At 38.2% G+C, this 72,089-nt stretch overlaps 3 protein-coding genes across 3 annotated transcripts in view; 1 reads left to right on the top strand and 2 right to left on the bottom strand.

The window, feature by feature from the left end:
- LOC142623776 (uncharacterized) overlaps window positions 1-720 on the top strand; it is a 5,961-nt gene extending 5,241 nt beyond the window's left edge. The window contains exon 5 of the mRNA XM_075797232.1: window positions 1-720. This exon is cut by the window's left edge and continues 280 nt beyond it. Coding sequence (XP_075653347.1) covers window positions 1-697 — 697 coding nt within the window. The 3' untranslated portion in view covers window positions 698-720.
- A 1,719-nt stretch (window positions 721-2,439) lies between these two features.
- Window positions 2,440-10,016, bottom strand: LOC142624545 (calcium-transporting ATPase 2, plasma membrane-type-like). Its single transcript, XM_075798145.1, has 7 exons — window positions 9,693-10,016; window positions 6,515-6,569; window positions 4,493-6,441; window positions 4,226-4,384; window positions 3,966-4,137; window positions 3,555-3,853; window positions 2,440-3,035 (listed from the first exon to the last, which is right to left on the bottom strand). Exons 1-7 carry the CDS (start codon window positions 9,864-9,866, stop codon window positions 2,796-2,798), a joined length of 3,048 nt encoding a protein of 1,015 aa, XP_075654260.1. The 5' UTR covers window positions 9,867-10,016; the 3' UTR covers window positions 2,440-2,795.
- Window positions 10,017-56,166: 46,150 nt separating this feature from the next.
- On the bottom strand, window positions 56,167-63,498 carry LOC142625825 (calcium-transporting ATPase 2, plasma membrane-type-like). Its single transcript, XM_075799548.1, has 7 exons — window positions 63,159-63,498; window positions 60,080-60,134; window positions 58,058-60,006; window positions 57,825-57,983; window positions 57,565-57,736; window positions 57,153-57,451; window positions 56,167-56,644 (listed from the first exon to the last, which is right to left on the bottom strand). The coding sequence occupies exons 1-7, from the start codon at window positions 63,333-63,335 to the stop codon at window positions 56,405-56,407; spliced, it is 3,051 nt and encodes a 1,016-aa protein (XP_075655663.1). The 5' UTR covers window positions 63,336-63,498; the 3' UTR covers window positions 56,167-56,404.
- Window positions 63,499-72,089: the final 8,591 nt, after the last annotated feature.

Below are 72,089 nucleotides of genomic sequence, written 5' to 3'. Positions count from 1 at the left end.
TGTCAGTGAAGCTTCACCACTTCCTCCTGAAGCTTTTGATGTTGCCAGCAATTTGCTTGATCTAATCACCTCAATTGAATTGCACTTGGGCTCTGGTAAAGCAGCAAGTCTTGTTGCCGCAGCAAAGCCTTGGTTGCCCGATTTGATTCTGGCATTAGGATCCGGGAACATACTGAAAGAGACTCAAGGAGAAGGGATTCATTTTCATGCATCTGATCACATTAAGGTCCATTTTCCATCATTTCTTTTGAGTTTAGCAAGGACTGAGCTTAGTGAAATGAGTGAAGTTAGCCCAGAAAAGGATGACGATGGCAGAGTTTCTGAATCTGAGGACTTTCCAGTTTTCAAGAAACTTCTTGGAATGATTGTTACATTGCTAAAAGGAAATCCTAACGTACTGGATGCAGTTGGGGTGATTTTCTTAACTGGCTCGGTAGTTGGGCTTGAGAGGAAAGACTTTGGGTTGGTATTGGGACCCGTACACTTTGTTTGTATGAAGTTATTTAGTCGAGATGACAAAGAGTGGGGTGATATGATGTTGGCTTCTCTGCAAGAAATCTATCCTCAAATAGAGAGAGAACTAGAAGAAGAAAATGACGAAGATGGAAGGCAGAAATTACATAGTGCAAAGGAGTTACTTGAACCTGTTTGGATGTATCATATTTATGAAACAGGGAGGGTTGCAATGATGGAATAGTAGACGGACTCCAAATTTTATGAGAGGAATATGTGCTCTGATCTTTTATTTATTTTAATAATTATTTTTATTCAAAGAAAATTAAAATATGATGCATGACTTTTTACCTTACTGGTTGACTCAAGAAAGGACCAAATCTCAAAGAGTTCTGATCAATATCGGTATCAATATATTAAAAAGATAAAAGTCTAACATTTCAAACTATTTTATTCAATTTTAAAAATTTAATTATTAAATTGTATGTTTTTTTTTTATGTTTTTAACATGCATATTAAATTTCGCTTAAATTAAATATATTTACTATTTAATCAATAAACTTCTTTTTAATATAAAATATATAGTGAGAAGTAAAAACATATAATCTAACGGTTAGATTTTCAAATTTTTTCAATAAAAATATATAAGAGTTTAAAGAATCTTTTCCATATTGATATATGAGGATTTGTGCTCCTGAGATTTTCTTATTTAGGTTTCCACTTTGGCATATGTTGTATTTATATTAAAGTATTAATTTATTAAATTAGTCAACAGCGTAGATATATATATATATTAATTATCTATAGTTGTGTGTTAATTATTTATATTAGAGGAATTTATATGATTATATTTGTAAATTTTATATAAGATTTTTTTTGAAATAATAATAATAATAGATTTAGAATATGACATTCTTTCTCATGTTTAGCTATTTTGACAATGATTGACACAAAAATCAAAAAGTTAATATTTGTGAATTCACTAAAATTAGTTTTAACGAGTGGTAAATGAACCAAGTTGTTTATGAATAACTCGAGAAAAAGCTTGTTCATATTTGTTTGTTTAGCAAACAAGCCAAGCTCAAGTTCAAGTTTAGACTTGACTATTAAATAAGTCAAGCTCAAAAATAATAATGCTTATGAAAAAATTCATGAGCATGTAGGCTTGATTCAAATATATTAAAAATATACATGTCCAAAAATATACTTATGTAAACTTGAGAATAGATTGTGTAAGTCGATAACTAGGTTCATATAATATCAAATTTGTGTTTGTAGTTTATTGATAATATAAACAATTCATTTGTTGTAACATTCATAGATTTGTGTAGGAACAAGAAATTTTAGTAATGGTTTTACTATATACAAGACAAGAATAAGTTCGAGCTTAAATGAGCCGGGCCAAGTATTAAAAGTTCAAGCTTGCTGATTTAATTTATTATTATTTTTTTTGAACATGACCAAAACTTGAGATCATCACCAAACAATATTACATGTTTCTTGGTTCATTTTCTTGTTGAGCAAGTTTGAGGTTTTCAAGAGTTACTTGATATAGTAAATCCATGACTAAAAAAATTTTCCCTTGCAGAAGGCTATGAATTTTTTATTACGAATGGGTTGTTTATATAATCAATAAAATACAAATAATAAATTAATACTAAATGAACCTATTTACAAGCTTATACATTTCAATTTCAAGTCTATATAAATATATATTTTCAGACCAATTTACATATAAAAATATAATATTATATATAGTTAAATCGAGTTCAAATGTTCACAAGCTTGTTTATAAACACATTATTATGTTTAAGCTTGAACTAGACTTGTTTACTTGTTGAGGCTAAAGTTGGGCTTGAGCTTGTCACCTTGACTTGTTTACTAAACAAATGAACATAAACAAGCTTTTTTCTGAGTTAAGTTTGAGTTGTTTATAAGCAACTTGGTTTATTTAAATAATTTGCTCGATACAAAAATACAAAAGCATTATAACATCATCCATTCTAAAATCTTCATGTAGCCAATGCAAAGTCTTTTTGTTTATTTTCTCTTACAGAACGGTTGTACACACTTCTATGTCAAGAAGGATTACTTGAAAAAAAATAACAATAAAGCAATTCCATCTATGTAGAATGAAAGTAAATACATGATAATCTAATTACATAACAGCATAAAAACGTAAATCTAGAAGACGGCTTTGTTTGATGTCAGCTTCAGCTTGTAATAGACCTTTGCTTACATATCTACAAGAGAAGAAAATATTGGAAACAAAAGTTGTATAGTAAAATCTCGAGTTGGAAGAAAATGTTGGAAACAAAACGCCTATCTCTGACCCATGTTGCTCATACAGGGATCATCTTTAAGCCAGCAGCAATTGGCATGCCCAAAAATCCAATGAAGACACTAAGGAACCACTGTGCAAAAGTGAGAGGCGTTGTGTTTGCAAACGTTCCCAGGAACTCAATTATTATGATTTGGAAGATTACAGTGCAACTGAGGACGGCCACGAAAACATAGTTATTCAGTATGCCTTTGAAAACATCTATTTCCTCCATCTCACGTGAGCTTACTTCATTAAAAATCTGTAAGAATCAAATCAAATCAAATCACTTTGTTGTAAGCTAATTAATATATCTTATAACTAAGAAATAGAAAATACTTCAATATTCACTAATCTTTGTGACTCGGTGAATTACTAGAGCAAATTTAGAGAAATGCACGTGTTTAAGCAAAAAGCTGCAACAATAAATTTAAATCCTCTGCAAAGTACACAAACTAAGGAACTCTATGCAAAAAGAGGAGTACCAGTGATTAGTGTCTTGAACTAAATTGCACAGGACGTGTGGAAAACTTGTCTAGTCCATTTGATAAAGTGGAAAAGAGAATTGTGGTGATCAGTTTTTCAGAACCTGAATCTAATTAGCAATCTATATGACACCCTATTTAGGTCACTTTGCTATCATAGGAAATGAAGTAAAACTCTTGGTTTTAGGCTTCAAAAGATAACATCATTTCCCATTAACAGAGATCAATTATAAACCCTGTTTAATTAAACAGGGTTTATGACAAATTATTGTTGCAGATCTTTCAGAAAAAGTTACCTGGCAAAAGACAAATGAGTTGAAAATAAGTGTGTTCAGGATCAAATCAGAATCTGAGCCTTCAAGACCGAATATCCCTTTTCCTTTTGACTGAAGCAACCAAATTACCACAAACTGATATAAAGATTGCCCTAAGATATTCCTCCACATGACATTACTGATAAAGTTCCCTTTCCTTCCAACTGGTGAACGCTTCATCAGGTCATCATTGGGAGGCTCAGTTGCAAGTGCAAGTGCTCCCAATGTATCCATGATCATGTTGACCCATAATAGCTGAACAGCTGTGAGGGGTGCAGTTCCTGAATGCACAATTTTATGCAAAGGTATTAGCAGATTTGAGGAAATGGTTCTTTTGACATAAAATTAAGGCAAGTTCCAAATGAAAACAAATAGCACGTGGGCTTCTCTAACCTGTCAGACAAGCTGAAGAGAAGTTAACAACCAATGCAACCACATTAACAGTCAGCTGGAACTGTACAAATTTTTGAATATTTATGTAAACTGAACGTCCCCATTTGGCCACTGTCACAATCGTGGAGAAATTATCATCCAGAATTATCACATCAGCACTTTCTTTAGCCACCTGAATTTAGAAAAGATTAGTTGAATTGTTCACAATGTGTGCCCATGTTTTCATATGGGAATATTAGACAACATTGTTATATACTCACCTCAGTTCCAGCAATGCCCATTGCTAGTCCAATATCGGCTTCATGAAGTGCAGGGGCATCATTTGTTCCATCACCAGTTACAGCAACAACCTCACCTAATGAGGTACGCAAGTGCTTCACTAGAGTATGCTTGTCTAAAGGTGAAGATCGAGCCATCACCTATAGATAAAGTCAAACCTTATTGTTACTAATTAGAAAAAACCATACTTATTACCAAGTGATTCAATCAATTTGCAGATGTTCCGTAAAAACAAATGAAGAAATCACCTGAAGTTTAGGAATTATTTTGAGCATTTCCTCCTCACTTTTCTCCCGGAATTCTGGACCTTCAATGGCTATACCATCATCTGTGAGAATCCCGCACTCCCTAGCTATAGCCTTTGCAGTATTAATATTGTCTCCTGTGACCATTCGTACAGTAATTCCAGCCGAACGGCAAACTGCAACAGACTCCTTAACACCAGGACGTACAGGATCTTTAATACCTACTATTCCTATACAAGTATACCCCGAAACTGGGATGGGATTCTCAACAGAGAACCCATTTTCTAGTTCCATATAAGCAAGGCAGAGAGTTCGTAGTGCCTCATTAGCAAATTGATTAATTGTATCGTTGAGATAATTAATGGTTGCTTCATCAAGGGGAACAATCTCACCATTTGCATTGATCACCTTATCACAGGCAGCCAATATTATCTCTGAAGCACCTTTACTGTGGGCTCGTAAACTACCTTCAGGAAGCTCCAGTACTACCCCCATCCGTTTCTTCACAGAATTGAACGGCTCAACTTTAAGAAGTTTAGATGTTTGTCTCTCAGCATGAAAATTCCCACCAAGTGACAAGCCAAACTCCAACAAAGCAGTATCAGTGGGTGTTCCCAGTATCTCAGATTTGCCATTTTTGTTTACAACAACTTCTCCTCCAGTATTATTAAATATTGATTGTAGCAGAATTTTCACAGCAGAATCTGGGAGTTCAGAGCACAAGCTGGAAGCATCAAGAGGTTTGCTCACTTCCCTGACATTCATGCAAATGCAAGATTTTACAACTGCCATATGGTTGGTAGTTAGTGTCCCAGTTTTGTCGCTACAAATACATGTGGATGATCCCATGGTCTCACATGCTGCCAAATGGCGCACGAGTGCTTTATCATTCATCATCTTTTTCATGGCAAAGGCAAGGCTCAATGTTACAGCCAATGGAAGCCCTTCTGGAACAGCAACAACAACAATTGTAACAGCAACAGCGAAAAATTCCAACATTTCCAAAGCTTCATCTCCAGACCACCTCAAGTAAGTTCCATCTTGCCATTTACGGCTCATCAATCCTTGCACCAACACTGCAAAAGTCACAATGGCAAAGAAAAGTCCAACCTTACCGATGATTGTTGCCACTCCATTCAATTTTACCTGCAATGGGGTTTCATCATCTCCACCTTCACTAAGAGTTGCCATCAATTTTCCCCATTGGGTCCTCATCCCAACACTAGTAACCATCATCTTGCACGATCCATCCTGAACCTTAGTTCCAGATAGAAGAAAAGGATTATCCGCAGTCACCATTACTGGCTCGCTCTCCCCAGTTAAACTTGATTCATCAATTAACACAGAAAAACCTGAAACAAAAACTCCATCTGCAGGGACTTGGTCACCGATAGCAAGATGTACAACATCACCAGGAAGTAAGTCATATATTGACATCTTCTGCCTATATCCATTTCTCGTAACCTGAATAGCAATCTTCTTTTTTTCCTTGTCCAAATCCTTGAATTGTAAAGATTGACGATAATCACTTGTTGCGGTGACAAAAACAACCAACAAGATGCTTGCAACTATTCCTAGGCCATCATGAGCCCCATTTGGCCATCCTTCCATAACTATGCCAACGAGCAAAGACACAAAAGCACATACTCCAAGGATCATAAGAGTCATGTCTTGAAGGGCTTCCCAAACAAATACCAAGAAACTCCGCCCTTCACTCTCAGTAAATTTATTAATTCCAAAAATCTCCTGTCTGCGATTCAGCAAATCACTATCAGTAGTAAGCCCATTGAGGGTTGAAGTGCAGAGCTTTTCTGCAATACCAGCTACTCCACCATGAACATTCAGCTTCTTCAAATCATGACCTTCAACAATAGATCCCAATTCTTCACCACAAATTCCAAAACCTGCAGCTTTAACTTCCTCAGGTACAGTGTAGTCACTTGGTTGCACGCCTGCAGACATCATAGTCAGAATGGAGAACCTTTTAATATAATCTAAATTTACATTAACCTTGAAGAAACTTGCCTTGGATAAATTGATATGCAGCTTTGGAAACTAAAACAGCAACCCTGAACTTCTCCTACAATACTCAAATAGAAAAGTAGTTAGTCTCCCAAGTTTTAACCGAGTTACGATCATAACCTCTGTACAATTTGGTTTTGGTAATCCATCTGCGCAAAAGGAATTCAGGTATCTGGATTTCCATTTTGTATCCAAAGTCTTAAAAAAAAAGAGCAAGTCAAGGAGTGCAATTATTAACAAGAAGATATAAGAACTACAAGAGTAACTAGACTAAGAAACGTAAAATACAACCCAAGGGGGAGGCACAAAGAATGTGGATTTAAAAATGAAACACAATTATCTTTTGAAAATATTCAAAATTCTTCAGGGATTTTTAGATTAACAAGTAACCAACTCCTACCTGTTGCGTTCATGATTAGTAATGAGGTCTAAAACACTAATAACTTCATGACACAATTCATGTTCTTTTTTTTTTTAAATCCAATTCATGTTCTATTCTAATACCAAAGTGCCCATTCTGCTTTGAGAAATTTAAATTCACTAAGATTCTCTTTCTAAGATCAAGCTCATGGTTGCACTTCCACCAATTACTTTTTCATGGAAGACCTGAGTCAAGATACCAGTCAGCTACTTTAGTTTCCAAAGCTGGATTACTGGCTAATGTGATTATTTAACGTGGTCTTTTCCCACTCAACTACGACATAATATTTGTGAATCGTGATACTAGGCCAATCAAAAACAAGGAGGTTTCGATTGATTAACCCGTGACTGAAAATTCCATCTCAATATATATTTGATCGGATCAGATATGGAATATCGGTAGTCTTGATGTGTCAATCTTGGATGATGGAATTATTAAGCACCACACATAATTAAAAATGGTTCAAAACTATGAGATTAAGCATGAAATGATAAACAAGCCAATGGCAAGAGCCAAAGAATGGGAGCAAATCATATAAAATTACTTCAAGTATTATTTATTTATTTTAAAAGATTTTACAAGTATTCCTTATCTTTTTGTCACTACAAGTACCAATATATCATACCATTATATTTTGTATGTTTGATTAATATTTTTCTAAGGTGAATTTTATTTTTCTAACTTCTGTGGTAGTGTGTTATATTTTATATAAAGCTAAACTTTACAAGTTTCAAATTTATTATTCAAATTTCTCATCTCTTAACAAATAATTAGATTATCGTAATAATAAAAATTCATTACAAAATTACAATGTTATCTCAACCAAAATTAAAATGAATAAAAGATAGACTTTATATTAATTTATTACTCAAAAAATTAGTAGGCATATTCAAATTCATAGTCATGTAGATTGTGTTTTGACATAAGCTCAAATTCCTAATTTCAAAAAAACTAAATATTAGCTTAAATCAAAATTCAACCAAAGTTATAAAAGAGAGAGAAGGCTTTGTAACCGGAAATTTTAAAAAAAAAAATCAAAACACATATTTAAATAAAAAATCATTAGAGAGTGAGTACTCATAGTTTTTTTGTGGGAAAGATATGGATTGAATAGAAGAAATGATATTGAATTTTATACAAAATCAAAGAGGGAGAAAAAGAGTCAAAATATAAGAAAGAAAAAATGATAAAGTGTAAAAATAAAGTAAAGAGTAGTGGAGAGATAAAGAGGTAAAGAGGGAGGGGAAGGATTGAAGAAAGTGAAATAATAAATGTGAACTAATAGGGAGAAGAAGAGTTTTTTTTTTTTTTTTTTGAATAGGGAGAATAAGAGTTTAGAAAGATAAAACAAGAGGTAGAAAATAAGTGGATGATGTAGGCGTTAATGTGACTCAATAGAAGCGTAGCAATAAATAATAATAATAATAATAATAATATATAGTTTTGGCCTAATTGCTCCCAAGGTTACTAAATAGAAACAAAATTTCTTTAAAAAAAAAAATCAAAGCCAAACTTGCATGTCGGTGCAAACAAACAACACTTATTGTCCAAAAGGTAGCATGTTTTCTCATCACAAATTAAAAAGTGACTTGCTGCCTTTTTTTTTTTACTTTTTAGATAGTCATGTTCGCTTGTTCTTTACTAGTCAGGGTGCATGCGAAGATGATCATGTTTTAAGTTAGCGTGTTCAATATTTTTCTTTAGAATAGACCAAATAAGTTAGTTTAAAAATAATTATGCATATCCAATACTTGGGCCTGCAAATACAGCTAAGAAACACGCAATCTTATTTATGGACGGCATTTGGAAAAAAATTAATTGGTAATTTATAAGCGCAACGCATCTGGAGAGTCTTGAATTTACACACGCAACTAGTGAGTCTTGAACTCATAATCTCGCCATCTACCTTGCTTTTACGAAAGAAAGAGGAAGGAGAGGTCATTTTAGCTAGAAAAGAAGATTGGGATAATTCAGTTTTGATGGTCTAGAAATGAAGATTGGCAACCTTGGACGTAGACTAGTTAAGCCAGAATGAGGGTCAAACTATTGTGACAAAGCAAATGTTGCATAATGAATTTTCTATTGCCGCTCTTGGAAGGAGAAAAAAAAAATATAAAAAATTGGTTCAATTCAAGGTGTTTGGTTTGTAAACGCGGAAGAAAAAGAAATTATAAAATTGAAAAGAACAAGTTGACTTTCAAAAACGAGAGCAGTAACGTGGGGACTCAATCAGAGCAATTTTGAGATTTAAATTTCAACTTCAAAAAATTCATTTAATTAATTGGATACCATAGGTGCTACGACAACATTTTCACAATAAATTATAAGTGATAAGTTATTATTAGTTCTAATTCGAAAAATTACTTTTTTACCCTATCAATAACAACATGTAACAATTTGCAACATAAAATTTGTTGTAAAAATGTTATAAGCGTATCATTTTTTTTAATAATAATTACAGTTTAGTTTTATGATGTTGCCGTGTCGAACACGAGATAAGAGGAATCGAAGATCCCAATTTCAAATTTCAGCTTTATTCATTGTATGAATGAAGAGATTTAGGTAGAAACTATAGAGGTTTTATTTCAAGAAGAAGAATGCATTTTTCTTTCGTTTTCAACACGAAATTGAATTTCTTTGGTAGCATGTGACGTATATCTATTTCTGTAAGCTTTTAATTTGATATTGTGGAAACTGTTTTATTTTTTTGGTTGAATGAAATAAATGAATCATAAATAAAATGAGAGAGAGGGGTGAGACCTGGTTGGTGCGGCGCATAGCCTGAGCTTCGTAACGCTTCGAGAGATTGGCTGTGAAACGAAACCTTCGCTTCGGGTTCTTCACAAATCCACACAGCTTCCTCCATTTCTGAAGGGCCTCTTCAGACGAGTGCTTCGGCTTCACTTCAAAATTATTCAAATAATAGCTCTCCATTTTCACCTTCTAATTTCAATATGGTAACTAATCTCTCTCAAAAACAAATATGCCTCGCCTCATATGGTAGCTGTGTCTGCTACTTCCCTGGTCTCTTGGAGTCGAGTGAAAGACGGAATCAAAACAAAAATAACTACCATTAAAGACTAACTCTGGAGACGTTGGAAGTCTTTCACTTTGTTTAGGTGTTCGTTACCAGCACAGCAATTGGATTAAATTAATGTCATGATTTAAAAATAAAAAATTGTAGGAAAAATTATTGTGTAAGAGCCATCACCCTCTTATAGTGGAACCATTCATGTGGAATAGTTTTTCAAATTATAGTTAGAACAGTTACGCGTTTTTTTTTGGGTTGGTTATTTGGGTTACGCGTTTTTTGGGGGAACGCGTACAATGAATGAGGCGCGACTGTTGCTATGTTCTGAAAAGGACCAAAGAAACAATTATATAGAAAGTTGAAAACTTAAAAGAGAAGAGAAAGTACTCAATGAATTTAACAACAAATTTCAAATACGTGTGGCGCGGTTTGTAATTGCTTAGTCCCAGATTCAGATCCGGTGTGAAAAGAAACAATTATATAGAAAGTTGAAACAATCCTTTTCAAATGTGTTCTGAAAAGGACAGAAGAAACAATTATATAGAAAGTTCAAAACTTAAAAGAGAAGAGAAAGTACTCAATGAATTTGACAACAAATTTCAAATACGTGTGGCGCGGTTTGTAATTGCTTAGTCCCAGTGTGTCAGGAAATCATTTTCACTTACTTTCCGGTTTGTTTCTTTAAAAGGGCAATGGGGCTGCTTTTTTTTTTTTTATTTATTTTAAATTTCATATCAGAGGGGTCAAAGTGTCAAACAACTTAGGAATATACCACCAAGACTAGTGACTCTGGGGGCATTTTTTACAAAGTCAGGGGGGAAATTGCCTCCCTCCCCCCTACAAGCTTCGCCCTTAGATGCTATGACAAACATACATAGAGTAGGAAAAAGTTTCTCTGCAATCTGAATTGGAGGAAAGTTTCTCCAAACTGTGACGTATCCATGTCAAAGAGTGACACCTGTCCAACCCACTAAAACACAAACTCAAGAGATAACTTCCGTTAACTCCACTTTTCCATATTTTTTTTATTAAAAAAATTATTTCTCTCTTTCTCCTTCAACGCTCAGTCCTTTCTCTCTCTCCTTCAATGCTTCCCCATCCCTTTCTTTTGTTCCAGAGACGAAAAGGAAACCGAGAGTGAAAGAGAGAGCGATAGAGAGATCTATTCTCTAAAACCCAAAAACAAATCTACTTCAGCAGCTCCAGGGAGATAGTTTCGACGTCTCTGGCCCCCATTTGGTTTCTCCGGCCACCCTCAGATTACAGAGAAACTTTTTCCCTTATTGTAAGCAGTCCTACTACTACCATGGTATGCCGGAATCTGAGTCTGGTCCATGTGTTTGGGTTTTTTGCGTTCTTCTTGGGCAGCAGAACTGGGTTGATGTTAGGAAGAACTCCACTGCTAGTAATGGTCACGCCCTGGAGAAGCTTTCCGAGCTCCTCGTCATTCCTCACGGCGAGTAGCACGTGTTGCGGGTTGATCCTGGTCTTCTTGTTGTCACGTGCCGCGTTTCCTGCCAACTCCAGCACCTGCATTCCAATCCAAAAATCAAAATCATTAGAGAGAGAGAGAGAGAGAGAGAGAGAGAGAGAGAGAGAGAGAGAGAGAGAGAGAGAGAGGGAGAGCTGTTTGGATGCCGAGAAAATGTAGTACAAGAAAGGAATTTGAATTTTGAATCTAAGAATTTTGTATTTGTTTATGAAACAGAGAAAGCTTGTAACCTAAAAAATTTACTTTCCACACGTTTTCCTCAATTTTCTCGGTGTCCAAACAAATTTTAACAAGAGAAATCAAACCCTATTGTGTAGAGAAAACATGAAAAATAGCAAAAACTATCACTTCCGCTTCCATTTTAATTTTTCAGTTACTCACAAAATAAATTTTACATTTCGTTTTCCCTAACTTTCTCACCAACCAAACACCAAAATGCCAACCAAAATGTGTTTGCCAGAGAGTGAGAAACAATCCCAACAAACAGAAATATCCATTCCTCTTCAATTTTTCCATCAGTTTCTCTCTCCTTCTCAATCTCCTTCTCTCTTTCGCTCTCGGTTTCTTCTTCGTCTTTGGAACAGAGGGATGGGGAAGCGTTGAAGGAGAGAGAGAGAGAAAGGACTGAGTGTTGAAGGAGAAAGAGAGAAATAATTTTTTTAATAAAAAAATATGGAAAAGTGGAGTTAACGGAAGTTATCTCTTGAGTTTGTATTTTAGTGGGGTTGGACAGGTGTCACTCTCTGATATGGACACGTCACAATTTGGAGAGACTTTCCTCCAATTCAGATTGCAGAGAAACTTTTTCCCATAGAGTATTGTAAAGAGTAATAATATGTTCATAATATTTTAATGAAAAGAGTTAATAGATATTCTAAGAGCATTACTTAATGAAATATTTTTAGAAATGTTTTATGCTAAAAGAAAAAAGCAATTAATTGTGTTAGCAATTTTTTCCCCATGAAAATAGTGTTAAAACTTTCTTAAAATGACTTATTAACAATTCCTAAAGACACATGTTAACATGATTCTACTTTAATTTAGACCCACAAGTATTATTTTCCATTAACAATTTATTGTGAAATTATTGCCAAAATATTATGGTCATAATATTTTTATGGGTTTTACTAACGTATATGTTAGTAAATCATTTTTTTTAAAAAAAATTATGTTAGTGAAAAAGTGACTAATTTTTTTTTTTTGACAACTTTTTCAATTTCTCGTAAAAAATTTCTTAAAAATGCAATTTATTTTTTTGCATGGCGGACTGGTCCAATGGCACTCGCATTCAACCCAAAACAAAATGGAGTATTATAGTCTATGATACTGGATAAAGTTTCTATATAAACTCGCTTGGAGGAAGTTCCCCCATGACCAAGACACTTGTTATTGTTTAAGATTGCCACCTAGTTGTTTAGAGGAACTTCTCCAAACCAATTTGTATAGAAACTTTACCCTATGATACTTGTTTCTAAAAAAAAAAAAAAAAGTCTATGATACTTCTTTCAAGAAAATTAATTATACTAATTAATAACTTCAAATTTTTTTTTTTGTTGAGAAATTCAATTCATGTTCTATTCTAATACCAAAGTGCTCATTCTGCTTTGAGAAATTTAAATTCACATAAGATTCTCTTTCTAAGATCAAGTTCATGTTACCACTTCCACCAATTACTCTTTCATGGAAAAGCTGAGTCAAGATACCAGTTAGCTTCTTCAATTTCCAAAGCTGGATTGTTGGCTAATGTGCTTATTTAACATGGTCTTTTCCCACTCGATTTCAACATAATATTTGTGAACTGTGATACTAGGCCAACCATAAAAAAAAGAAAAAAAAAAGAGGTTTTGATTGATTAAGCCGTGAATGAAAATTCCATCTCAATATATAATTGATTGGATTAGTTTTGGAATATCAATAGTGTTGATATTTATGTCAATCTTGGACGATGGAATTATTAAGCATTAGAGATAATTAAAAATGGTTCAAAACTTTGAGATTAAGCATATTTATCAACCACAAAAAAAAAACGTTGAGAATAAGCATGAAATGATTGTGGTGGGCCTTTTTGCAAATGTTGGGCTGGGCTGCCTCCTGCTGTATTAGGCCCAAAGTTTTCTGGATCAGGGAGTTGGGACCGGTCCAATAGCAACGCTCTTTGGTCCGGCTTGAGTGCAAATTATGCCCCCGTTTACTGAGATTTTTATCACATGCCCATGGCAGGCAGAGTTGTTATAATAACCACGGCAGGCGAATACAATAAAGACAATAATAGAGATTCTTTTACTATTTAGACAAAAGTAAATAATGGGTTTTGATAATGAATACTCGTTTTATGAAACAGCAACAAAGGATAAGTACAGAACAAGTAGCAATAAGTTTATTAAAAGAAAATGTTAGTCTACCGTGTCAAGTTATGTTGCTAGGTCCAAGTCAAGAAGAGAGCCACCTCCTCAATGCGAATAATCTCTCTAGGAAAGAAATTAACTGTTTTGAAGGAGCGGGCCTAAATGACTTGTACTCAGAGAGGTCTTTTGCCGTTAATAGAAAACATGGGTCGGAGAGGGAGAGGGGAATCAACCTATTTGGTGCATGCTTGCCGCTTTGTTCTCTCCGTTTTTTACTTTTCTTTCTATTCTCTCTAATTCTTTCTTTCCTTTCTCTTCGTTTTATCTTTCAGTATCTTTTTTAGTTATGGCGATCGTCTTCCTAGGGATTGCTATCGCTGTCCCTTTTTCTGTGCACAGTAAGGGCTCCTTATATAATGTCTGCCGCGGCTGGCATTTACCATTTTAGCCCTTAACCATCTTTGTATGGTGTGGGTGTCCTTGCCGACCATAATTGATTGGTCAGTTGCCCAGCCAGCCACCTCACCAGACAAAGAAGACTATTTTGTTTGTTTGCTTACCGGGGCATTCTTACCTGCCACGGCGTAAGTACTCTCTTCCTCTCCGTCCCTCATGGCATGCACCTAGTGGTTTCAACTCAGCTTTACTTCTTTTGGGCGGTATGTCATCCCAGCAGGACACTGCCTCCAAAAGAGCCTGAGTAGGAAACACAAAAATAGGTTTTCCTCCTCCCCACCACCAGACCATGCCCTCTTACCTCTGACCCATGACCCACCACTTGCTGTATTGGCTGGGTACAGGCTGGTGGTGTCTGGGCCTTGCATGTGCCTTACTTCCATGCTCGTCCAAAATCTGCTTGCTGCTCACGTGCTTGCTGCGGTCTGAAGGTTCGTCTGCCTGTCCTGCCGTTTGTTCTTGACTTCTTACGGTGTGGGCTGCTTTATTGATTTCTCATCCTTTATGACTTGCTGGGCTTTGCCCGATTGTGGGCTTCTCCTCCTTGATGCCATTCTCCATGTTCTATTCTTAGCCTTACTATTATTTCCTGCCACATCATTCTGTCATGCCTACCGTGATGTTTACCTGACCCAAGACTGTTGGGCTTCTTTGGGCTTGTTGTTCATCCATTTTCTGATGGCTCAATAAACTCATTGGGTTTTTTACTACATTACTTGCGGGCTCTAGCGTCCCGCTTACTTCCTTTTGGGCATCCTTGGCCCTTTCTAATTCTGTACTTCCCATGAGTTTTTTACTAACTCCTTGGGCTTCCTCGGCCCAAGTATTTTATACTTCATCCTTGGGGCTTATGGGTTCTCCATTGCCCCTTACTTTCTTTACTTACATTACTTTGGGCCTACTGTGGCAGCTGTGACCCATTCTCACTTTTTTACATCCATACAGCCCATGGGTTTGCTACTTCTCTCTTTCCGGGCCTTTTTAGGCCCATTTGCTTCTTCGGGGTCCCTTTGTTTGCTTTGTGGACCCATGATCCATTATTCTTTCCACTTGGGCTTAATGGCTTTTCTATCCAACTTTCTTTTGCCCACGTTGTTGGGCTTCTTCCTTCTGCTGGGCTTCCAAAAATGAGCATCTTCAATGATAAACAAGCCAATGACAAGAGCCAAAGAATGGGAGCAAATCATATAGTTATCTTGATTCATGATTTAAACCCACAACATCTACTTTATGATAGTTGTATATATCACATGTAGGCTAGAACAAAAATGTTGACTATTGGATAGTAGTACTCTAGAAATTTTTTCTAAAGTAGCTATTAGGAAACTTAAAAATTTTTTTTTCCCAAGGATGACTTGCTAAGACCGTGAGCTGAGTCACTGAGGAAAGCAAAGCTGCTATGACCATGATTATTAAAATCAGGATCTTAAGTAGAACCGATAAGGAGGTTTTGAGGATTGTAAGATTCTATTTGTTTTTTGATAGTTCGATCATTAGGAGTAGTGGATTTAAACTCAAGATTTTTTTTTTATTTTTTTTTTATAAGAAAGACTTCTTCATTGGAAACATTAAAAGATGTCTGTTGAGCTATATGGCTATTCGTAAATCGTAATGTTCTACTTTTTATATTAAATAAAAGTCAAAATCATATTTAATGATGATGTATGTCAAATAGTCATTGTAAATAATTAAAAATTTGATGTAATACAATATTATGTAAAAATCTATTATATATTGTTCACCACAAATTAATCAAAATTCAATGAAATAATGCAATATTATGGAACTGTTTGGATACCGCTTATTGCTGAAAACTGAAAACACTATAACAAAATAATTTTTAAATATGTGAATAGTGTCGTAGGACCTGGTTTTAAAGTTGTTTTTCCTGAAAAAAAATACTTGACACGGGTAAAACGCACTTCCCAAACGTACACGATGTGAAACTCTTTAAAAATATATGTATACTTTAAGTGTCACATCAGATTTTATCAACTAATAGATTAATAAAATAATTAAATAGCCATCATGACATAAAATAATCATTTTTTTTTTTGTGTAAAAAAGAAATTGCATTAACGGAGAGAAACTAAGGGGGAAGGGGAGAATTAGTGATGGTTCTGTTATAATACAGACTAGCTTTGTCTGAGCCTAAAAGCTCCCAAAGATCCACAGGCGGATCATTATACAATACAAAAGTCCTATCTTGCTTAATTCCTATTCGAGCCAAGAGGTTAGCACGCGTATTTGCTTCACGAAAGCAATGATCGACCTGGAATTAGGCTATTTGGGAAATCAGCTTCATGCAGTCATCAAGAAGAGACATAGAATAATCATCAACTTTAATTTTTTTTGGTTTATTATTTTGGGTAAATAGAAAAGGTAAAAGTAAAAAAAAGTAACAGATTCTTATATTATAATAATAATAATAGATCTATAGTTTTGGCCTAATCGCTCCTAGGTTACTAAATAGACACAAAATTTCATTTAAAGAAAAAAATTCAAAGCCAAACTTGCATGTCGGTACAATTAAACAACACTTATATGGTCCAAAAGGTGGCATGTTTTCTCACCATAGATTGAAAAGCGGCTTGCCGACTTTTTACTTTGTAAATAGTATTACTTCTTCTTACTATTACTTTTTTTTCTTTTTTCTTTTTTAAGTCACCGGCAACATGTAAAGTTGATCATGTTTTAAAAGCAGGCGATCCTCTTTATTGACGGCATTTGAAAAAAAAATTAATTAATTGGTAATTTATACATGCAATGGAACTAGAAAATTTTGAATATACGTTAGCTTTGAACTCATAACTTCACTATTTACTTTGCTGCTTTTAAGAAAGGAGGTGTCGTTTTAACTAGAAAAGAAGATTGGGATAATTCAATTTTGATAGTCTAGAGATGAAGATTGGCAACCTTGGACGGAGATTAGTCAAACCAGAATGTGGGTCAACTTATTGTGACAAAGCAAAGGTTGTGTAATGAATTTTCTATTGCCGCTCTCTTGGAACAAAAAAAAATAAAATAAAATAAAAAAGCAGTTCAATTCAAGGTGTTTGGTTTGTAAACGTGGAAGAAAAAGCAGATAAAGAAAGTAAAAAATTAAAAAGAACAAGTCGGGGCAGGTACGTGGAGAGTCATATTTTTGTCCTTTGATCATATAATCTTTAACTCTCCAAATAATCAACCAAGGCATAAAAATAATAATACTCCGACTGACTTTCTCTTTGACTGGTGCATCTTTCATTTTCTTCTTTGTGAAAATAAAGCTTGGCAGTCGGCACAGTGCGTGCGTATTGCTGTCAGAGATTTGAATTTCAAACTTTGAAGAATTCATTTAGTTAATTGAAATTTAAATTTCGAACACCATGTCTGAATATATTTCTTATAAATGAAGATTCTAATTAATTCCAATAAGACAGGCTATGAGGAATTCCAAGATTCTAATTTTCAAATTTCAGCTTTATTGATTGTGTAAGTGCACAATTGCACCTGGATCCAAAGACAATTATGGGCCTGAGCCCAATGAGCTTTAAACAATGAAATTTATAGAGTGTGGGCTTGAAATCTAGATTAGAGGTACTGAGAACTTAATAACAGGCTATGATGTGAAAACGCTCGTAAATAATGAACGATAATTGCAGATGGATCTCCTCGGACTAAGCCGAGAACTACTTCTGTATTATTTCTCTTTCTTTCTTAAAGATTACAATTCTTAATTTCTTTCTTGTTTTTCTGACTGATCCCCCCCTTTTCTTTGGCCTTCCCCCCTTAAATACTTCTTCCCCTGATACTTTATCCACGTGTTATTCAAATTCCCTCCCCTCTAGATATTTCTTCTCTTAGTGCCTTTGAATAGTAACCAGAAGTTTCAGTTCTACTGTTCAGGGGTCACTTCCCCATTAATGCGGCCAGGGAGGTAGGTGCAGAGTTTTTAATGTGGAGGTGGCAGCCTTTGCTCATGATATTTTTCTAACACCGGTGTATCTAGAAGGTTCAGGGTTTCCCCCTCTTAACCAACAGTCTTTCTGGAATTCTGCCTTGACCTTCGTAGTGAATCTCCGAGTTCTCTTGGGTCTGTCCGAGGAGAAACTCACTCTCGGATGTGTCCTCGGACCCTCGGCGTATGGGCCGATTCGTAGTACTAGCAAATTCTTAGCTCAAGAACAGATCGGCCCTCCTTGCAAGAGCCCAAAGGCCCAAATGCCCGCTTGGGTCCTTTTACTCCCCACAATAGCCCCTCAAAACTCTATTTTTCAACATCTGAGGAGAAAAATAGGGTTTTGATACAACGAGAACTTACCCCACACGTTTTGTAAATAACTGCGCGTGCGGAGATCGTTTCGTGTTCCAGAGGATGCCACTTGGCGGTTTTAATTTAAAAAACGCGCGCATTTATTATCGTAAGTTACACCCTGTCCCCCACATTCAACGGTGAGATGAGCGTCTAACGGCCCTTGTTACCCCCTGAAAATTTGGGCGGGACGAATGCAATTTTAAGGCCGCTTCCCGCACGTCGTGACGCTTTGGGAACCTGCGCCTTCATTTATTTCTTCAGAGGCTAATCCCATCAAAACATCAGTAATCACCTTTTCTCTGCAGAAATCCGTGGAAACTCGCACAACTTCAAACTTGTAAGTTCCTATTCTTTTTCTTTAACCCATTCTCCTCGGATCCTGTCCTCGGCTCCCATTTTAACCGTTCTCCCTCTTAAAACTTAGCCTTTCGTTCCTTTCTGATGGGTAGATTTAAGTGTTTAGTTGACACCGCCGTTGGGATGGAAGGTTTCAGAGCCAAATATCACATTCCCAGCAACGTAGGTTTAAGATACTGTCCGGCGGGGGCCGTAGCTGGGTCTAGGAAAACGGGAGAGGTTATCATTCCCATGATTGCCTTCATAGAAGGTGGGATGACCCTCCCTATGAGAAGCGTGACCAGGAAATACCTCCGCAGCCACCGGTTATGCCCCGACCAGTGTGCTCCCAACGTCTTTAGAGTCTTAGGAAGCGTTGACGCTCTAAACGAGCAGATGGGTCTGAACCTTACCTAGCATGACGTCGCCTTTATGTACGAATGCCATAAACTTACTGGGGTAGGCTATTACATCAAATCCCGCTCTAGCGTAGTTAGGTTGATTTCTTGTCTGCCTAAGTCCAATAAAGGCATGAAGGACGACTACCTCATCGCCTCGAGCAGGCACGACGGCCCCCACTGCCCAGTCGAGTGGGGAGATCCAGGTGTGACTCCTTAGGATCTAACTTCCCGCCCCATAGCTCCATCTAAACATGTTAAAATGTCCATTTACGTTTACTAAGTATTTTAACTTTAGTTTATTACATTTCCTACAAATCTGACCAGGTTTGTCTGTTCTGGTGTCTTTCTTTGTAGATAAACAATACGTCCGCCCGCGCCTGAGCCATTGCAACGTTGCCGATTTGAACTGAGTGCTACGCTCAGAGGTATTCGTGAGTGAAGATTTGCAACTAAGAGCGGCTCATTTGATATTAGGGTACGAACCTATCTCCTTGGAATTCCAGGAGATTGAGAACGCCATCGTTGCGGGTGACCGGAGGCGAAGAAGGATTCATGTAGCCAGACCGCACTTCTTAGCCGACCACGACATTCCTGACGACCCCCACACTATATTGTACACACAGACCATTGCAGCAATCCCCCTCGCCACGCACTCTCAGGCAACAGTTGTCCCAGAGGAGCAAGTGTCTTCGTCGAACACGTTGGACGAGGAGATAAATAACTTTCAACTTGAGGACGTCTAAAGGCCTCGTGGAAGCCCATTTGTCTTCCTCTCCGACGAGGAAGAGGAAGCCGCCGAGACCTCTGGGATAGCCGGTCTAGTGATAGCACATCCAGACGACAGCTTTATTGAAGAGGACATGGACGTGCTTAAGGACCTCCTGACCGCGAGAAGGGAGAAAGTTGCCAAAAAGGGGACGAGGGGATCCCAAGCTCCCCCTGCCTTGCCACCACCCCCTCCTCCAGCCGACCCCAAGCCTCCTACAGACGATCCGAAGAAGAAAAGGAAGGTGGAGGCCGAGGGGGCTGGTGGCGAGAAGCCAAAGAAGCTGAAACAGCAGCCACTGCCGGCTCAGCAGCAGAAGCTGGACAAGGGCAAAGGGCGCCCGTTCGGTTGAAAGCGAGGAGATTAGAGACATGGCCGAGATGCGCCGAGCACCAGCTATGTGGTCTCCCGAACTGAGACTGGATGGAGCGCCAATTCCCCTCCAGTCCAACATCAGGTTGTTCCAACAAGGCCATGCCCTCCACTTGGCCGAGGCGTTGGAGCGTCCTCTTCTGCTGCCCAAGGACATGGAAGCCTTGGAGGAGATGAGCCAGCCTCAGTTATTCCTTTCATTGAAAAGGGATTTAGCTCTGGTAAGTTCCACCTCACACTTATACTCTAGGTTCATTTGTAAACACTTCACCATATTTAACCCCCTGACATTTTTTTTTTGTAGGCCATCCAAGAAGTTCTTGCGGCCGAGAAGTTCGTGGAGGATTCTCAGAAGTGAGCTGGAATGGAGCAAGAGACAGAAAGGTCCTTACGCCAAGCCCTAGCAGAAAATGGGAAGATCACATCGCAGCTGGCCGATCTAAAAAGAGAGAAAAATGGTGCCGAGGCCAGCTTAAGGACGATGGAGAACCAAGTGGAGGGGCAACGTAAGCTTCTTCGCCAAAAGGACGACGAGCTCTCCCAAGCCCAACGGGCACGCTCTGACTTGGAGAAGGAGCTTACGCGGATAAAGGAGGAGGCTCGCACCCACAAGCGCTCACTGGAGGCCGCTAAGCAGGCCAGCTATCAGGAGGGAGTAACTGCAACGCAGGAACTGTTGACAGAAGCCTTTGCGGCCTTGTGCCGAGAGTACTGTCAACAGGTCTGGGGAGAGGCCTTAAACGCAGCAGGGGTTCCTCAAGCTTCTGAGCTGAGGAAGCCCGAGAACATTTGGCTTCCCCTAGACATACAGGAGATAGAAGACCCTCCTGTTGTTGCCTCTCTTGCCCTTCCTCCTGTGGTTCTAGAACTAGTTCCTGATCCTACAGAACCTGAAGGTTCCCATAAAGAGAAGGACGGGTGTGAAGCTACCGAGCAGGAGCAAAGCCAGAATGTGGAGCCCATCCTTCCTCTAACAGACAAAGGGAAACAAGTCTTGTCTACCTTTGAGTTGGAGCTGAAGAGCACAAAGGCTGGCAGCAGCTCCCTTCAAGACCCCTCTCCCAAAGCTTAGGGCCTAGCATAGGACTTATCCTGTACATGCAGTTTCTTTACATAATGATATATTCTGCTTATAATTAATGAAGAACAATTTTTATTCAACTTTCATTCATGTTGTATTTACTTGACTTTATCCTGTTTATACTTGTCATGAAAGTTCATACTAGCACGTAGCTAAAGAAAGAATGGAATAAATAAGTCTAACTCCACTCAGATAAACAATTATAACTTTTAAACACCCATATGCATACTTGCTTTGCAAAGTATATTATTCAAGAATCTGGCAAAAACTAACTTAGCTTGGATGGTATGCAGTGCTTTAATTAGAAAGCCCACATGATAGTTAAACTTTGTAATCCGAAATATCAATTTTAGTAGAGTGTAAGGTTCGAAGATCATACCTTACAGAATCTTTACAAATGACAAGATATCAATTTTCACAAGGTTTGTGGTCCGAGGACCATACTTAACCAAGTTTCTGTTTGACACTTAAGAATAGTAACTTCAAATGTTAATTTTCCCAAAGTAGGAGGTCCGAGGACCCGGCATAACTAAGGTTCTGTTTAACAAATGACAAGATATTAATTTCCACAAGGTTTGTGGTCCGAGGACTATACTTAACCAAGTTTCTGTTTGACACTTAAGAATAGTAACTTCAAATGTTAATTTTCCCAAAGTAGGGGGTCCGAGGACCCGGCATAACTAAGGTTCTGTTTAACAAATGACAAGATATCAATTTCCACAAAGTTTGTGGTCCGAGGATCATACTTAACCAAGTTTCTGTTTGACACTTAAGAATAGTAACTTCAAATGTTAATTTTCCCAAAGTAGGAGGTCCGAGGACCCGGCATAACTAAGGTTCTGCTTAACAAATGACAAGATATCAATTTCCACAAGGTTTGTGGTCCGAGGACCATACTTAACCAAGTTTCTGTTTGACACTTAAGAATAGCTTAACCGTAAGCCCAGTAGGTATTTATAACTTTGAACTGTTAACTAACAAAAGCACATTTTATTAATAATAATACCTTCGAAGGTTATTTACATTCCATGGGCGTGGTACAATTCTTTCATCTAGGTCAGCTAGCCGATACGACCCTATGCTTGCTACTGAAACAATGTGACAGGGGCCTTCCCAGTTTGGTCCTAGCTTACCCCAAGCTGGGTTCTTAGAAGTGCCCACAACTTTTCTTAGTACAAGATCCCCAGGTGTGAGTGGCCTTAGCTTCACGTGGGCATCATATCCCCGTTTAAGCTTCTGTTGATAATAAGCCATTTGGACCATAGCTGCCTCGCGCCGTTCCTCAACTAAATCCAGGCCTTTCTCCAGAAGGCCATCGTTATTCTCCGGGCTAAAAGAACTCGTCTTTAGAGTGGGAAAACCAGATTCCAAAGGTATCACCGCCTCGGCTCCATAAGTCATAGAGAATGGCGTTTCTCCTGTGGACCTGCGCGGTGTAGTCCGATACGTCCATCAAACATGTGGGAGTTCTTCTACCCATCTGTCTTTCGCATCGTCCAACCTTTTCTTGAGCCCACTAACTATGACCACGGCCTCGGCTTGCCCATTTCCCTGAGGATAAGCTGGGGTGGAGTATCTATTTATGATGCCCATATCACCACAATATTTCCTAAAAGCCTTGCTGTCGAATTGAACGCCATTGTCCGAGATAAGTGTGTGTGGTATACCGAATCTAGTGACGATGTTTTTCCAAACAAACTTCTTGGAATCAACGTCTCTGATATTTGCTAAGGGCTCGGCCTCAACCCATTTAGTGAAGTAGTCTGTCCCCATGAGAAGCCATCTTTTGTTTCTTGCAGCCCTCGGAAATGGCCCCACTATGTCCAATCCACATTGTGCGAAAGGCCAAGGACTGGAGAGAGGGTTGAGAACCCCTCCAAGTTGATGAATATTAGGGGCGAACCTCTGGCATTGATCACATTTTCGGGCATAGTCCTGAGCCTTCCTCTGCATATTGGGTCACCAATAACCCTGAGTCAGAGCTCTGTGGGCTAAGGATCTTCCCCCGGTGTGGCTCCCACAAATCCCTTCATGCAGTTCTTCCAGAAGTGCTTCCGTTGATTCAGGGTGCACACATAACAAGTATGGTCCTAAAAAGGATCGTTTATACAGTTTCTGGTCCTCGGACAACCAGAAACGTGGCGCCTTTCGGCGTATCTTATCTGCTTCAGACTTATCTTTAGGAAGGATGTCGTCCTTAAGAAAAGATATGACCGGGTCAATCCAACTAGGTCCAGGCCTTATTAGATGGATGCGAGCTACGTTGACAGCGGTAAGAGTTGGCTCTATCAAATCCTCTACGAGGATAATCCTGGGCAAACCCTAAGCCGAAGACGTTGCCAGTGTGGCCAAGGAGTCTGCATGGGTGTTTCCACTCCTAGAGATGTGAGACAAGACGAAGGAATCGAATTTAGCTTGCTGACGTTTGACCTGGGCCAAGTATTCTTGCATTCTTGGGTCCCTAGCCTCCATGGTCCCCGTGACCTGGCCGACCACTAATTGAGAATCCGAGAACACATGAACTTCCTTTCCACCCATCCTATATACCATGCTCATGCCCACCAAGACTGCTTCGTACTTGGCCTCATTATTAGTAGCCGAGAACGCCAATCTTAGAGATTTTTCGAAGACAATTCCCTCAGGGGATATCAGGACAAGTCCAACACCAGACCCTCTTTGATTAGCTGCCCCATCCACATACACCTTCCAAGTCAGAGGTACTGCGGCTGTGATCACACCAACTGATTTTTCATCCATGTGTGCTTCTTTCAGAGTTTCTTCTAGCAATGGTTTGGTAAACTCTGCCACCAAGTCAGCAAGGACCTGGCCCTTCACTGAGGTGCGAGGCCTGTATTTAACGTCAAAGGCTCCCAAAATGGTTCCCCACTTTGCCACCCTGCCAGAGTAATCGGCGCTGCGTAACACCGCCTTGAGAGGCAATTGGGTAAGAACCACCACAGTGTGGGACTGGAAATAATGAGGAAGCTTCCGCGTGGCATGAACTATGGCCAGAAGTGCTTTCTCCAAGAGTAGATAGCGCACCTCGGCCTCATTCAAAGACTTACTAACGTAGTAGACCGGTCTTTGCACCCCACTTTCATCCCTTATGAGGACCAGGCTGACCGCGTGGACGGCCACTACCAGATAAGCAAACAAGACCTCATCCGCCTCGGGTCGAGACAAAATGGGTGGCCGAGAAAGATATTGTTTAAGCTGTTGGAAGGCTAACACGCAGTCCTCGGTCCATTGAAACCCTTTCCATTTATTCAACAATTGGAAGAAAGGATGGCACCGGTCAGCTGACCGAGAGATAAATCTGCTTAGTGCGGTAATCATTCCGGTCAATTTCTGGATTTCTTTTGGGTTCCGAGGCAGCTGCAAATCCTGAATAGCCTTGACCTGCGCTGGGTTTACCTCTATGCCTCTATGAGTAATCATATATCCCAAGAACTTTTCAGATCCCACGCCAAAAGAGCACTTTGAGGCGTTAAGGCGCAACCTGTACTTTCTTAGCACTTGGAAGGTGTCGGCCAAATCTTTAACGTGTGAAGGTATTGTTTTACTCTTCACTACCATATCATCCACATATACCTCAATGGTCTTCCCAAGTTGCTGTTCGAACATTCTGGTCATCATTCTTTGATAGGTAGCCCCAGCATTCTTCAATCCAAACGGCATGACCTTATAGTGGTAGTTTCCTATTGGAGTAATGAAAGCAGTCTTCTCTTGATCCTCCAATGCCAATGGGATCTGATGGTAACCCTGGAAGGCGTCCAAAAAACTCATACGAGGATGTCCGACAGTGGCGTCCACAAGCTGATCAATACGCGGCATTGGGAACGAATCCTTGGGGCAGGCCTTGTTCAAATCTGTGAAGTCCACACGTACTCTCCACGTTCCATTCTTCTTTTTGACCACAACTGTATGCGCCAACCATTCGGGGTAGAAAACTTCTTTAATAGCCCCAGCCCTCTTGAGTTTGAGCACCTCCTCTTTGACAGCCTCGGAATGTTCCTTGGAAGAACGCCGAGGTGGTTACCTTCTCGGAAAAATGGCGGGGTTGACATTTAAATGATGACAAATGAAGCTTGGATCTACGCCTGGAGTCGCATAAGGATCCCACGCAAAAACATCAATATTGCCTTTCAGAAATTCCAACAACTCCATCTTCTCCTGGTGTGGAAAACGTATGCCGACTTGGAAGAACCTCTCTGGGTCATCCGCTATCAAAAACTTCTCTAACTCCTCACAAAAAGCCTCCTCACCTGTCACCGCTCCAAGTGCATCCGGAGCTGTTAATTGCTATGAGTCTTTGATGAGCGAAGCCGATGACTCGGCTTCTGTCTGATGAAGCACTGCAGCCGATATGCATTGCCTGGCCACCGATTGGCTGCCGAGGATCTCTTTAACATATTCCCCAGAGGGGAACTTAACCTTAACATGCAAGGTAGAGGAGACGGCTCCCAGAGCGTGCAGCCATGGCCTGGCGAGGATGGTTGTATATGGGGAGTACGCGTCAACCACAATGAAATCCACCTCAACCGTTTCTGAACCAAATTGAACGGGCAAACGAATCTGTCCCTTCGGCACAACGGCCTTTCCTTCAAAGCTTATGAGTGGCGAGTCATAAGGGGTAAGATCTTCCAGCTTCAACCTTAGCCCCTTAAATAAATCAGGGTACATGATATCTGCACCACTGCCTTGATCAATCATCACCCTCTTCACGTCATAATTCCCTATCTTGAGAGTGACCACAAGAGCATCGTCATGGGGTTGAATGGTACCAACCTTATCCTCCTTTGAAAATTCCAAGACGGGTAAATTCACCTTCAACCTCTTCGGCCTGCAGCCTGCCTCTTCGGCCTGAGAATAGGAAACCGCCATCACCCTAGTGGGACCTGAGTCGGTCCTGCCAGGTGCAGCGAAGATAACGTTAATTGTTCCCAATGCCGGCCGAGATGGATTATTCTTCTAATTGTTTGAGCCGGATTGATTGCCCTGCCCATTAGGTTGACACAGGTACTGCTTCAGTTTTCCTTCACTAACAAGCTGCTCCAAGTGGTTCCAAAGGGTCCGAAAATTCTCGGTAGTGTGGCCCACGTCCTGATGGTACTGACAAAAGAGGTTCTGATTCCTCTTTACGGGGTCTCCTGCCATCTTATTAGGCCACCTGAAGGAGGGCTCCTTACGAACTTTCTCCAATAATTGGTGTACTGGTTCTCGGAACACAGTGTTCACGGTCTGAGGTGCTACCGAGCCGGATTGACCTACGTAATCTCTCCTCGGCTTGTTGTTGCGGTATCTGTCCGACCTGAAATCCCTTCTCTCCTGCGGGATAACCTTCTCCTTACGCTTTCCTTGCTGCTGGTCTTCCTCTACCCTTTTGTATTCATCAATACGATCCATGAGGCGGCGTACGCTGCGGACGGGCTTTTTGGTCAAGGACTTCCTCAAGTCGTGATCAGGAGGAAGGCCTACCTTAAAGGTATTGAGCGCCACCTCATCAAAATCACCATCTATCTCGTTAAACATCTCCCAGTACCGGTCGGAGTATGCTTTCAACGTCTCCCCTTCCCTCATGGTCATGGATAACAGCGAGTCCAATGGCCGAGGCACTCTGCTACACATAATAAACCGCGAAGCGAATGCTCTAGTAAGCTCCCCAAACGAACCTACAGACCCCGATTTAAGGCCGTTGAACCACCTCATAGCAACAGGTCCCAAGCTAGAGGGGAAAACTTTACACATCAGGGTCTCGTTGTGAGAGTGCACCGCCATCCTCTGGTTAAAGTGACTCACGTGCTCCACCGGATCAGGTCGTGCCATTGTAGATGGTAAAAGGTGGGGTGTGAACCTCTGAGGGAGCCTCCCCTTCTCAATCCTCCGTGAGAATGGAGATTTGGAGAGTTGGTGCAACGCCCGACTCATAGCATCATTCCCCAAGCCCCTGGAAGGAAGTTTCTTGTGTCTGCGAGCTGGTGGGTCGTCCTCCTCACAAGAGGACATTGCGCTGGGGGGTGGGCATGACCTCGAGCTGTAACTACCTCCCCGGACCTCCACTGAAGAAGGATTAGATAAGGACGGTGAAGGCTTACGTCTGGCGCGGCGCAGTTTTCTTTTCAAATGATTAATCTCCTTCTGCATGGCTTTAGCACCATCCTCGTGAGTGGTGCTGCCCCCGCCATGAGTATGGCAAGCCCTAGGGTATTCTGTATGGACACTTCCCTCTCGATCCATTCGACGCTCAAGACGCTCGAAAAGATCCTCTGGTTGCGATCCCTGTGATTCTACATGGTGAGATCCTAGGCCTGCCATAGTATCCCAGCTCCTCTTTGACTAGATCCCCACAAACGGCGCCAATTGTAAGTGTACAATTGCACCTGGACCCAAAGACAATTATGAGCTCAGGCCCAATGAGCCTTAAACAATGAAATTTATAGAGTGTGGGCTTGAAATCTAGATTAGAGGTACTGAGAACTTAATAACAGGCTATGATGTACAAACGCTCGTAAATAATGAACGATAATTGCAGATGGACCTCCTCGGACGTAAGCCGAGAACTACTTCTATATTATTTCTCTTTCTTTCTTAAAGATTACAATTCTTAATTTCTTTCTTGTTTTTCTGACTGATCCCCCCCTTTTCTTTGGCCTTCCCCCCTTAAATACTTCTTCCCCTTATGCTTTATCCACGTGTTGCTCAAATTCCCTCCCCTCTAGATATTTCTTCTCTTAGTGCCTTCGAATAGTAACCAGAAGTTTCAGTTCTACTGTTCAGGGGTCACTTCCCCATTAATGCAGCCAGGGAGGTAGGTGCAGAGTCTTTAATGTGGAGGTGGTAGCCTTTGCTCATGATATTTTTCTAACACCGGTGTATCTAGAAGGTTCAGGGTTTCCCCCTCTTAACCAACAGTCTTTTCGGAATTCTGCCTTGACCTTCGTAGTGAATCTCCGAGTTCTCTTGGGTCTGTCCGAGGAGAAACTCACCCTCGGATGTGTCCTCGGACCCTCGACGTATGGGCCGATTCGTAGTACTAGCAAATTCTTAGCTCAAGAACAGATCGGCCCTCCTTGCAAGAGCCCAAAGGCCCAAATGCCATCTTGGGTCCTTTTACTCCCCACAGATTGTATGAATGAAGATTTAGGTAGAAGAACTATAGAGGTTTTATTTCAACAAGAAGAATGAATTTTTCCATCGTTTTCTACACAAAATTAAGGGGCCATTTAGCAACATTGTTCTAATAATATTATTTGTATTTTTTGAAAATACGTGTGGGTGAAATATGTGTAGAAATGTGTGTAATGTTGTTTAAAAACTGAAAATATATATTTAAACTCCTATACCAAACAACCCCTGAATTTCTTGGGTAATATGTGACGTATATATATTTCTATAAGCTTTTAATTTGATGTTGTGGACACTATTTCTTGCAATGTTTCCATATTTGGTTGAACGAAATAAACCGAATCAAAAATAAAACAAATAGTTAATGAAAGAGAGAAAAAGAGGTGAGACCTGGTTGGTGAAGTTTAAATCTTTTATCTCACTCTTTCTGCTCCACTATATACTCCATAAATAAAAATATGTCACATGTCCATTTAATTTATTAAATGCTAAATTTATGCCTTCTATTATTTCAATCACCTAAATATGATGGATTATTTATTTATTTATTTTAGGAAATTGAAATAATAGAAGGCGTAAATTTAGCATTTAATAAATTATTTGGATATGTGACATGTTTTTATTTGTGGAGTATATAGTAGAGCAAGAAGAGTGGGACAGAAGATTTGGACTTGTTGGTGTGGCGCCGCATAGCCTGGGTTTCGTAATGCTTAGATGAGTCCAAATCTTCTATCACACTCACCTTGCTCCACTCTATTCTCCACAAATAATAATTTGACACATGTCCACCTATTTAATTAGATGCTAATTTTTTTGCCAATTCTTGTTTTAGCTTCCAAAAATAAATAAATAATTTAAACCTGCCACCTCTGGTCTACCACCAAACAACCACACAAAAAGTATTAGATTGAAAAGCCAATAACTTTAATAGATCTATAAAGTTCCATTGTAAGAGAATCCCAATTGGTATGCCTCAATTCAGGTTCGTTCAGGGGACAATAACAGATTAGAGAAGATGGGAGAGATGTATTGGTAGATAATGGGTTGGCTTCAAATGGTGTGGCCATTGAGACCCCTAAAAGAGTTTTCATTTTGATGAGTGACACTGGTGGCTTATTAGGCTTTGCCTAAGGCTATTAAGGCTACATTTAATGAATATTTTAGGGTTGAGTATCTGGTAAATTTTTTATGGATTGTTTGGTGGTGGTGACAGATGAAGATGTGTTGTTTTTTTTTTTTTGGTAACTAGCTGGCCGGCTGAGATGTGGACCTGGTGGTGGTAGTGGATGGTTGATGATAACATTGGTGATTTCTTTCTAGTGGAATTGGCGAAGTTGGTGATTGGTGAACATGTGTTGGTTTTTTCTTTTAGGAAATTGAATGTTTGGAATATAAAAAGGCAAAAAATTAGCATCTAATTAAATAGGTGAACATGTGTCAATTTTTTATTCAAGGAGTATAGAGTGGAGTAAGGAAAGTGGCACAAAAGATTTAGACTCCGCTTAGATAGATTGGTGCGGCGTTTCAGAAATTATACAACACAACTATAGTACCGTCTCAAATAAGAGATGGTATGGATAGGGATGACAATTTTTGCCCGACCTGCGGATACCTGACCCAATAAAGAATAGGGTCGGGTTTGGGTTTTTAAAAAAAAAATCCAAAGTGGGTCTGGGTTTTGGTAAAAACTTGGCCCGAACCCGACCCGACCCGACCCAGTTATATCCTAATTACTAAAACATCCTCACACACACACACACACAGATAAACTTATCCCTAACCCTATCTCATTCTCCAATTCTCATCACACAGCTGCCACCCTCACTCTCTCAAATCTTCAGCACTCTCATGGCCACAGCCTCACCACAACCGCCCTCAACTCCTCAAGCAGTCACTCTCACCGACCAACACAGCCAGACTCACTGCCTCACCGCCGCCCCCTTAATCGCTCCCATTCTCCCCCTGCGCCTTCAATTTGTTCTTCTCCTTTTTCTTTTTTTTTTTGCCATTCCTGTTTGGGTTCATTAGGATTTGGAACCTTTGGGATCATTAGGGTTTGGGTTCCTTTTTTTTTTTTTTTTTTTGAGAATCTGGTTTGGGTTTGGGTTTGTTGCCATTCCTAGCTCTCAATGATATGTTCTTCACTCTCTTTTTTTGTGATTTCTTTGTTTGTATTTGTGATTTTGAAATGGAAAAGTATAAATCTAATTTTTTTGTGTTTGTGTTTGTGTTAGGAATTGTGTTTGTATTTGTGATTTTGAAAGGGAAAATAAAAAATCTGAAATTTTTGTGTTTGTGTTTGGGGTTTTGGTGGCTACTCTGGTCCGATTGAAGAACATGATCCTGGGGTTTTTGTTTTTGGGTTTCTGATCTAGGTTAATGAACACGATTTTGGGGTTTTTGTTTTTGGGTTTCTGATCTAGATTGATGATCATGATCTTGGCCTCTTGGGGTTTATTTTTTATATTTTTGATCTAGGTTTGTGGAGGGTTAGGGCTTCAGAAATTTTTTTTTTCTTTTTGATTAGGCCACGGATCGGGCCTTGAAGTAGCATGGGCTAGGTGAGGCCTATGGGGCCTAACAGGGCGGGTCTGGGCCTCGCATAAAAAACCCATTTATTAAACGGGCCAAATCCAAGTTTTGGGGCAGACTCATGGATCGGGCTCGGGTATGAAAAAACCCAACCCGAACCCGATCCGTTGCCATTCCTAGGTACGAACATCAATGCCAAAAATATTTTTGCTTATTTTATTGACTTTTCTCTCTCCTCCCATCACATATTTCTCTCTCCATCTATACACATCTCTCTCTTTCTCTGTCTGGTTCTCTCATCGCCATCTCACCACGCCGATCTCACCATGCCACTAACCACAAGCCTCTCTTCCTCTTCACTGATCCTCCCAATCGGACATCTCAGCCTCTCTTCCTCTTCACCAATCTTGCTCATTCACTCTCTCAGCCTCGCGCCACCAGTCTCTCAGCCTCGCGCCGCCACCGACGTCCAATCTCACCGCTGATCTCTCCTTTGAACTCGCCACTGATTCGCCCAACCTCCTCTCCTCAAGATCTTGGTCATGGTGGTTGTGGTGCTGTTCTTTTTTTTTTTTTTTTCTCTCTTGGTGCAGCAGCTGATATTGGTTGTGGTTGTTGTTATTGTGGTTTTTTTTTTTTTTTGGTTGTAGCAGTGGCTAATATTGGTGGTCGGTGGTTGATCTTGTGGGGTGGCTGAGATTGGTTGTGGTGGTTGTTGTTGTGGTGTTTTTTCTTTTCTTTTTTTGGTTGTAGCAGTGGCTGATACTGGTGGTTGTTGGTTGATCTCGTGGGGGTGGTTGTTGGTTGTGGGCTGTGGTGGGGTGATCTGTGGAGGTGGGGTTTTAACGTGTAAGAGTTATTTTAGATTATTTTAATATGTTGTATGTATTATTTTAATGTGTTGTATGTATTATTTTAATGTATTGAAGAGAAGAATAGAGTATCTAATGAATGATGTATTGTAAAATGGTGTCTTAAAATAGAAAAGGTAAGTTTTTATGGGTGAAAATGGCATTTGGTATGCAATACTTGATGAGAATGCTCTTATAACTAGGATATTGCAGGATTGAAAGTTAGAAAAAATAATTTTTAATTTCAACTGTTAAATAAAAATAATAATAATAATAAGTAAAAAGTTAAAGTTAGAAAACTTAGGTACAGTACCTTAAATGTTGTTTCTTAGATTTTCTTCTTAAAATTCAGCAATAAGACTACTTAACTAAAAAATACACTTTCATCCCATGAAGAAAAATCCACAAGGCAGAATCTTAAGAGGGAAACCTAAGAAATAGTATAAAAATACTGTACCTAAACCTTGCCCAAAAGTTAAGAATCTAAAAAAAAATTGTGAAGGAAAAGGGGTAATTGCATGGTACAATTGCACTTGATCTATCCCTATATGACAGATATGGTTAAATGATGGCAAAGTCAGGATTTCAGTCCAAGGGGCAAGATTGAAAGACAGTTTTAAAAGCAAAAAAAATTTAGGCAGAAATTTAGTCTCTAATTTTCTATTTTACCACATTTAGTCCCCAAAATGAAAAAAAGGAGTTCCATTTTAGTCTCTATTGTCATCTCACTAATGGAAATTGACTATGTGGCAGACAGAGTGCATCGTTGGCACACTAAAAGTTGACGTGACCATTAAAAAAAATTATTTGGCATTTTAAAAATGCCACATCAGCATCTAAAATTTAAAAATTAAATTATCAATTTTATTTGGCATTTTAATTTTTTTTATTTAGTTAAAATTGATAATTAATTTTTTAAATGAAGATGCTAATGTGGCATTTTTAAAATACCAAATAATTTTTTTTATTTATTTTAATGGTCACTTCAGCATTTAGTATGCCAGCAATGCACTCCGTCTACCATATAGTCAATTTCTGTTAGTGAGATGACGATAGGGTCTAAAATGGAACTTGTTTCTCATTTTGGGGACTAAAAACGATAAATAGAAAATTAGGGACCAAAATAGAAATGAGTCTAAAATGAAGAGACCAAAAAATATATTTCCACTAATAATTTAAATACATTAATCAATAACATTAACAAAATAAATAAACAGTTCGGACAAGTCATGCTATAATTTCTTAAAAAAAAAAAAAAAAACAACAACAACAACAACACTTCATCCTATTTATATTAAAGATAAAATAATTTAAATGGCATTTCATTATTCATTTATGGGACAAGTCATTTATGAGATATAAACAAGAAAGACAAGGTTTTCAGTTAGCTCAACTGGTAAATTTTGTGATCTTAATTCTTAAATAAGAGATCTGGGGTTTAATCTCCGGCTACACCAAAAACCGATTAATGTCTTAGTTTGATGATAAAGAGTTATCTTCAGAAGCGAGCGTCATAAGTTAACAAATCTTAGGTGGTAGATTATTACAAGTTGTTATTGGTGAGAAAAAAGTAATTTTAGTGATAAATTCAAATTAAATCCAATAACAACCTACTACATATAATTTTTTATAAAAATTTTGTGAATGTAATATTTTTCTATGTGTCAGGAAATCTTTTTCACTTACTTTCTGATTTGTTTCTTTAAAGGGGGAATGGGGCCACTTTTTTTTTTTTTTTTTTTTCTTTTTATATCAGAGGGGTCAAAGTGTCAAACACCTTAGGAATATATCACCAAGACTGGTGACTATGGGGCATTATATAGAGTATTGTAGAGAGTAATGATAGGTTGAAAATATTTTAATGAGAAAAGCTAATGAATACCCTAAGGACATTAGTTAATGACATATTTTTAGAAACGTTTTATGCGAAAAGAAAAAAGTAATTAATTATTTTAACAACTTTTTTACTTTCCATGAAAATTGTTTCAAAATTTTCTAAAATTGCTTATTAACAATTCCCTAAGGACACCCATTAGTATGATTCTACTTTAATTTAGACCCACAAGTATTATTTTCCACTAAAAATTTATTGTGAAATTATTGCCAAAATATTTTGTGTAGAATATGGCTTGAATTAGGAGTTCGACTCCTTGTTGGATTTGGATAAGGAAGGAATTTTATTCCTTTTGGGTTACTATTGTTTGAAGTTATCAAGCTCTATTAGAAGTCTTGTCTACTATTTATTTTGGAATTCTTTTGGTTGTGTGTGTTTATTTATTTTCAGATTTTAGGTTTGCTTCGTTCCTAAGAAAGATGAGAGTGTCTGAGAAAAAGGCTCTCTCTTCGTTTGGTTCTTTGGCATTTGTGGGTTGCAATTTGAAATAGTGAGAGAGGTTTGTTGCCGCTTGGTTTTGGTTCTGTGGTTTGGTGATTTCTCTCTCTTGGTGTGTTGCGACTCTTGGATTTGATTTGTGGCTCTCTCTTTGGTTTGTGTGTAATTCGCATTTGGTATTTGTGAACCTTTGGTTCTTTGGTTTTGTATTTGTAAGAGAGAGCTATTTGGGTGTAATTGAGATTTGGGTTTGTGAGAGTGCCTCTACACCAATTTGTATTATCCCAAATTTGTTATAGTAAAATTTGTTCGTCGTCGCCTGTGGATGTAGGCTATTGCCGAACCATGTAAATCTTGGTGTTTTGTGTCTATTTTCTTTTGGATTAATTTTCTTCGTTCCTATTATTTATTTCTTGGAAATCTGTCTATAGTCATAATATTTTCACAGTCAATATTGAGGTGGGAGTGCTATCTGGAGGCGCTTTCCTGCAACATTGTGGCCATATTATTTCTTTGAGTTTTACTAACATATATGTTAGTGTTGAGGGGAAAATTTTGATATTCCCAAATAGAATATGGGATAGCCAAGCCGAAACTCGACGATGGGCTCTTATAACAAAGCCCAAAGGCTTTCGATGTCATGTAAACCCACCCAAGCAAGATATAGAGGCTGCATCCTGACAAGAAGACAATAATAAAGCCCAATAAACACGTTACTGTTGTTAGTTCGTTATATTATTAGTCCTTTTATAGCGTCATAGTTCAAATCAGTCCTTCAATAGTACTATATTATCTCCAGCAGTAGCGTAGATTATATTCAATTATTAAATAAATTTAATAAAGTATTAACTTCAGGAAATTCTTGTGTATTTTGTTCAATAAAGTCCACAGTACTCTCAGCTATCATTACATTATATGAAGAAAAAATTCCAAAAAGTCTCAAATACATTATAGCCTCCCATAGTAAAACAATAAGTAAATATTAGTGGCTGCATAGTGATGAAAAAGGAGTTATTTGGCATGGTATGAAAGGAGAGAGAGATCTCAGCTCAGTGCAGCAAGTATTAAACTAAGATTTTGGTGAGTATGTGTGCATAAGGCATGAATGAGGTAATGTGGGCTGTTTTGAGTGAGTGAGATGGAATTAATATTAAGGCTTTAGTGAGTAGTGGGCTGTTTGTGACTAATTGGGAGGCATTTGTGGGCTGTAATTATGCAAAAGAGGAAAGGAATGTCTAAGGCTAGGTGAATGTGGGTTAAGGGGAATAAGTTGTGAGCTTGAGGAGAGCTGAATTACAAGCAAAATGGCAAACAAATCAGAAATTTTCTGAAGGAGTGGCTGTCTGTTTGTGGGTTGAGGTGCTTATGCTTTTATAATGGAGTTTAGAGAAGCATTTATTAACAAGAATCCAAAAAAAAACGTAGGCCTGATTCAGGGGAGCTGGATAGCTGAAGTAATAACTTGGATTTGGCTTAAAAATGAGAGATTTGCTTTTGAGACTGTTTTGCTTCTTTGGGCAATGTCACACATGGGTAATATTTGGGGTAATCTTGCATTAAATGCTAAACTTGCTGAGACTGTGTTCAGCCAATGGGATTAAGGCAAGTATTAAGGAAGAATCCTAGTGCTGCAACTAAGATTGGGACCCAAGAAAGTAGGATTCAACACCTCAAGCCAGGCGTCAAAATTTAAGTCCACTTCAGAGGGTTCCACTGGAGATCCCTTTATGCCCTTCAAACCATATGTTCCCAAATTTTCCCCTTTAGGATTCATGGACTTGGTTCATGAACCAATTACATACATTTTAAGTAATAAAATAAACTATTTGGTTGAGGATTTCATGAGCTTGGAGATCTTGGTTATGGTTTCCTTGAATTGTGACCAAAACTTAGGGAAGAAGAGTATTTATTGCCCAATAGCCTTTAGGTGTCAGCCTCTGGTACTGTTCATGTTAAAGTTGGCAATGGGACAGGTGGCCAACTCCTAACTTGGTTCGAGAGCTTGGTTGCTTCTTGAGGTGACCTCCAGAGGAAGGCAGAACTAAATAAGGTTCTCTAGCGGAGTCAGTTTACACACATAGGCTATTGTGGCTAAGATTTCATGTTGGGCTTGGCCACGAGGGCCGAGTATTTTGGCCTACCCTTTTGCTTTCTCATTGTGAGCCCTATAAAATGGACAAAACTACCATATATTGCCATGGATTTTAATTCCACATGGGCTTTAGTTGTTAGTAGAAATAAAATGAATTCATGAGCTTTAATAATTATTTATGATAGGTTTTGGGTATTAATTTTCATGGGCTTTAAATAACAACTTGTATAGTTTCTCATAATTTTTGCTATGGATTACTTTGTAAATGATATTTTCTTTGGGGCTTTTTAAATAATGACCTCCAATATTTTCTTGAGAATAATATTTACCATCGGTTTTAAATAGAGGCAATATCCATGAGTTTTAAATAAATATGGTAACAATCACTATAATGGAATAATGTGATATTCTCATGAGTTTTTCTATAGATAATCATAATAGACATGTAGGATGAATAATTACCATGAGTTTTGGAAATGAATATTATGAATGTTGTGATATAAGATAGATAGTGAACATGAGTTTATAACATGATATGAAATAAATAAATGTCATGGGTCTAATATAAATAAGCGTAACTTTCCATAGGCTTTTATAAGATGGTTGCCATGAGTTTTGAGAATAGATAATTCATACATTCCATGAGCTTGTAATATTTTAAAGAATCTAAAGTATTGTTCATTATTGGACTTTTAAGTGAAATAATTATGATACAGTGTTTTGCCAAGTATTAATAACCTTGGGCTTTTGATTAAATAGTGTCAAGTAGTTAGCTTGGTCTTTTAATAGTATCAACGTGAGTTGGGCTTTTGATATTGCCAATGAGAATTTGGCTTTAAATATTGCTAGCGAGAACTGGGCTTTGATATTGCCATCGAGAACTGGGCTTTGATATTGCCAATGAGAATTGGGCTTTGATGTTGCCAATGAAAATTAGGCTTTAAATATTGCCAATATTAATTGGGCTTTGGATGAATAAATTGCCATGGGTTTGAATTATGGGCTATGATTATGGATTTGAATTTCATTGATAAAATTGTTTTACTATGGACTTGAATTATGGGCTTTTCAAATATTGCCAAACATAAGTATTCTTGGGCTTGAAATAGAATAGGATGTGTGTATTGGGTTCATAGGGTCAGTTCTAAGCTTAGCTAAATAATAATAATAAAATTGGATAAAATATGAGTTTTTGGGCTTTTTGTGATAGTTTATATCATGACCCAATTTAGATAATGAGATATGAAACATTTGTGATTAACATAATAATAGAGCAAAAAATATTTGGGAAAAACCCAATAACGTATTAGTGGTATTTGAAAAATAAATAGGTGGTATTCAAATAAAATTAGGTGTAAAAAAATGTACCCTAACAGTGAGTAAGCCATTTTTTTTTATAATTTAAGTTAGTGATAAAGTGGCTTTTTATTTTTTTCAACTTTTTCAATTACTCATAAAAAATTTCTTAGGGTCTGTTTAGATACCGCTTATTGCTAAAAACTGAAAACTTATTACTAAAAATATTGTAGCAAAATAATTTTTAAATGTGTAAATAGTGCCATGTGACTCAGTTTTAACTTAATATTTGCTGAAATTTGTACTTGCGAGTCTCGTAAACAGTGTACAAGACCCATAAAAAAAGTTAAAAAAAAAAAAACCAAACGTAGAGAGTTTCATTTTTCAGTGCAAATCCAAACTCATTCTCAAAAATGCAATTTGTTTCTTTGCATGGTGGACTGATCCAAGGGCGCTCTCATTCAAAACAAAATAGAGTACTTGTTTCTAAAAAAAAAAAAAATCTATGATACTTCTTTCGAGCAAATAAATTATAGGTTGGTTGTAACAAATGTCACGTGTCGTATCATTGCCAAGAGTTCTTGACAATTCCCACGTTTCCAACGACAATAATTACTATATTCTAACTTGCATTTAATATTTATTAAATAATATTTTAATAAATAGAACTTGTGCATGTACAAATATTAAGAAAATTATATACTTCGTTATAATGAATTTGTGCATCCAAATCATAAATTAATGACATATATATATATATATATATATATATATGTGTGTGTGTGTGTGTGTGTATGAATGTTTCAAAAATAAATTGAATTATTAAAAATTGTTTCAAATTTTAATTTGATTTTATTTAGGTTTTTTAATGTGGAAGAAAATAGAGTTTCCAAAGAAATAGTTTTTCATATTGACGAAATAGCCGACTAATAAGGCATTTCACATTCATCACTAAATAAAATGTAGAACCAAGGGTTCTCTCACATAGGAAGATGAGAAGACTCTTAAAAGACCATGAGTGTGGTTATTCAAAGAGTAATTTAGTGTTAGAGTGAGGGAGTTATTAGATGCATTGGGATTTTGAATTGTATTAGTTTGTGAGTATGTGAGTGTGGGGATAAAATGCCTAAGATGTGTTTTTGGACCCTGGGCTATGTTTGAGGATACTTACTTGTCCGAGGATGGATTGATGGTAATAAGGACATCAAACTTAAAGGCCCACGAGAAAACTGTTGCGAAAGAGGTTAGTGGAAGTAGTCCAAGGAAGGGTATATCCTCTGCTAAGTGAAGTGAATGTCAGATGGTGCATCATGTTGACAAAAATGATATTTTAGAAGGTCTTGTGGATGAAGATATGTTTCACAAGGGCACAGAGAGGAAGAACGGATGAGAAATATCTTATAGAAAGCTGCTACCACCGCATTGAATGTTCTGTACCTAAGTTTCTGGCTGAATTAATGAGGAAATGATATCTGAACATTGATTTTCAGCCTTACAGCTATTACCTAAAGGCTTCAGGAATGTGCTAATGGGACAAGTATCCATGTTAACCGCCTAGATCTACATGTGGATAGCAAGAATGAAGGGGAGGAGGTATAAGAAGGAGGGAGGTCCCAGAGAAAAAGGGATCAGGAGATAGAAAGAGAAAACACTGTAGACTCGATATTTGTAATTAATCTTTAAGAGAGGAGAAAGATAAGCATCTGGTCCTTGGCTTAAGTCTGATGATAAGTTTCATCATATAAACTCATTCATCCTTGTTGTTTTGTAATCTTGGGTCATTGTTATTATCGTTTAAGCTCATTAGAAATAAGATTTCTGACCCACTCTCTATAAATTTATTGTATTGGGCTCTTTAGGCCTATGCCTTTCTTCTTGTTGGGCCTAGGCACGAATTGTGACCTTACAATTGGCCCCGTCTGTGGGAAACTTTGGGTTTTTAGTGAGTCTAAGGTCTGGTTATGGCAAATTCAGGTCCACACCAGGTGGAGTCCAGGGGGTCTCAACGTCAAGATAACTTTCTCAATCTTAAATGAGGTGGAAACCGGGAGGGAAGTGTACATACCACCAATACGAGCAGGAGTCAATCACGAGGTGGAAGTAGAGTCTCCCATGAAGAGAATGTTCAGGCCATGCAGTTCAAAATTGATCGTTTGAGGAGACTATTACGCCACGAACGACGACGACGAGCTCCATCTACTTCAACTCTTCTTACGGTGAGAATGAAGAAGGTAGCTACAGGCCTAGATCAAGAACTCCCCTAGTGATTCTTACTCGCATGAGGAGAGTAAACCCTATAATCGTAGGAATAGGAATTCATCCAGCAGGGGTCTGGGAACTAATGCTATGCGTCGGGCGCTGAATCAAATTTCTAAATCACCCTTTACACGTAAGATTGAAGGGGGAAAGCTTCCTCGGCGTTTCACTCAGCCAACGTTCACCATGTATAATGGTTGAACTGACCCTGTGAAGCACGTAAGCCATTTCAACCAGAGAATGGCTGTGCACTCCAAAAATAAGGCTTTGATGTGCAAGGTTTTCCCATTCAGCTTGAGGCCTATCGCAATGAGGTGGTTTGATGGCCTGGGATCAGGGTCCATTGGCTCCTTTAAAGAACTCACCCGGGCGTTTGGGTCTCGCTTTATTACATGCAGTAGAGTCCCTCGTCCTTTGGATTCTTTGTTGTCTATGACTATGCGAGAGGGTGAAACCTTAAAAACATATACAGACAGGTACTGGGAAATGTTCAATGAGATTGATGGAGACTTTGATGATGTGGCCATCAGAACTTTCAAGGTCGATTTAGGAAGTCGTTAACTGGAAAACCAGTTAGTAGTGTGCGCTAGCTCATGGACCAGATTGATAAATATAAACGAGTTAAGGAAGACAAAAGCGAAGATGGTCTCTTAGGATAGGAGAGACTTCAGGTTGGACAAATATAACGATAATCGTCCTTAGCGAGATTTCACTAGGCAGACTGGGGCTGCTATTATGCTACAAGCCGTCAATACAGTGTTTCGAGAACTAAATCACCAAATTCTAAAGAAGATTAAGAATGATCCATACTTCAAATGGCCTAACAAGATGAGTGGAGACCCCACAAGATGTAACCAGAATCTTCATTGTCAGTATCATTAGAAGCAAGGACATACCACTGAGAATTGCAGAAACTTGTGGTATCATTTGGAGCAATTGGTTAAAGATGGAAGGTTGCAACAGTTCCTATATAGGCCCAATGGGCAAGTCGGTCATACAGGCTCAAGTTCTTAAGGGAACACCTCTTCAAGGCCTTCATTGGGCACCATTAATGTCATTTTTGCGACTCCTAGAAGGATGGATTCGTGTCCCTCCCGGGTAATGACTGTGGCTCGGCCACTATCTGAGAACTCTAATCATGTGCCGAAGAGGGCTAAGGTTGCACTACAACTAGCATTGAGTTTCTCGGAGAATGATAAGTTTGGAACTATACAACCACACGATGATGCTCTGGTGGTCACACTCAGGATAGGGGGTATGACGTGAGGCATGTAATGGTGGATCAGGGTAGTGGGGCGGAAATTATGTATCCCAACTTGTATAGAGGGTTAGGATTAAAACCAGAAGATTGGACTAGTTATGATTCACCTCTAGTAGATTTGGGAAGATGATTATACCAATGGGGCAAGTTAAGTTGCCAGTACAAACGGGGTCAGAAGTTGTAGAGGTCAACTTCATAGTGGTGGATGCATATTCTCCATACACAACCATTGTGGCGAGACCCTAGCTTCATGCCCTGGGGGCTGTCCCTTCCACTTTGCATTTGAAGGTGAAATATCCATCTGGGACCGGGTTGAAGAGTTGATCGAAAGCCAGTCTATCGTAAGGTAGTGTATGGTGGCTGCAATTAGACATCAGTTTGGAGGTGGGTCCTCAGCATCAGATGAGCATGATTTTTAGCAATTAAAGGAGTCGGTGATATCAAGGAGTTTATCGATGGAAGCAGGATGTGAAGCTTTAGAGCGAATTTCTATAGGTGATGATAAAGAGAAGTATTTTCAAGTAGGAGCTTATCTACCTCCCCAAGAGAAGGAGGAATTAATGAAGTTCCTTAAGGGAAACCTTGATGCTTTTGCTTGGAATGCTTATGAGGCCCCTGGGGTTGATTTGAGCTTCATTTGTCATCATTTGAATGTCGATCCCGCTGTGGTACCATGGAAGCAACCACCTCGGCGATTATCTAAGGAATATTCTGAAGCTGTCAAAGAAGAAGTAATTAGGCTCAAGCAAACAGGAGCTATCAAAGAGGTGTTTTATCCTGATTGGTTGGCCAATACAGTGGTGGTTAAGAAGAAGAATGGCAAATGGCGGGTATGCGTAGACTTTACTGATTTGAATAAAACGTGTCCCAAAGATCCTTTGCCCATGCCTCGCATTGATTAGTTGGTGGATGCCACGGCTAGGCATCCTCGGATGAGTTTCCTAGATGCTTTTCAAGGTTATCACCAAATACCTTTGGCTTTGGACGATCAAGAGAAAACAGCCTTCGTCACTCCTATAGGAAACTATCATTATAAGGTAATGCCTTTCAGTTTGAAGAATACAGGGGCTACTTACCAAAGGATGATGACCAGGATGTTCGAATCACAGTTGGGGAAGAGCATTGAGTTTATGTGGACGACATGGTGGTAAAGAGTGTGGTGGTGTCTGAGCATGTTGGGAATCTTGAAAATGTCTTTGAGACACTAAGGAAATATAAGTAGCACCTAAATGCTTCCAAATGCTCTTTTGGCGTGGGATTCGGTAATTTCTGGGCTTCATTGTTACATATCGTGGAATTGAAGTTAATCCTGATCAAGTTAAGGCTATTAACAGCTTGCAGCCACCTCGTAATCCTAAGGAAGTTCAAAGATTGACTGGAATGAGGACTGCTTTAAATCGGTTTATTTCTCGGTCGGCAGACAGATGTAGGCCTTTCTTCCAGTTGCTGAATAAATGGAAGGAATTTGAATGGACTGAGGAGTGTGCTTTGGCTTTTCAACAGCTTAAAGAATATCTTTTTCGATCACCTATTATGTCTAAGCTTGAGGTAGATGAAGCATTGTTTGCTTATATCGCTGTAGTTTCCCATGCTGTCAACTTGGTACTAATAAGGGTTGACAACAGTGTTCAGAGGTTGGTCTATTATGTAAGTAAGTCATTGCACGAAGCTGAGATCCTCTACTTACTGCTAGAAAAAGCCATTCTAGCAGTGGTGCTAACCCAACTCCCATTACTTCACAAAAGCTGAGATCCTCTACCTTGCAAAAGCTTCCCCATTACTTCCAGTCTCACACAATTGTGGTCCTAACCCAACTCCCACTCAGGTCTCTATTTCAGAGCGCTGATTATACGGGAAGGATTGCCAAGTAGGGAACAATTCTAGGGGCTTTTGATATAAAGTACATGCCATGCACCTCTGTGAAAGGCCAAGTCTTTGCTGACTTAGTGGCCGAGTTCACTGAGCACACATTAGAAGAACATATGAAGAGATTAGACATGGATGAAAAATCAGTTGACATGATCTCCTTGAAGGCAAGGTTTTGAAACCCGGACCATTCATTGAACCGTAAAAGGGAGAGGTTCAAGATTTTTGAGGTCGAACCGAGGTTGAATCGGGGTCGAACCGTGATGATGTCATAATTAATTTAATAATTAATTAAAACCTAAATATAGATATTAAATTTATAAAACTAGCAAAATTGACTAATATATCTATATATGTGAGGGAAATTTAATAATTTTCAAGCATATATTGAATAATTAAATAAGAAAGTTAATAAAATAAAATAATAACCATGAAAACATTAAAAATTTTGATAAAATTTTGAAGTAAAGTTGGATATCTTTGAAGGATTTTAATTATAATTTTTTTTATTCCTTGTAAGAGATAGATAATTTAAATAAGTAGAATAAAATTGTGTTAAGTTGTTTTTATAAATAAATAAAAAATTACTAAGGGGTTGGACCGCACGGTTCTTGACACCGATTCGTGCGGTCCAACCCCGGTTTTAGGGGTTCACGGAATTAACTAAAAATACGGTTCTTTATGCTTAAAAAATCGGTTTTCATCTCGGTTCCCGGTTTTCACGGTCCGACCTCCCAGTCTAGTCCGGTTATGAAAACAATGCCTGAAGGAATCTCTATTGTGGAAGGTGTATGTGGATGGTGCAGCAAATCAAAGAGGATCTGGAGTGGGGCTAGTTATAATATCTCCAGATAAAATCTTTATTGAAAAATCCTTGAGAATGGGTTTTTTGGCCACGAATAATGAAGTCGAGTATGAAGCTCTGCTTATAGGGATGACCAAGGTTTAGAAAATGGAAGGGAAGAATGTAGAGATGTTCTCGGACTCAAGGTTGGTTGTAGGCCAGGTAGAAGGGGAGCTAGAAGCCAGAAACCCGAGAATGCAGGAATATTTAAGTCAGGTTAGATGTTTGCAATCAAATTTTGAATCTTTCACTTTAGTGCAAATCTCCAGAAAGAGGAACACTTATGCCGACTCTCTAGCCACCCTGGCAACGTCCTCGGCACAAAGTTTACCTCGGGTTATTTAAGTCAGGTTATTGTAGTCTGTGTTCATCAGATCAAAGTGGGACCTAGCTGGATGGACCCCGTTGTGCTGTATCTTAAAGAGAATATCTTACCTGAGGAAAAATCTGAAGCTGACAAAGTACGTAGGAAGGCTCCTTAGTTTTTGTTGTCCGAGGATCAAAAGTTGTACAAGCGCTCTTTTTCTAAATCATATCTGTTGTGTATGCACCCTGAAGCAACACAGCTGCTTCTAAAAGAATTACATGAGGGGATTTGTGGAAGTCATACAGGGGGAAGATTCTTGTCTCATAGAGCCCTTACTCAAGGATATCGGTGGCCTAATATGCAGAAGGAAGCACTGGAGTATGTAAAAAAGTGTGATCAATGTCAGAGGTTTGCTCCCAACATTCATCAACCAGGGGGAGTCCTCAATCCTCTATTCAGTCCTTGGCCTTTCGCTTAATGGGACTTGGATATTGTAGGACCTTTCCCCAAGGCAGTAAGGAATAAGAGATTTTTGCTGGTTGGCACAGATTACTTCACTAAATGGGTTGAGGCCGAGCCACTATCAAATATTAGGGATCTAGACGCAAGAAGATTTGTTTGGAAAAATATTGTCCCTCGGTTTGGAACTCCTCACACCCTTATTTTAGATAATGGCGTTCAATTTGATAGTAAGGCCTTTAGAAGATACTGTTGCGAGCTAGGTATTACAAACAGATATTCCACTCTGGCTTATCCACAAGGAATGGACATGCTGAAACTGTTAATAAGGTGATAGTTAATGGGCTTAAGAAGAGGTTGGATGATGCTAAGGGGAGATGGGTGGAAGAGCTGCCACATGTCCTTTGGACCTACAGGACTACACACCGTAGGTCCACAAGAAAGACCCCTTTTTCAATGGCTTATGAGGCCGAGGTAGTAATTCCTCTCGAGATAGGTTTCCCAACGCTGAGGACAAGCTCTTTTAGTTTGAGCAACAATGATGGATTGTTAGAGAAAATTTTGGACTTGGTTTAAGAATGAAGGGAAGTTCAGCTAGCATACTATTAGCACAAACTTAAACAAGGTTATGACTCGAACGTGAAGCTAAGACCACTAGTGCTAGGGGATTTGGTGTTAAGGAAAGTTTTAGGTATGACAAAAAATCCAGCTTAGGGAAAACTAGGGCCAAACTGAGAAGGGTCATATCGCATCACCTTAGTAGCTGGAATAGGGGCTTATTATCTTGAAGATTTGGATGAAAAGGTTGTACCACGTCCCTGCAATGTAAATAACCTATGAAGGTATTATTATTAATGAAATATTTTTCAGTTCTATATAGCCTATTACTTTATGCGTTACGTTTATTATTTTTCTAAGAATCAAACAGAACATTGGTTATGCTTGGATCCTCAGACCACATACCTTAAGAGAATTGATATTTTCCATTATTTCTCTAAGAATTAAACAGAACCTTGGCTATGCCTGGATCCTCGGACCACATACCTTGGGAAAATTGATATCTTCCATTATTTCTCTAAGAATCAAACAGCACCTTGGCTATGTCTGGCTCCTCAGACCACGTACCTTAGGAAAATTGATATTTTTTGATATTTTTCTAAGTGATAAACAGAACCTTAGTAACATCTGGTTCCCCGAACCATTTACGTTGGATAAATTAACACTTCGAGCTTATATTCCTAAGCATTACGCATAATCTAGGTCATGTTTTGATCCTTGGATCACATGCCTCAGAGTTTTCCATAACAGGGGCTTAAACAAATAGAAGTTCACAAGCAACATTTAAAGCGTTTGCAAGTATATCAGACATGTCAGCTTATTTCCTTAAGGTTAGTTAGCTTATTAAGAAGAATGTGAATAAATGTCTATTGAGATGTATGGATTTCGAAGTTACAAATGTGATTTACTAATGTTGTTGACTTAGCAATGTTGTGGACTTAATAATTTTTAGTCATGCTGATTGATTAAAAAGGTATTATCATCCATGCAGACAACAAAGCCAGGCATGTCTCATTGTTTTGCTAATCAAGCATTAAGGAAAACAAAAAATATATAAAGAAAAGATATAGACATCATAAATAAGGAAGGAAAAACTTGTTATTCTCATTAATCTGAGCCTCATGAAAAGGCAATTCATTTACAAGAGTATGATTGTACCAAAAAGAAAGGGAAAAGAAATGCTAATGACAATGTAAGACAAACAAAACCCTAGAAGTTAGCCTTTGGCTAGGGGAGGAGGATCTTCTTTTGTAACTGGCTGAGAGATAACAAGATCTTTGCTCTTGGACTCGACCTCCTTGGATTTGGCCTCTACCTCCTTCACCATGACCGTTGCATCCTTGGCCTTGGTAGTTTCCTTGGTCTCTGAGGGAGGCTTGACCTCCTTGCCCTTGCCATTATCCTTCTCCACCCCGTACTTTTGGCTCTGGTCGCCAACTTGGCTAGATCCTTTGGAGGCCTCAGGGGGAGGCTTGTCGGGCAGTTCTCTTGAGGCAAGAAATCCTGCTTTAGAGACGTCTATTCTTTGGCGCCTACGGTCACCCTCTGTGATTGTGTTACCTACATCTTGGAAGACGATCGATATTGGTTCAAAGCCCAAGATGAGATGGACCGCCCTCAACTGTCCGTCTTCACTCACAAACACCTCGGACCTTAAAACTCTGTTAAGGTCTTTGACGTTGGTTAGACTCAAGCGGGGCGCTACATGTTGCCTATCTGTAAAAACATCCGAGAAGCCAATCATGGTCAGACCAATAACATCCGCCACCAAAAGGAAACTAATATACAACAAAAATATGAATGATAAGGTTAGAAAAACTAAACCCCGTGCCAGGGGGCCTAACCATATGGAGTCACACCTGGTGTTCCCTCCTCGACTAGGCAGTGAAGACTGTCGTGCCACTCCCTAGAGGCGATTAGGTAGTCATCCTTCATGCCCTTGTTGGATTTAGGAAGACACGATACAAGCCTAACGACGCTAGACCTAGACTTGAGGTAATACCCTGAGTCAGTAAGTAAGCGACACTCATACATATGGACAACGTCGTGCCATGTAAGTCTCAAGCCCATCTGCTCATGGAGGGCGTCGACACTACCTAAGATTCTAAATACATTAGGCGCACATTGGTGCGGGCACAACCTATGGTTATACAAGTAGTCTCGAGTTACGCCCCTCATGGGAAGTGTCATTCCTCCTTCTATGAATGTGATTATGGGAATGACAACTTCCCCTTCTTTCCTATGGGTAAGTATTTGGTCTGGGGCACAATACCTTAAACCAACTCCTGGGGGGATGTGGTATTTGGCTCAAAAGCCCTCCATACCAGCAGGAGTATCTACTAGGTCTTTGAATCTACCCATTTAAGCAAAATAAAAATGAAGAATTTGAAAAAGGGGAAAAGATTAAGAGGCCAAGGAGAATAACCGAGGAGAAAAAGAACCTAGGAGCGTGAAAACTTACGAGAGAAAGAATAGATGACTCTTCAGGAACTTCTTGAGAATTAGGAAAGTAAAAGATTCTTAAGGGCTAACCAGTTTATGAAGTAATGGGAAAATTGTGATCTCCCAAACGTTTTATACGAGAGGCGGGATTGAGTGGGAATTATCCCGCTCAAAATTCAAGGAGAAATTCTGACTGTGGGATTCACATCGCACCGTTGAATGTGGAAGACAGGATGCTGCCTAGAGCATTTAATGAGGCATCACGGGCTTCGAAGCATCAGAAATAGTTACAAGAGTGGGAAACGACCTTCTCACGTGTAGAGATTGGATAAGCGTGTAGAAGCAGTTATGTTGGATCAAAACCCCAATTTTCTCCTCAGATGGGAGAGAAAAATGGAGTTTTAAGGGGCTATTGTAGGGATAAAAGGCTTAAGATGTGTTTTTGGGCCATGGGCTGTGTTTGAGGATGTTTACCTGTCCGAGGATGGATTGATGGTAATAAGGATGTCAAACTTAAAGGCCCAAGAGCAAACTGTTGCGAAAGAGGCTAGTGGAAGTAGTTCGATGAGGGGTATCTCCTCGACTAAGTGAAGTGACGGTCAGATGGTACGCCATGTTGACTAGAATGATATTTTAGAAGGTCTTATGGATGAAGATATGCTTCACAAGGGCACAAAGAGGAAGAATGGATGGGAAATATCTTATAGAAAGCTGCTACCACCGCATTGAATGCTCTGTACCTAAGTTTCTGGCCGCATTAATGAGGAAGTGATATCTGAATAGTGATTTTCAGACATATAGCTATTACCTAAAGACTTCAGGAATGTGCTAATGGGACAAATATCCATGTTAGCCGCCTAAATCTACACGTGGAGAGCAAGAATGAAGGAGAGGAGGTATAAGAAGGAGGGAGGTCCTAGAGAAAAATGGATCGGGAGATAGAAAGAGAAAACACTGTAGACTGGATATTTGTAATTAATCTTTAAGAGAGGAGAAAGATAAGCATCTGGTCCTCGGCTTGAGTCCAAGGATAAGTTTCATCATATAAACTCATTCATCCTTGTTGTTTTGTAATCTTGGGCCATTGTTATTATCGTTTAACCTCATTAGAAACAAGATTTCTAACCCACTATCTATAAATTTATTGTATTGGGCTCTTTGGGCCTATACCCTTCTTCTTGTTGGGCCTAGACATGAATTGCAACCTTACAGTGAGTTTTTGGGTTTGGTTGAGTGGTTGTAAACTTGTAATTCATAAGATTGATAGCAAATTTTGGTTGGAGTTGCTCGTGGTTGTAGGCTTAGAGTTGGTTAAACCATGTTAAATATTTTTTTGTATGTTTTTTATCATTCACGTGAATCACTTTCACTAGCCCCAAATCAACACGAATATAAACTATTTTTCAATATGTGTCCTTAAACTGCTAGTTAAAGACACACAATGAAATCTAATGAATTTTAAGATAAATTATAACTCTTTCCTTGTGATTTGTCTTATCTTAATTTAATCTATAAGATTTCAATTGCTACGGTTATGCCCTAAATTTTGGATAAAAATTAAATTATTATGGTTCCATCAAGATTTAACTTTTTTTTTTCACACGTTTGGGACATGTGAGCAATTTGATCATTTTTAACTCTACGAAATTATCCCTTTATACAAATATTACATTCAAAGAAAATCAAACTTGACATGTGACAAGCCCATTTGAGGGATCTACTACTTTTTCTTTTTAGCATATCCAAAGTTTTATTAATGTCAATATTTTCCATCCACTAGATGTCTCTCTTTCAAGCAAAGTAGTTTGCGGAGCTCACAAACATGCTATTAAGCTTGTTTTTGTGGATAGTATGGTCAGCAAAGGCTTGATGGTTTTAGGAATTGATGTCCTAAAAATGTGCATTGCAAAAACATGATCTGTGTAAGGTCCCCATTTGCACCTAAGCCCAAAACAAGATGGGTGTAGGCTCAAAGAACCCAATACAATAAATTTGTAGAGAGTGAGCTCTTAATCTAGGTTCTGATGAGTTGAATTAATGATGAAAATGGGCTAAAATTACAGTGGGATGAAGATGAAATAGTTTATGTATTGAGATTTGTCCTCGGACTTAAGCCGTGGAGATTGATTCTGTAGGGAAAAAAAATGTTTTGTATCTCATACAAAAACACATAGCGGAAGCAACAAACAAGGATATATTTCATTCATGATTGATAACGTGCACTATGTAAATTTCAAAATTTAAGAACAAGATAGCGTACCCTGGTATGGAGAAATTCAAAACAAAGATTAGAAGCACTTGGGAACACTTTTAATCTTTACTCCAATTCCACTTTACGCCCAAGATGTGTGGTCTCTTAATCAGTTTTCAAAGGGAGAATGAAAGTGTGTCTCTCTCTCACATACACACCATTTCTTATATCGCTAATAAAAATTCTGTATGTTTATCCCTTTATAACTAACTGATTATCTAATTGGGCTAGTCTATTGGGCCTTTCCAATTGGGCTTTAGTGTGTAGCTTGGAGTGGGACCAAAAGGGACCAATAAAACACTAGCTCCAATGGGCCTTGGGCTTTTCCGGCAACTTTTGACAAGTCCAGAGTTACCATTAATTATATTTCATACCACTATATAAATATAATTTCACTCTAGGCCTTATTAATAAATTATATCCCAAGATTTTATTATACATGCAACCCCTTCATTAAAATATTCGTAGTAATACAAAGTCATGGATATAGACTGCCACTTTGAAGATTACTACATCTTAATCCTTGAGTACCTAGTTTAATCTTTTATGTTATTCATCGTATATTTATGAAATCCAATTTCATAAATATATACTTTAGTAACTCCTTACTGAAGTGGTTGGGCCCAACACTCTAAATAACTAAACCCATTAAACTTATCTCAAGGGAATATTTTATATCTCCATTAAAAGATTATGAATTCCATCTTGAGAATATATGTTCCATCAAGACTAAATGTGGCTGCCCAAAATACTGAGGTTTTGACCGTAACTAATAGATCTCACTCCTGATATATCAAAGTAACCTACATCTCATGATCAGGTCCATTATTCTCTCAGAATTTAGAGTTGATGTTAATAGAAGTCGTGAGATTTATTATTCATTTGACAGTCGTTAGAAGAATAATAAATCTCACAGCGGTCCAATTCAATATGTATTAACTCTTAAAACATATCAACATATCAACTAGAAGTCTCCACTTCCATGATCAAGACAAATCATCTTAGTTGATACGTTATAATCTTTTCAGATGAAATGCTCAATTTTATGACTACGAACTATAAATTCTGACTTTACAAAGAACTTGTGATTTACATCTTTTGTGACTAAATCACATAAATCACACACAATGCATCTCATGGACTATGATAATGTCCCATTAGTTCATTTATAAATAGTCTCATATAATTAAACAATTTAATTATTTATGACATGTCAATAAATTGGATTTTAGGGCACAAACCCTAACAGATTCTTATACTTCTCTCTTCTAAAGGCAAATTACAGATATTTTTCTTGAGTCTACAATATTTTTCTTCTTCCTTCCTCTGGATCCCCCTCTCATGGGGGATCTTTTATCTTATATAGACACTTTTAGATGATCCTGGCTTCCACCTGTTCATTGCGCAGATCATTCTCCCTCTTCCAATCTTATCTAGCATCTTCTTCAAGTTCCTGAGAGATGCGACGCCCAAGGCAACACTGTTCACAAGTCTTCTCCATATAAATGTGGCCAGAAAACACTGTTCAAAAGTCTTCTCCACATAAATGCGGTCAAAAGGTTTGGTGGGATGCATTACTTTTATGTTCGTCCAAAACCTGCATGCCGCTTATGCGTTTGCCACGGTCTGGAAGCCCGTCTACACATTCTACCGTCCATCCTTGACTTCTTATGGCGTGAGATGTTTCCCTATTTTCTCGTTCTTTATTGGCTTGCTTCCTTTAAGGGACTGGGCTTTGCTTGATTGTGGGTTTTCCTTCCCTCAGGCCACTCTTTTGCTTTTTCCTGTGGTGTTGCTATCATTTCCTGTCGCATCACTCTGCTATTCCTGCTGTGATGTTATTTGACCCAAACCTGCTAGGCCTCTTTGGGTCTGCTGCTTATTTCTTTTTTTGATGATCCAGTATGATCATTGGGCTTTTTACTAAATTACTTACAGGCTCCTGTGTCCCATTTATTTCCCTCTGGGCATCCTTGGCCCATTTACTTTCCTTGGGCATCCTTGACCCTTTCTAATTTTGCGTTTCTCATGAGTTTTTACTAACTCCTTGGGCTTCCCTGACCCAATTACTCTATCCTTCATCCTTGAGACTTATGAACTCTCCATTACCCCTTACTTTCATTACTTGCATTACTTCAAGCCCATTGTGGCTGTTGTGGCCTATTCTCACTTTTCTACATCACATACTGCCCATGGGTTTGCTACTTTTCTCTTTCCGAGCATTTTTAGGCCCGTTTGCTTTCTCAAAGTCTATTTGTTTGCTTTATGGACCTATGATTCATTATTCCTACCGCTTGGGCTTAATAGTTTTTTTATCCGATTGCTAACTCTCTTCTACCCACGTTATTGGGCTTCTTCTTCCTACTGGGCTTCCCAAAATGAGCATCAACATATAGCCCCCTAAGCATATGAGATGCTCCTGCGGTTCAAATGCGAACAAAGACTTTCCTATCCCTCTTGTTTTCTTCTTCCTCTTTTCCTTCGCGAGCTTTTTTCGAATAGTGGACCCCAACTCGTATTTACATATATATATATATATATATATATATTTTCTTTTCTTTTCTTTTCTTTTCTTTTCTTTTCCTGCCATGAACAATGTTGTCTCTTTGAATTTTCCAGTTTAGTAGTTATTTTGAAACATAACCTCCGTTTCATTAATTCCTTCCCTTATCTGATGATTGACCCATCGCGTCTCTTCATGCCAATCTTAATGGCGTTGGTACTTAAGAAAGAGCCCTTTCGTGTTTCAAACACAAATATTCTCCCCTTTCCCTTTTCTTCTTCGTGTCTTCCTTTCCAAACACCACCAACCATCTGCTTCGATCAGCCAAAACCGTATGAAAAGTCAAGTTTCTTCTCGCTGTAAGGGAAAAGAGGTTGTCTCTGATGATCCTGCCATGCGTGAGATAAGCAAAGAGGCCGCCTATTCTGAATTGGACCATTCCGATAAGGAAAAGGAACAACGCGATCCCAATAGTGAGTGCGCTTCTCTTATAGATCCCTATTACGATGTCCATGACCATTTCCCCAAAGAACCTAGTGATTACGTGTCGCCGCTGCCGAGCCGTGTGTGGCATGCCCTTAGCCGTCACAATACAGACGTTGCTTGCACTCCATTGGCTTCTTCGATTTCCGACCTTGCCATCCCCCAAGGCATTTCACTCCCCTTGCCCATTCACTTCAAATTTGGGTCAAGCGCCACTTTGGATTGGAAGGAGTGGGTGGATAGGGAGTTGTTCGACACGGGCTTCATGGGGTTGCTACAACAAGCCGGTGTATTGAAGGCTATTGTTTCATCAACATTTGGGTTTGAGTTGTCCGACACGAGCTTCAACGTGAGTCTCTTTTTTTTCAACGTTAGTCATTTTTTTTTTTAGTCTTATCATAATTATTGTTTTTATATAGATTATCAACGTTTAGGTTTGAGTTTAAATTAAACTTGTTAGAGAGATAAAGTTTCACTCCTTGTTAAGTTTTGATTAAACAAAAATAATCTTATTTTTTTAAAAAAAAGTGATAATGATGAGTTTGAGTTTAAGTTGGACTTATTAGAGAGATATAGTTTCACTCCTGGTTAAGTTTGAACTAAAAAAAATAATTTTATTTAAATAACACTTAATTTTATTTAAATATTATGCTAACGTGAAAAATTGTGAGAGTTTCAAAGGTTTGAACATGACCAAAACTTGAGATCATCACCAAACAATATTACATGTTCCTTGGTTCATTTCCTTGCCGAGCAAGTTTGAGGTTTTCAAGAGTTACTTGATATAGTAAAACTATGACTAAAAAGTTTTTCCCTTGCAGAACGCCATGAATTTTTTATTACAAATGGATTGTTCATATAATTAGTAAAATATAAATAATAAATTAATATCTTATAAACCTATTTACAAGTTTATACATTTCAATTTCAAGTCTATATAAATATATTTTTTCAGACCAATATACATATAAAAATATAATATTATATATAATTAAATCAAGCTCAAATGTTTCCAAGCTTATTTATAAACACATTATTATGTTTAAGCTTAAATTAGACTTGTTTACTAGTTGATGCTAAAGTTGGGCTTGAGCTTGGCCTCTTAGCATGTTTGCTAAATAAATGAACATAAATAAATTTTTTTTCGAATTAAGCCTGAATTGTTTATAAAAAACTTGTTCATTTAAATACTTTGCTTGATACAAAAATACAAAAACATTATAACATCATCCATTCTAAAATCTTCATGTAGCCAATGCAAAGTCTTTTTGTTTATTTTCTCTAATAGAAGGGTTGTACATATTTCTATATCAAGAAGGATTACTAGAAAAAATAAATAAATAAAGCAATTCCATCTATGTAGAATGAAAGTAAATACATGATAATCTAATTACACAACAGCATAAAAACCTAAATCTAGAAGACGGCTTTGTATGATGTCAGCTTAAGCTTGTAAGAGAACTTTGCTTACATATCTACAAGAGAAGAAAATATTGGAAGGGCATTCCTACTATTCTATTTTACCGTCTTCAAACCTACTTTATCATTTATCCCATACTATTTTACAACGCCCATTATCCTGACATTTATTTTTTCCTAAAATATATTAAGATAATATAAATTAAATATAAAAATTAAAAAAAAAAAACTTTCTCTTCTCTCTTCTCTCTTCTCTCTTCATCTCTGTTCTCCGTCTCTCTATTTTTCTCTCTTTCTCATCCACCCACCGCCAGCAGGAAAAAACAAAGAAAAAAACAAAGCCACGGCCAGACCCAAATGCATGGCCAAACCCAGAGCCACCACTGATGGACTTACCCAAAAAAAAAAAAAAAAACCCACCGATACAAACTCACCGATAAATGCCTCACTGCAAAACACACAAAAAACCTATCACTGCAAAACATGCCGCCAACATCGCTACAAATCTGAATACACAAATCACAAATTCAAAATTTTACCCATACCGTTTTCACTCGCAGTCTCCCTTTCGCATCTCTCTCTCCGTTTGTGGCTTGGTGCTTCTGCACCTCCCTTCCGATCCGATCTACTATTGATGATCATGGTGGAGCTCCGTTGGAACTCCGTGGATCTCCACAACCCACCACCGAACCTACGCCAGAAAAATCACAGCCCATCATCGGAGGCAAGGTTGAGCGCCATCAGAGGACCACTCCGCCAGACCCACGTCGGACAGTGGTACCCAGTGGAACTGAAGCAGCTTAAACACCGATCAATATAAGCCACCTTGAGAGAGAGAGACCAGGATAGAGATGTTATGAGAGAGGCCAGAACGTTGTGGAGAAAGAGAGAGATGAGAAACTATGGAGTAATTCTTAGGGACTCCTGGAGTACAGAGAATCATGCTCCCTCCTCTCACATTCATGGTGGGGTCCACTCATTAAATTCATGGTAGGGTTCATCATGAATGTGAGAGGAGGGAGCACCATTTTTCCGTGCTCCGAAAATACCTAAGAATTTTCCAAAACAGAGAAAATGAAGAGAGAGAAAGTGACAGATACATTAAATACACGGAATAAAAAAATATTATTTTGTTTTAGAATTCAGGTCAACAAGTTGGAGTTTTTGGCTCAATAGTGTAAAAATCAGAGTTTATTGGATTTATGTATACTATGCAAAGTTTATCAGGAGATGAGGAGAGATGTAAATTTTAGGTGTTACGAAATGTAAGTAAAAGGAGAGAAACTGATAAATTTGACATACTTTTGGTATGAGAAATGATATGTCCACAATATTTTTACAACATTTCTACAACAAATTCTAAATGGCAGATTGTTACTGGTTGTTATTGTTGGGGCAAAAAAATAATTTTTGTGTTAGGTTCAAATTTGAACTAATAACAACTAACCACCTATGATTTGTTGTGAAATTATTGTAAAAATGTTGTGGACGTTCGGTATAGGTGTTGCGGAAATTCAGGAAAAAGGTGGAGAGAGAAGTTTTTGTTAAAAAAATAAAAATTTGCAACATAGGGGGATTGAATCATTGAAGCAAGGATTATTCCAAATAAGAAGCAGCCAGTAGGCTACCGCACAACATGTTTATCTCTTTGGAAACAAAATTAACTTATTCTAAAACTGTTACATATTTCAAGTTTTCAAAAACACAAAAAAAAAAAACACATTTTTTTATATACTTTCCAAAAATTAATAGTTATGAAAACAAGAATGGTAAATTCAAATTATAGTTCATCCACCATGATGTCAAAATTAATTAACATTAACTAAATAAAAAATAACAATTGAAACTGATTTTTTTTTTTTTTTTTTCTGAATGTTAATGATTTACATTCATCATAATTCGGAATTTATACATTTTCCAATTACAAAAATACCCAGGGTGTGATGAGATTTAGGCATACAGGGATCATCTTTAAGCCAGCAGCAATTGGGCCAAAAGACTCCAACAAATTGGGTTGCTCATACAGGGATCATCTTTAAGCCAGCAGCAATTGGCATGCCCAAAAATCCAATGAAGACACTAAGGAACCACTGTGCAAAAGTGAGAGGCGTTGTGTTTGCAAACGTTCCCAGGAACTCAATTATTATAATTTGGAAGATTACAGTGCAACTGAGGACGGCCACAAAAACATAGTTATTCAGTATGCCTTTGAAAACATCTATTTCCTCCATCTCACGTGAGCTTACTTCATTAAAAATCTGTAAGAATCAAATCAAATCAAATCAAATCAAATCAAATCACTTTGCTGTAAGCTAATTAATCTACCTTATAACTAAGAAATAGAAAAATACTTCAATGTTCACTAATCTTTGTGATTCGGTGAATTACTAGTGTAAATTTAGAGAAATGCACGTGTTTAAGCAAAAAGTTGCAACAATAAATTTAAATCCTCTGCAAAGTAGACAAACTAAGGAACTCTATGCAAAAAGAGGAGTACCAGTGATTCGTGTCTTGAACTAAATTGCACAGGTCCATGTGATAAAGTTGAAAAGAGAAGTGTGGTGATCAGTTTTTCAGAACCTGAATCTATTTTAGCAATCTATATGCAACCCTATTCAGGTCACTTTGCTATCATAGGAAATGGAGCAGAACTCTTGGTTTTAGGCTTCAGAAGATAACATCATTTCCCATTAACATAGATCACTCCATACTAATTAAACAGGGTTTATGACAAATCATTGTTGTAGATCTTTCAGAAAAAATTACCTGGCAAAAGACAAATGAATTGAAAATAAGTGTGTTCAGGATCAGATCAGAATCAGGGCCTTCAAGACCGAATATCACTTTTCCTTTTGACTGAAGCAACCAAATTACCACAAACTGATATAAAGACTGCCCTAAGATATTCCTCCACATGACATTACTGATAAAGTTCCCTTTCCTACCAACTGGTGAACGCTTCATCAAGTCATCATTTGGAGGCTCAGTTGCAAGTGCAAGTGCTCCCAATGTATCCATGATCATGTTGACCCATAATAGCTGAACAGCTGTTAGGGGTGCAGTCCCTGAATGCACAATTTTATGCAAAGGTATTAGCATAAATGAGAAAAATGGTTCTTTTGACATAAAATGAAGACAAGTTCAAAATGAAAACAAATAGCATGTGGGCTTCTCTAACCTGTCAGACAAGCTGAAGAGAAGTTAACAATCAATGCAACCACATTAACAGTCAGTTGGAACTGTACAAATTTTTGAATATTTATGTAAACTGAACGTCCCCATTTGGCCACTGTCACAATCGTGGAGAAATTATCATCTAGAATTATCACATCAGCACTTTCTTTAGCCACCTGAATTTAGTAAAGATTAGTTGAATTGTTCACAATGTGTGCCTATGTTTTCTTATGGGAATATTAGACAACATTGTTATATACTCACCTCAGTTCCAGCAATGCCCATTGCTAGTCCAATATCGGCTTCATGAAGTGCAGGGGCATCATTTGTTCCATCACCAGTTACAGCAACTACCTCACCTAATGAGGTTCGCAAGTGCTTCACTAGAGTATGCTTGTCTAGAGGTGAAGATCGAGCCATCACCTATAGATATAAAGTCAAACCTTATCGTTACTTAGAAAAAACCATACTTATTACCGAGTGATCCAATAAATTACCTGAAGTTTAGGAATTATTTTGAGCATTTCCTCCTCACTTTTCTCCCGGAATTCTGGACCTTCAATGGCTATACCATCATCTGTGAGAATCCCGCACTCCCTAGCTATAGCCTTTGCAGTATTAATATTGTCTCCTGTAACCATTCGTACAGTAATTCCAGCCGAACGGCAAACTGCAACAGACTCCTTAACACCAGGACGTACAGGATCTTTAATACCTACTATTCCTATACAAGTATACCCCGAAACTGGGATGGGATTCTCAACAGAGAACCCATTTTCTAGTTCCATATAAGCAAGGCAGAGAGTTCGTAGTGCCTCATTAGCAAATTGATTAATTGTATCGTTAAGATAATTAATGGTTGCTTCATCAAGGGGAACAATCTCACCATTTGCATTGATCACCTTATCACAGGCAGCCAATATTATCTCTGAAGCACCTTTACTGTGGGCTCGTAAACCACCTTCAGGAAGCTCCAGTACTACCCCCATCCGTTTCTTCAAAGAATTGAACGGCTCAACTTTAAGAAGTTTAGATGCTTGTCTCTCAGCATGAAAATTCCCACCAAGTGACAAGCCAAACTCCAACAAAGCAGTATCAGTGGGTGTTCCCAGTATCTCAGATTTGCCATTTTTGTTTACAACAACTTCTCCTCCAGTATTATTAAATATTGATTGTAGCAGAATTTTCACAGCAGAATCTGGGAGTTCAGAGCACAAGCTGGAAGCATCAAGAGGTTTGCTCACTTCCCTGACATTCATGCAAATGCAAGATTTTACAACTGCCATATGGTTGGTAGTTAGTGTCCCAGTTTTGTCGCTACAAATACATGTGGATGATCCCATGGTCTCACATGCTGCCAAATGGCGCACAAGTGCTTTATCATTCATCATCTTTTTCATGGCAAAGGCAAGGCTCAATGTTACAGCCAATGGAAGCCCTTCTGGAACAGCAACAACAACAATTGTAACAGCAACAGCGAAAAATTCCAACATTTCCAAAGCTTCATCTCCAGACCACCTCAAGTAAGTTCCATCTTGCCATTTACGGCTCATCAATCCTTGCACCAATACTGCAAAAGTCACAATGGCAAAGAAAAGTCCAACCTTACCAATGATTGTTGCCACTCCATTCAATTTTACCTGCAATGGGGTTTCATCATCTCCACCTTCACTAAGAGTTGCCATCAATTTTCCCCATTGGGTCCTCATCCCGACAGTAGTAACCATCATCTTGCAAGATCCATCCTGAACCTTAGTTCCAGATAGAAGAAAAGGATTTTCTGCAGTCACCATTACTGGCTCGCTCTCCCCAGTTAAACTTGATTCATCAATTAACACAGAAAAACCTGAAACAAAAACTCCATCTGCAGGGACTTGGTCACCGATAGCAAGATGTACAATATCACCAGGAAGTAAGTCATATATTGACATCTTCTGCCTATCCCCATTTCTCGTAACATGAATAGCAATCTTCTTTTTTTCCTTGTCCAAATCCTTGAATTGTAAAGATTGACGATAATCACTTGTTGCGGTGACAAAAACAACCAACAAGATGCTTGCAACTATTCCTAGGCCATCATGAGCCCCTTTTGGCCATCCTTCCATAACTATGCCAACAAGCAAAGACACAAAAGCACATACTCCAAGGATCATAAGAGTCATGTCTTGAAGGGCTTCCCAAACAAATACCAAGAAACTCCGCCCTTCACTCTCAGTAAATTTATTAATTCCAAAAATCTCCTGTCTGCGATTCAGCAAATCACTATCAGTAGTAAGTCCATTGAGGGTTGAAGTGCAGAGCTTTTCTGCAATACCAGCTATTCCACCATGATCATTGAGCTTCTGCAAATTATGACCTTCAACAATAGATCCCAATTCTTCACCACAAATTCCAAAACCTGCAGCTTTAACTTCCTCAGGTACAGTGTAGTCACTTGGTTGCACGCCTGCAGACATCATAGTCAGAATGGAGAACCTTTTAATATAATCTAAATTTACATTAACCTAGAAGAAACTTGCCTTGGATAAATTGAAATGCAGCTTTGGAAACTAAAACAACAACCCTTAACTTCTCCTACAATACTCAAATAGAAAAGTAGTTAGTCTCCCAAGTTTTAACCGAGTTATGATCATAACCTCTGTACAGTTCGGTTTTGGTAATCCATCTGCACAAAAGGAATTCAGGTATCTGGATTTCCATTTTGTATCCATAGTCTTAAAAAAAAAAAAAAGAGTAAGTCAAGGAGTGCAATTATTAACAAGAAGATATAAGAACTACAAGAGTAACTGGACTAAGAAACGTAAAATACAACCCAAGGGGGAGGCACAAAGAATGTGAATTTAAAAATGAAACACAATTATCTTTTGAAAATATTCAAAAGACTTCAGGGATTTTTAGATTAACAAGTAACCAACTCCTACCTGTTGCGTTCATGAATAGTAATGAGGTCTAAATTACTAATAACTTCATGACACAATTTATGTTCTTTTTTACTTTTCTTTTTTTAAAATCCAATTCATGTTCTATTCTAATACCAAAGTGCCCATTCTGCTTTGAGAAATTTAAATTCACATAAGATTCTCTTTCTAAGATCAAGCTCATGGTTGCACTTCCACCAATTACTTTTTCATGGAAGAGCTGAGTCAAGATACCAGTTAGCTACTTCAGTTTCCAAAGCTGGATTACTGGCTAATGTGATTATTTAACGTGGTCTTTTCCCACTCAACTACGACATAATATTTGTGAACTGTGATACTAGGCCAATCACAAACAAGGAGGTTTTGATTGATTAAGCCGTGACTGAAAATTCATCTCAATATATATTTGACCGGATCAGAAATGGAATATCGGTAGTGTTGATGTGTCAATCTTGGATGATGGAATTACTAAGCACCACACATAATTAAAAATTGTTCAAAACTATGAGATTATGAAATGATAAACACGCCAATGGAAAGAGCCAAAGAATGGGAGCAAATCATATAAAAATTACTTCAAGTATTATTTATTTATTTTAAAATATTTTTACAAGTATTCTTTATCTTTTTGTCTCTACAAAGTACAAATATATCATACCATTATATTTAGTATGTTTGATTAATATTTTTTTAAGGTGAACTTTATTTTTCTAACTTCTGTTGTAGTGTGTTATATTTTACATACAACTAAATTTTACAAATTTCAAATTTATTATTCAAATTTCTCATCTCTTAACGAATAATGAGATTATCGTAATAATAAAAATTCATTACAAAATTATAATATTACAATATTATCTTAACCAAAATTAAAATGAAACAAAAGAAATAAAAGATAGACTTTATAATAATTTATTACTCAAAAAATTGGTAGACATATTCAAATTCATAGTCATATAGATTGTGTTTTGACATAAACTCAAATTCCTATTTACAAAAAAACTGAGTATTAACGCAAATCAAAATTCAACCAAAGTTATAATAGAGAGAGAGAGAAGACTTTTTTTTTTTTTTTGAGAGAAGGGAGAGAGAAGACTTTGTAATGGGAAATTAAAAAAAGAAAAACACAATATCAAAACACATATTTAAATAGAAAACCACCAGAGTGTAAGTACTCAGCTTTTTCGGGGAAAATATGGAATGAATACAAGAAATGATATCGAAGGAGAAGAAGAGTCAAAATATTAAAAAAAAAATGATAAAATGTAACAAAAAAATAGAGAGTAGTATCAAGATAAAGAAGTAAAGTAGAGAGTAGTAAGCGACGAAGAGGCAAAACAAAATCAACTTGAATTCGGGACAACTATTCGAAATCTTAGTGAAAGATCGGATTCGGAGAGATAAAGAGGGAGGGGAAATGTTGAAGAAAGTGAAATAATAAATGTGGACTAGAGAAAATAAGGGTTTTTTTTTTTTTTTGAATAGGGAAAATAAGAGTTTAGAAAGAGAAAATAAAAGGTAAAAAATAAGTGAGTAATGTGGCTGCTGATATGGCTCAACTAAAGCGTAGCAATATGCAGAATAATAATAATAATAATAATAATAATATATCTATTGGGCTAATTGCTCCCAAGATTACTAAATAGATACAAAATTTCTTTAAAAAAAAAAATTGAAAGCCAAACTTGCATGTCAGTACAAACAAATTTTAGGGCCCGTTTGATAACACTGTTCTAATAACGTTATTTGTATTTTTTAAAAATACATATGAATGATAAAATATATAAAAATATGTGTGATTAAAAACTATTATTTAAAATGTCATACCAATCCGTCCTTAAAATGGTCCAAAAGGTAGCGTGTTTTCTCACCGAAATTAAAAATTGACTTGCACTGTTCACAGAAGATTGGGTCAACACTTGCGGCTGGAGGAAAAAAAAAAAAAAAAAAAACTGAAAACGCAGACACAGCTTCAGTGGAATCCAAACGCAGTCACGTTCCCTTCTACTTTACTAGTCAGGGTGCGTGTAAAGATGATCATGTTTTAACTTAGCGTGTTCGATATTTATCTTTAGAATAGACCAAATAAGTTAGTTTAATTATGCATATTAAATTTTTTTGCAACCATAAATTTGTGCAACGGCTTTGAAAACCAGTTTTAGGAAAGAAATGGCCTTGAAACCAACCCCACAGGCGACTTCTGAAGAGTTGTGAGCAGTCAAAGAGCAAAACGGCTTGGCTTGTGACGGTTTTTTTGTAGATAAACTACTTGACTTGTCTAACGACGATGGGTTTGTGAAAAAAGAAGAAGAGGAAAAAGATAAAAGCTTTGTCTCTTACCACGAAAATTCCAACACCAAAACCACCACTTACACTGGCAGCAAAGACGAGTTTGGCACCGTACCCACAAGCGAACTCAGCAGAGACAAAGGGGGAGTGAGGTGAGGTGACAGTCAGGTGAGAGTGATAGTGAGAGCAGAGACAAGACAGAAAAAACTTATAAAATATTAGATGCACCATGCAAGGTTAATGTAGTGAATAAATGCATAATTTTACCGATGTGGGTGTTTTTTGCTTGGTAGAAGGAGCACTTTTTTCTGTTTTGCTTTTTTTTGTATTTTTTGGTATTGGTTGAATGAAATAAATAAATCATAAATAAAATGAGAGAAAGAGGCGAGACCTGGTAGTAGGTGCGGCGCATAGCCTGAGCTTCGTAACGCTTCGAGAGATTGGCTGTAAAACGAAACCTTCGCTTCGGGTTCTTCACAAATCCACACAGCTTCCTCCATCTCTGAAGCACCTCTTCAGACGAGTGCTTCGGTTCCACTTCAAAGTCATTCAAAATATAGCTCTCCATTTTCACCTTCTAAAATCGCAATATTGTGACTAATCCCTCTCAAATATACCTCGCCTCATATATAGGGACGGAAGCACAACTTATCAAAGTTGCAAAAGAAGCAGAAGCATCCTCGGAGTTGCAAGAGAAGCAGCCTCGGAAAGTTCGAAGAAACAAGCAGCCTGTCCCTTTTCAGAGAAATTTCACTTACATAGCCTGACAAAGAGAGACTGAGAGAGTTAAGAACACGGTAATATTTAGTTAGTGCTTTGACGGTCTGCTCTAGACGTTTTTTGTAATTCATCTAAAACTAAATTTTTTTTCCCCTACTACCCCTAATTTTTTAAAATTTTGTGGCCTTCCTTCCGCTTAGGCAATTGCCTAACTCGCCTAAGGGAAGGGTCGGCTCTGCGTGCTTTCCGGGTAATTTCCTTTTTTCCCTGATTTGGAATTGGAAATAGTAAATGGAACAGGAAATTTTTCGGAGATTGAGAGGATAAGGAAGAAGATGATCCGAGATTTGATGCACTACTTAAAGAGGTTAATTGGTGTAACTGAACTGGCTGGGTCTGCTACTTCCTGGTCTCTTGGAGTCGAGAGAAAGACGGAGTCAAAACAAAAATAACTACCATTAAAGACTAACTCTGGAGACGTTGGAAGTCTTTCACTTTGTTTAGGTGTTCGTTACCAGCAATTGGATTAAATTAATGTAATAATTTAAAAAAAAAAAAAAAATTTGTTCCCAACAGTTGCGCTTTTTTTTCTTTTTTTTTTTTGTTTACTTTGTTTACGCGAAGCTGTTTCTGAAAAGGACCAAGAAACTGTTATAGAAAAGTTGAAAACTTAAAGAGAAAGCAAGCTTACGCGGTTTCAAATAGGCGTAATTGCTTAGTTCCTATCATTTGTTGTAAAATTTTTTTAACATAACATTTTTTATATATTTTTTATGAAGTAAAGTGTGTCAGGAAATCATTTTCACTTACTTTCCAGTTTGTTTTGTTAAAGAATTTTACTAACGTATACCTTAAGGGCATACAATAGTATACTATTTTTAAAAAAAGTTTTGTCGGGAATTGAAAAATTTTTACAGCTTTTTCAATTTCTCATAAAATGTATTTAAAAATAGATAGCTTAATGTGTGCCCTTATCAACTGCACCCTTCTTTAAAAGGGGAATGGGGTCACTTTTTTTTTTTTTTTTTCATATAAGAGGGGTCAAAGTGTCAAACAACTTAGGAATATATCACCAAGACTAGTGACTCTTGGGGCATTTTTTACAAAGTCAAGGAGGCAATTGCCCCCCTCCCCCTTACTGACTTCACCCTTAGGGTCTGTTCGGTTAGAAGAGTGGAAAAATAGGAGGATAGAAAATTGTGAGAGGATAGAAAATTGTGAGAGGATGTAAAATATTTAGTTTTCCCTCTAGTGTGTTTGGTTAGAGGGGTGAAAAAAAATAGATCAGGTCATGTTAAAAAAAAAAAAAAAAAAGAGAAGAGAATGTTGAAAAAAAATAGATCAAGTCATGTTGAAAAAAAAAAAAAGAAGAGAACCTGGACCCGTTGGTGAATGAGATGAGAAGAGGAAAGTGATAAGGAGAGGTGGGAAGACGGCATTTTTGTAAAAGTACTACTATAGCACTTTTCTCCCCAGATTTTCCTCCCGATTTGGGAGGAAAAAAAATGTGGGCCCGGAGAGACAACTTTCTCCTGGGTTTTCTCTCCTTATTATTTTCTTTCCCCAGCCGAACAGTGGAAAACAACATTTTCCACCCTATTTTTCTCTCTATTTTTCATCCTCCCTATTTTTACTCCAAACTAAAGGACCCTTAGAGCATCCACTGTGTAAATTTTATAAATTTACACATCTAAAATCTTCTTTTTCTATTTTACACTTTTATTTTTACAAAACACCCACATCAGTTTGTCTATTATACACATTTATTCAAATAAAATATTCAATCCACACCCACCGTGAACTCACCCAACCACCATCATCAACCCACCTCAACTCACCCAGCCACCATCATCAACCCACCCAACCACCATCATCAACCCACAAATCTTCAGCTAATTCATTCCTATCAAATACATGAACAGTCAACAAAAAGAAAACACACACACACACACACACAAGCAGCTTGCAAAGTTACCCAGATAGAAAAAAAAAAAAAAAAAAACAAAAAAAACAAAACAAAACAAAAGAAACCTAGGTAGAGAAGGTGTAGATGGGTCTCATGGAGCTACCCCAAGCGGCTTGCTTGGACTTGGACTTGGCAGATGGGTCTCATGGGTTATCAAACTCTTCTTCTTCCTCAACAGCTCTCAAGTTTGGGCAATCTGAGTGATTTGCTCTCTAAGTTTTTGAGCGATTTGATTGAAGATCAGATTGAAGAACGGCGGCATCATTTTGGAACAGCGGCATCATTTTAAGCAATCTGATTGAAGATTAAATTGAAGGATGTTGGAATGGCAGCATCATTTTGGCTCGCCGGAATATCAAATTGAAAAACAACGGCATCATTTTGGCTCGCGGGGATATCAGATTGAAGAACGGCGACATCATTCAGTCAGTTATGGACTTAAGTCACGGTTGCTGAGGAAGAAGAAAAGTGATCGGCGACAGTGGAGAGTGAGGTAAGAGTGAGAGAAACAGAGACAAAGAGAGAGAGAAAAAATTATTAAAATAGTAAATACACGAGCTACAGTAATAGAGCAACCACATTAGCTCGTGGATAGTCTTCTAAAATACAAAAAGTGTTCAATTTTACACATTTTAACCCAAAAACACCCACATCGGTCTTTGTAAAAATGTCTAAATATACACAATGGTCTTGTAAATGAACAATAACCATGCATATATACACGGTTACTATTCACCATGTAAATAATTTTTTTATTCTTTTTTTCTCTCTCCTCACTCTCTTTTTCTCATTTCCTTTCTCACCTCACTCTCACGGTTATTGTTCACAGTGTTAAAGAAATGAATATTTTATTTGAATAATTGTGTATAATAGACAAATTGATGTGGGTGTTTTGTAAAAATATGTGTGTAAAATAGAAAAAGTAAGTTTTAGATGTGCAAAATGAAAAAAATTTTGCACATACTGATGTGGATGCTCACCGTATAAATATACACGGTTACTGTAGTTAATGTATATATTTACACATTTTTACACCCACTGATGTGGGTTTTTTTTTCTCAGAATGTGTAAAATATGTACATTTTTCTATTTTAAAGACTATACAAGAACTGATGTAGTTGCTAGATGCTATGACAAACATACATAGAGTATTGTAAAGAGTAATGATATGTTCATAATATTTTAATGAAAAGAGTTAATAGATACTCTCAGAGAATTAGTTAATGAAATATTTTTAGAAATGTTTTATGCTAAAAGAAAAAAGCAATTAATTGTTTTAACAATTTTTTTCCCATGAAAATAGTGTTAAAACTTTCCTAAAATGGCTTATTAACAATTCTCTAAAAACACATGTTAACATGATTCTACTTTAATTTAAACCCACAAGTATTATTTTCCACTAAAACTTTATGTGAAATTATTGCCAAAATATTATGGTCATAATATTTTTATGGGTTTTACTAACATATATGTTAGTAAATCAATTTTTTTTTTAAATTATGTTAGTGAAAAAGTGACTAATTATTTTTTGACAATTTTTTCAATTTCTCATAAAAAAATTTCTTTAAAATGCAAGTTGTTTTTTTTGCATGGCAGACTGGTCCAATGGCACTCTCATTCAACCCAAAACAAAATGGAGCATTATAGTCTATGATACTGGATAAAGTTTCTATACAAACTGGCTTGGAGGAAGTTCCCCCGTGACCAAGACACTTGTTATTGTTTAAGATTGCCACCTAGTTGTTTAGAGGAACTTCCTCCAAACCAATTTTTATAGAAACTTTATCCTATGATACTTGTTTCTAAAAATTAAAAAAAAAAAAAAAATCTATGATACTTCTTTCAAGAAAATAAATTATAGGTTGGTTGTAATAAATGTCACGGGTCATATCATTGCCAAGAGTTTTGAACAATTATTCTTAAAAAAAAAAAAAAAAGAGTTTTTGACAATTCCCATGTTTCCAATGACAATAATTACTATATTTTAACTTGCATTTAATATTTATTAAATAATATTTTAATAAATATATTAAATTATGTACAAATATTAAGAAAATTTTATACTTCATTATAATGAATTTGAGCATCCACAGGTGGTACTAATAAACCTTATCTCCCTCTTCTAAATGATTGCAGATACTTGCTGAGCAGGTTCCTTCAAACCTGAGTGGAGTATGTGTTTAGGGAAGGGAATAGATGCGTCGATGTGCTTGCAAGAAGGGGCATCAACATGGCTGAGGAGTTTGTAGTTTTTGATAATCCTCCTAGCCCCGATATTTTGTATTTTGTTAATATGGATGCTACTAGTATATTGTATAATAGGACTTCTAACTCTGTGCTCACTGATAGGGTGAGATAGCTCTGTTTGTTTCATTTCTTCTTAACCAAATAAAATAAAATAAAAAATTTGAGCATCTGAATCATAAATTAATGACACGAATATTTTTGTGTATTTTTTTTTATCATTCACGTGAATCACTTTTACTAGCCCCAAATCAAACACAAATATAAATTATTTTTCAATATGTGTTCTGAAAGTGTTAGTTAACGACTCACAATGAAATCTAATGATTTTTAAGATAAATTAGTCGCTAACTTGTGTTATGCACGGGAACCTATCTATTTGTGAAGTAAACTAAAATAATTTTATAAAAATCTTAAATTGATTAAAAAACTACATCATTACATGATTTGCTTTTGTATGACTTCAATTTATGTTACAGTTTGATGAAGAAATCATTGCTTAAACATGCAATGGCTTACAAAAAATTTGTCAAACAATTTCATATACTGAAAAAAAATAACTTTAAAATTCAGATATTAAAACTTCTGAAAGACTAAAAAATATTCAAAAATTAAATGATTCACGGCTTAGAAATTATTGAAACAAAACAAAATATATATGTCTAAAAAATAGAAAATATAAGAAAAAGATTGGGTTACATTCAAAAGAATAATCCATGGCTATAAGTTTGCACCCTATCATAAAATATCACGTTAGTGAAGTAGAGAGATAATAATAATAATAATAATAATAATAATTGTAAGTGCACAATTGCACCTGGCCCCAAGAACAGTTACGGGCTCAGGCCCAATGAGTCTTAAACAATATGAATTTGTAGAGTGTGGGCTTGAAACCCAGGTTAGAAGTGTTTAAGGATTAAATGACAAGCCAAAGATTGCAAACACATGAAAACAACAAAGAATATTGTAAATTAACCTCCTCGGACGTAAGCCAAGAGTTGTTCTTAGATTATCTCTTCCTCTTTTTTCTTTTCCTTTTAGATTACAAAGTAGTCCGTCCCCCTTTTTCAGTTCTAGGTTGCTTCTTAAATACTCTTCTTTTTGATACTTTGTACACATGTTGCCCCAATTCCCCCTTAGCCTAGATATTTCTTTTCTCAGTGCCTTTGAATAGTAACCAGAAGTTTCCCTTCCACTGTTCAGGTGTCACTTCTCCATTAATGCGGCCAAGGTGGTAGGTGCAGGGTCTTTAATGTGGAGGTGACAGCATTTATCCTTGGTATTTCTCTAACATCGGTGCTTCTAGGACATTCAAGGGTTTCCCCCTTTTAACCATTGGTTTTGACCATGTCATTCCCTAACATTTATCATGAAGTCCCGGGTTCTCCGGTGTCCGTCCGAAGAGAAATTCACCCTCGGCTGGATCCTCGGATCCTCAGCGTATGGGCTGACCCGTAGTACTAACAAGTTCTAAACCCAAGAGCAGGTCGGCCTTCCTTAGCACGGCCCAAAGGCCCACATCTCCATCAGGGTCTTTTTACTCCCCACAATAGCCCCTCAAAACACTAATTTTCAACGTCCGAGGAGAAAAATAGGGTTTTGATCTGACGAGAACCTACTCCACACACTTTGTGAGTGATGGCACGTGTGGAAATCGTTTCGCGTCCCAGAAGATGCCACTTGGCGGTTTTATTTTCAAAAACGCGCGCATTTATTACTGCAAGTTACACTTTGTCCCCCACGTTCAACGGCGAGATGGGCATCCAACGGCTCTCGTTACTCCACGAAAATTTGGGCGGGACAAATATAATTTCGAGGCCGCTTTTCCGCACGCCGTGACGCTTCGGGAACCTACGCCTTCATTTAATTCCCCAGGGGTTAATCCCATCAAAACATCAGCCATCATACTTTATCTGCAGAAAACCGTGGGAATTTGTACACTTTCAACTTTGTAAGTTCTTGTTCTTTCTATTCTTAACCTTTTCTCCTCGGTCCTTCTCCTCGGCTGTCACTATAAGCATTCTCCCTCTTAGAGTTTAATCTTTCGTTCCTCTGTAATGGGAAGATTCAAGTGTTTAGTTGATACCGCCGCTGGGATGGAAGGTTTTAGGGCCAAGTACCGTATTCCCAACGACGTAGGTCTAGAATATTGTCCGGCGGAAGCCGTCGCCGATTCTAGGAAAGAGGGAGAGGTTATCATCCCAATGATAGCCTTTATAGAGGGTGGGATGACCCTCCCAATGAAACCTGTAACTAGGGAGTACCTTCGCAACCACCGGTTGTGTCCCGATCAGTGCCTCCCAAACGTTTTTAGAGTTTTGGGTAGCGTCGATGCTCTAAACGAGCAAATGGGTCTAAACCTCTCCTGGCATGATGTCGTTTTTCTGTACGAGTCTCATAAACTCTCCAATGTAGGTTACTACATTAAGTCTCGTTCTAGTGTCGTTAAGTTAATCTCCTGTCTGCCCAAATCCAACAAAGGCATGAAGGACGACCACCTGATCGTCTCTAGGAACTGGCACGACGGCCTCCACTGCCCAGTTGAGTGGGGGGACCCAAGTGCGATGCCATAGGATTAATCTCCCCACAACACAACTTCCCCTAACACACACAAAAATGAGTATTCATAATTACTTAAACTTATTACATATCTGTGTGAATCTGATCAGGCTTGTTTGTTTTGACGTCTTTTTTGCAGATAAGCAACACGTGCGCCCTCGTTTGAGTCACCGTAACATCGCGTACCTAAACCGAGTACTTCGCTCCGAGGTGTTCGTTAACGAAGACTTACAACTCGTGGCCGCTCATCTCATTCTGGGGTACACTCCCATATCCTCGACTTCCAGGAGATAGAGAACGCCATAATTGCGGGTGACCGAAGACGAAGGAGAATAAACGTAGCCCGGCCCCACTTTTTGGACGACCGCGAGCTCCCTAACGCCCCTCACACCGTTTTGTTCAACCAACCCATAGCGGCAATTCCCCTCGCCGTGCACTCGTGCAACTATTATTCCAAGAGCAGGTGTCTTCTTCACATACACTAGACGAAGAGATAGATCAATTCCATTTTGAAGACACCGAGAGACCTCGAGGGAACCGCCCGTCGTACTTTCCGACGAGGAGGAAGAAGCCACCGAGGCCTCCTCGGAATTGCAGGGTTTGTAGTTGCCCCTACCCGAGGACGAATCCGAGGAAGATACGGGCAGGATGAAAGGTCTCCTAACCAATGTAGCTGCGAAGGTTATGGAGAAAAAGACGGGGACGTCCCAAGTTCCCCCATCTTTGCCACCTCCCCCTCCTCCACTCCGAGCCAAAACTTCCAGCAGAGGATCCCAAGAAGAAGAGAAAGGGGGAGATCGAGGGGACGATGAGGGACCCCAAGAAATCACGACAACAACTCCCACCTGCCCGTTCAGCCAGGAAGCCGGACAAAGGCAAGGGTAGGCCCGCTCCGTTGAAAGCAAGGAAACCGTGACGAGGCCGAAGTGCGCCGAGCAGCGACCACCTGGTCCCCCGACTTAAGACCGGACGGCGCACCCATCTCCCCGCCAATCTAGTATAAGGGCGGTTTTCAACAAGGCCATGCCCATCACTTGGCCGAAGTGTTGGAGCCGCCTCTTTCCGTTGCCCAAGGACATGGAGACCTTGGAAAAAATGAGCGCCCACAACTATTCCCTCTCTTTAAAAAGGGATTTAGCACTTGGTAAGTTTACCCCTTTTAGGAAGATTCCACTTTTAACACTATTCATAAGTTTTTTTACTATTCCCGATTCCATCACACTTTGTTACAGGCCATTCAGTGAGGTCTTTGTAGCCGAGAAATTTATAGAAGACACTCGAAGAAGGCCGTGGACCGAAGCCGGAGATTAGGCCGGGAGACAGAGAAGTCCTTGGGCACAGCCCTTGCCGAGAATGAAAAAGCTTACCTCGAGGTGGCCGAGCTGAGGAGAGAGAAGAATGGGGTCGAGTCAAACTTGAAGACTATGAAGACCCAGATAGAAGGGCAGCGCAAGCTCCTTCGCGAAAAAGATGATGAGCTCGCCCGAGTCCAACGGGAACGCTCGGATTTGGAAAAAGAACTTGTGCTGATGAAGGAAGAAGCCAGCTCATTCCAACTCTCTTTACAAGCTGCCAAGCAAGCGAGTTTCGAGGAAGGGGTAGCAACCACCGAGGAGCAGCTGACAGAGGACTTCGCGGCCTCGTGCCGGAGTATTGTCGAAAGTCCGGGGGAAGCTTTAAACGTAAAGGAGTTCCTCTATCTTCGGATTGAGGAAGTCCGAGAACGTTTGGCTTCCCCCGGAGATACAGGAGGATTGAAGAGGCTCCGTCGCTAATCCTACCCCTGAGACAACTCTTCCTGCTCTTCCTCCCATGGTCCCGAAGCCAATTCCA

The sequence above is a fragment of the Castanea sativa genome, chromosome 2, assembly GCF_040712315.1.
Source record: "Castanea sativa cultivar Marrone di Chiusa Pesio chromosome 2, ASM4071231v1".
NCBI classification, from domain to species: Eukaryota; Viridiplantae; Streptophyta; class Magnoliopsida; order Fagales; family Fagaceae; genus Castanea; species Castanea sativa.
This window is presented reverse-complemented; position numbering and strand designations above follow the sequence as displayed.

Excerpts from the sequence above, each read along its gene's own strand:
- LOC142625825 (XM_075799548.1), bottom strand. The coding sequence starts at position 63,335 with ATGGAGAGCTATATTTTGAATGACTTTGAAGTGGAACCGAAGCACTCG. Across the intron at positions 60,135-63,158 it reads TGCGCCGCACCTACTACCAG|GAGAAGTTAAGGGTTGTTGT; the intron begins GTCTCGCCTCTT and ends TGAGTATTGTAG. Across the intron at positions 60,007-60,079 it reads TGCATTTCAATTTATCCAAG|GCGTGCAACCAAGTGACTAC; the intron begins GCAAGTTTCTTC and ends TGATGTCTGCAG.
- LOC142624545 (XM_075798145.1), bottom strand. The coding sequence starts at position 9,866 with ATGGAGAGCTATTATTTGAATAATTTTGAAGTGAAGCCGAAGCACTCG. Across the intron at positions 4,138-4,225 it reads TGGGCATTGCTGGAACTGAG|GTGGCTAAAGAAAGTGCTGA; the intron begins GTGAGTATATAA and ends TTCTAAATTCAG. Across the intron at positions 3,036-3,554 it reads ACTCATTTGTCTTTTGCCAG|ATTTTTAATGAAGTAAGCTC; the intron begins GTAACTTTTTCT and ends TGATTCTTACAG.